At 39.5% G+C, this 65,947-nt stretch overlaps 1 protein-coding gene across 2 annotated transcripts; it reads right to left on the reverse strand.

The window, feature by feature from the left end:
- Positions 1-30,274: 30,274 nt before the first annotated feature.
- CCNA1 (cyclin A1) lies at positions 30,275-42,199 on the reverse strand. 2 transcript variants are annotated; one of them, XM_067713287.1, is made up of 9 exons: positions 42,007-42,199; positions 41,336-41,521; positions 38,214-38,460; positions 37,903-38,027; positions 37,010-37,233; positions 35,486-35,690; positions 34,411-34,524; positions 33,381-33,514; positions 30,275-33,073 (listed from the first exon to the last, which is right to left on the reverse strand). In XM_067713287.1, exons 2-9 carry the CDS (start codon positions 41,498-41,500, stop codon positions 33,022-33,024), a joined length of 1,266 nt encoding a protein of 421 aa, XP_067569388.1. In that variant the 5' UTR covers positions 41,501-41,521; positions 42,007-42,199; the 3' UTR covers positions 30,275-33,021. The 2 variants fall into 2 exon arrangements, with proteins under 2 accessions (XP_067569388.1, XP_067569389.1); XM_067713288.1 differs by lacking the exon at positions 33,381-33,514.
- Between the last annotated feature and the right edge of the window lie 23,748 nt (positions 42,200-65,947).

Consider the following 65,947-nt stretch of genomic DNA (forward strand, 5'->3'; position numbering starts at 1 on the left):
CTCACTTCGCCCCAGCTTCCCCCTCCCACCCTAAGTCCTCAAGTCCAATCTCTATGTCTCCATCTTTATTCCTGCCCTGCAACTGGGTTCATCAGTACCTTTTTTTTTTTTTTAGATTACATATATATGCATTAGCATACAGTATCTGTTTTTCTCTTTCTGACTTACTTCACTCTGTATGACAGACTCTGTGTCCATCCACCTCATTACAAATAACTCAGTTTCATTTCTTTTTATGTGTGAGTAATATTCCATTGTATATATGTACCACATCTTCTTTATCCATTCATCTGTTGATGCACATTTAGGTTGGTTCCATGTCCCGGCTATTGTAAATAGTGCTGCAATAAACATTGTGGTACATGTCTCTTTTTGAATTATGGTTTTCTCAGGGTATATGCCCAGTGGTGGGATTGCTGGGTCATATGGTAGTTCTATTTTTAGTTTTTTAAGGAAACTCCATACTGTTTTCCATAGTGGTTGTATCAATTTCTATTCCCACCAACAGTACAAGAGGGTTCCCTTTTCACCACACCCTTTCCGGCAGTTATTATTTCTAGATTTTTTTTAATGGCCATTCTGACTGGCATGAGGTGACACCTCATTGCAGTTTTGGTTTGCATTTCTCTAATAATTAGTGATGTTGAGCATCTTTTCATGTGCCTCTTGGCCATCTGTATGTCTTCTTTGGTGAAATGTCTATTTAGGTCTTCTGCCCATTTTTTAACTGGATTGTTTATTTTTGTGATATTGAGCTCAATGAACCGTTTGTATATTTTGGAGATTAATCCTTTGTTGTTTCATTTGCAAATATTTTCTCCCATTCTGAGGGTTCTCTTTCTGTCTTGTTTAAGGTTTCCTTTGCTGTGCTAAGCTTTTAAGTTTAATTAAGTCCCATTTGTTTATTTTTGTTTTTATTTCCATTACTCTAGGAGGTGGGTCAAAAAGATCTTGCTGTGATTTGTGTACAGGAGTGTTCTTCCTATGTTTTCCTCTAAGAGCTTTATAGTATCTGGTCTTACATTTAAGTCTTTAATCTATTTGGAGTTTATTTTTGTGTGTGGTGTTAGGGAGTGTTCTAATTTCATTCTTTTACATGTAGCTGTCCAGTTTTCCCAGCACCACTTATTGAAGAGGCTGTCTTTTCTACACTGTATGTTCTTGCCTCCTTTGTCATAAATTAGGTGCCCATATGTGCGTGGGTTTATCTCTGGGCATTCTATCCTGTACCATTGATCTATATCTCTGTTTATGTGCCAATACCGTACTGTCTTGATTACTGTAGCTTTATGATATAGTTTGAAGTCCAGGAGCCTGATTCCTCCAGCTCTGTTTTTCTTTCTCAAGATTGCTTTGGCTATTTGGAGTTCTTTGTGTTTCCATACAAATTGTAAAATTCTTTGTTCTAATTCTGTGAAGAATGCCATTGGTAGTTTGCTAGGGACTGCATTGAATCTGTAGATTGCTTTGGGTAGTATAATCATTTTCACAATATTGATTCTTCCAATCCAAGAACATGACATATTTCTCCATCTGTTTTTGTCATCTTTGATTTCTTTCATCAGTGTTTTATAGTTTTCTGAGTACAAGTCTTTTGCCTCCTTAGGCAGGTTTATTCCTAGGTATTTTATTCTTTTTGTTGCAATGGTAAATGGGAGTGTTTCCTTAATTTCTCTTTCTGATCTTTTGTTGTTAGTGTATAGGAATGCCAGAGATTTCTGTGCATTAATTTTGTATCCTTCAGCCTTACAAAATTCATTGATTAGTTCTACTAGTTTTCTGGTGGCATGTTTAGGATTTTCTATGTATAGTATCATGTTATCTGCAAACAGTGACAGTTTTACTTCTTCTTTTCCAATTTGTATTCCTTTTATTTCTTTTTCTTCTCTGATTGCCGTGGCTAGGACTTCCAAAACTCTGTTGAATAAGAGAGGCGAGAGTGGACATCCTTGTCTTGTTCCTGATCTTAGAGGAAATGCTTCCGCTTTTTCACCATTGAATATGATGCTCGCTGTGTGTTTGTCATATATGGCCTTTATTATGTGGAGGTAGGTTCTCTCTATGCCCACTTTCTGGAGAGTTCTTATCATAAATGGGTGTTGAATTTTGTCAAAAGCTTTTTCTGCATCTATTGAGTTGATCATATGGTTTTTATTCCTTAATTTGTTAATGTGGTATATCACAATGATTGATTTTTATATATTGAATAATACTTGCATCCCTGGGATAAATCCCACTTGATCATGGTGTATGATCCTTTTAATGTGCTGTTGGATTCTGTTTGCTAGTATTTAGTTCAGGGTTTTAGCATATATGTTCATTATTGATATTGGTCTATAATTTTCTCTTTTTGTGATATCTTTTTCTGGTTTTGATCAGGATAATGTTGGCTTCATTGAATGAATTTGGGAGTGTTTCTCCCTCTGCAACTTTTTGGAAGAGTTTGAGAAGGATGGGTGTTAGCTCTTCTCTAAATGTTTGATAGAATTCGCTTGTGAAGCCATCTGGTCCTGGACTTATGTTTCCTGGAAGATTTTTAATTATGGTTTCAATTTCATTGCTTGTTGTAGGCCTGTTTATATTTTCTAATTCTTCCTGGTTTAGTCTTGGAAAATTGTACCTTTCCAAGAATTTGTCCATTTCTTCATGGTTGTCCATTTTATTGGCATATAGTTGTTTGTAGTAGTCTCTTGCAATCCTTTGCATTTCTGCAGTGTGATTTCTCGTTTTTCATTTCTTATTTTACTGATTTGTGTCCTCCCCCTTTTTTTCTTGACGAGTCTGGCTAAGGGTTTATCAATTTTGTTTAACTACTCAAAGAAGCAGCTTTTATTTTTATTGATCTTTGCTATTGTTTTCTTTATTTCTATTTCATTTATTTCTACTCTGATATTTATGATTTCATTCCTTCTACTGACTTTGGATTTTCTTTGTTCTTCTTTCTCTACTTGTTTTAAGTGTAGGGTTAGATTGTTTTTGTTTTTAAATTTATTTATTTATTTTTGGCTGTTTTGGGTCTTCGTTTCTGTGCGAGGGCTTTCTCTAGTGACGGCAGGCGGGGGCCACTCTTCATCGCAATGCGCAGGCCTCTCACTATCGTGGCCTCTCTTGTTGCAGAGCACAGGCTCCAGACACACAGGCTCAGTAATTGTGGCTCTCACGGGCCCAGTTGCTCCACAGCATGTGGGATCTTCCCAGACCAGTCCTCGAACCCATGTCCCCTGCATTGGCAGGCAGATTCTCAACCACTGCACCACCAGGGAAGCCCAACGTTAGATTGTTTATTTGAGATTTTTCTTGTTTCTTGAAGTGAGTTTGTATTGCTATAAACTTCCCTCTTAGAACTGCTTTTGCTGCATCCCATAGGTTTTCGGTCATCGTGTTTTCATAGTCATTTGTTTCTATGTATTTTTAAAAATTTCTTCTTTGATTTCTTCAGTGATCTCTTGGTTATTTAGTGGCACAGTGTTTAGCCTCCATGTATTTGGGTTTTTTACAGGATTTTTTTTTCCTGTAATTGATTTCCAGTCTCATAGTGTTGTGGTCAGAAAAGATGCTTGATATGATTTCAATTTTCTTAAATTTTCCAGGGCTTGATTTGTGACCCAAGATGTGATCTATCCTGGAGAATGTTCCATGTGCACTTGAGAAGAAAGTGTATTCTGCCACTTTTGGGTCAAATGTACTATAAATATCAATAAGATCTATCTGGTCTTTTGTGTCATTTAAAGCTTGTGTTTCCTTATTTATTTTCTGTTTGGACGATCTGTCCATTGGTGTAAGTGGGGTGTTAAAGTCCCCTACTATTATTGTGTTATTGTCAATTTCCCCTTTTATGATTGTTAGCATTTACCTTCTGTATTGAGGTGCTCTTATGTTGAGTGCATAAACATTTATAATTGTTATATCTTCTTCTTGGGTTGATCCTTTCATCATTATGTGGTGTCCTTACTTATCTCTTGTAACAGTCTTTATTTGAAAGTCTATTTTATCTGATACGAATATTGCTGCTCCAGCTTTCTTTTGATTTCCATTTGGATGGAATATCTTTTTCTATCCCTTCACTTTCAATCTGTATGTTCCTGGGTCTGAAGTGCATGTGTTGTAGACAACATATATATGGGTCTTGTTTTTGTATCCATTCAGCCAGTCTGTGTCTTTTGGTTGGAGCTTTTAATCCATTTACATTCCAGGTTATTATCAATATGTATGTTCCTATTACCATTTTCTTAATTGTTTTGAGTTTGTTTTTGTGGGTCTTTTTCTTCTTTTGTTTCCTGCCTAGAGAAGTGCCTTTAGCATTTGTTATAAAGCTGGTTTGGTGGTGCTGAATTCTCTTAGCTTTTGCTTGTATGAAAAGCTTTTGACTTCTCCATTGACTCTGAATGAGATACTTGCTGGGTAGAGTAATCTTGGTTGTAGGTTTTTTCTTTCATTACTTTAGGTATATCCTGCCACTCCCTTCTGGCCTGCAAAGTTTCCGCTGAAAAATCAGCTGATTACTTTATGGTGATTCCTTTGTATGTTATTTTTTGTTTTTCCCTTGCTGCTTTTAATATTCTTTCTTTGAATTTCATTTTTGTTACTTTGATTAATATGTGTCTTGGTGTGTTTTTCCTAGGGTTTATCCTGTATGGGACTCTCTGTGCTTCCTGGACTTGGGTGACTATTTCCTTTGCTATGTTAGGGAAGTTTTCAACTATAATCTCTTCAAATATTTTCTCAGACACTTTCTTTTTCTCTTTTTCTTCTGGGACTCCTATAATTTGAATGTTGGTGTTTTTAGTGTGGTCCCAGAGGTCTCTGGGATTGTCTTCAATTCTTCTCATTCTTCTTTCTTTTTTCTGCTCCTTAGCAATTATTTCCACCATTTTTTCCTAGAGCTCACTTATTCGTTCTTTTGCCTCAGGTATTCTGTTATTGATTGCTTCTAGTGTGTTTTTCATTTCAGTTATTGTGCTGTTCATGTCTGTTTGTTTGTTCTTTAGTTCTTCTAGATCTTTGTTAAACATTTCTTGTATTTTCTCAATCCGGTCCTCCATTCTATTTCCAAGATTCTGGATCATCTTTACTATCATTTCTGAATTCTTTTTCAGGTAGATCACCTATTTCCTCTTAATTTGTTTGGTCTTGTAGGTTTTTGTCTTGCTCCTTCATCTGTGACATATTTTTTTGCCGTCTCATTTTTTTTTTTTTATGAGTGGGATTGTGCTCCTGTCTTACTGGCTGTTTGGCCTAAGGCTTCCACCACTGGAGTTTGTAGGCTATTGGGTAGGTCTGGGTCTTCATGCTGAGATGAGGAGCTCCATGAGACCTCACTCAGATGAATATTCTCTGGGGTCTGAGGTTTTCTGTTAGTCCAGTGGCTCGGACTCGGAGCTCCCACCACAGGAGCTTCGGCCTGACCCCGGCTCATGAACCAAGGTCCTGCAAGCCGCCTAGAGAGGCAATAAAACCCCCAAAAAACAATAACACAGTAAAAAATAAAATTAGACTAGGAAACTAACAGATATGTTAGAAAGAATATAAAAATAAAAAAATAGATGAATCAACAACTGGAAGGTACATCAGTACCACAATAGTAAAAAAGAAGAGGAGGGGAAAAAAAAAAGGGGTGGGGGAGGCGTTGGCTGTGGAGGGTGGGGCCTAAGCAAGGGTATGTTTGTTCGGTGGATGAGGGCTATGCTTAGGACCCACAGGGCTGGACAAGGCCCTGGGGGCTGTGCTACTTTGGCCTGGGAGGGCCCCTACTGCCTGCCTCTCCTGATCTCCCCAGCTTCCCTCCTATGCCCCAGGAGCAATTTGGCCAGGGGGGAAGGGGGGGGCCTTGGAGGGCAGGGGACTGACCTGGGAGTTCAGCAGGCTCCCCGTGCCCAAGTGGGTAGGGCAATCACCCTCCAGTTCTCTCTGGCTCCTCCCAGAGGACCCTTCCTGGACAGGCGGATTCTTAACCACTGTGCCACCAGGGAAGCCCAAAACAATGTTTTTTAAGATACTGGACAATTTAAGTGAGAAGACACTAAAGCAACATCTTCAAAGTACTGAGAGAAAAAAGTGGCCAACATAGAAATCTATATCCAGCAAAATTTCCTTTCAAAAATGAAGACAAAATAAAGTCTTCACACTTAAAAAAGTTGAATGAATTCATCATCAGCACACCCACACTATTAGAGACATAAAGGGAGGAAATGTTAAAGCAAGTTCTTCAGGCAGAAAGAAAATGATACCAGGTGGAAATGTAAATCTATACCAAGAAATGAAGAGTGCTGGAAATGGCAACTACCGGGGTCAATATTTAATTTTTTTTCTTACTATTTAAATGTCTTTATAGATAATTGACTTTCTAAATAAAAATAATAAGGCAGTGTGAGGTTTATAATATGTATAAAATGAAGATATGTGACAACATATAGCACAAAGAATGGGAGGGGAGAAAAGGAAGTATATATTGTAAGTTGCTTTTACTCTTAGTGATGTTTTATAATTTCACTTGAAGCAAAATGCGACAGGTGAAAATGTGTACTATAGACCATCAATCCAGAACTATAAATACAGAACAAAGAGTTACCACTTATAAGACAACAAAAGAGAAAAGATGAAATAATTTTAAATAATACAATTAATCCAACAAGGGAAAGAAAAAAAGGAAACAACAGATAGAATGAACAGCTAATAAATAGCAAGATGATAAATGCACACCTAATCAAATCAATAATTACATTAAATGGAAATGGTCTAAACTTCCCAATTAAAATACCAAGATTATCAGAATATATAAAAGAAGCAAGACCCAACTATATGCTGTTTAGAAGAAAAACACTTTAAATAAAAAGTCACAAATAGGTTAAAAGGAAAAAAAGAAATACAATCTAACAATAACTAAAAGAAATCTAGGGTGACTATGTTAATATCAAAGTATATTTCAGAGCTCAGAATGTTATCAGAGATAAAGATGGTCTTTTCATAATGCTTGGCAGTATTTTTTTCCCATTACACCAAACCCTGGAAAGTTTCACTGAAGCGTCACTACTTAAGGTCTTACTGGTGTCAGCTATTGTTTGAGCAGTATACATTCTCATTAGTGTAGAGTCGTGTAAACTCATTTATTTATTCCCTCTCAGAAGGCAACCTTCTTCCTGAACACTAACACTTTTATTTTTTTCTTAATTAATTAATTAATTTATTTATTTATTTTTGGTTGCATTGGGTCTTCGTTGCTACACGCGGACACCCCCCCCACAAGCTGCAGCAAGTGGGGGACACTCTTCCCTGCAGTGCATGGGCCTCTCACTGTGGTGGCCTCTCCTGTTGCAGAGCACAGGCTCCAGGAGTGCAGACTTCAGTAGTTGTGGTGCGTGGGCTAAGCAATTGTGGCCTGCGGGCTCCAGAGTGCAGGCTCAGCACTTGTGGCACACTGGCCCAGTTTCTCTGTGGCATGAGAGATCCTTCCAGACCAGGGCTCCAACCTGTGTCCCCTGCATTGGCAGGTGGACTCCCAACCACTGCGCCATCAGGGAAGTCCCAACACTAGCACTTTTAGAACCCTCAAATCACTGCTATTTACGTTTACCATGGCTTCTGCTCTGAACCCAATCATCAACCCAAGAGCTAAATTGCTAAATTGCTAATCCCTTGAGAAAGAAAGAGGGATAAATTATACCTCTAGTTCTAATACATGCTTCTCATAAAATACATTCACTCTTGGGACTACATCAAACTAAAAAGCTTCTGCACATCAAAGGAAACCATCAAGAAAATGAAAAGGCAATCTACCGAATGGGAGAAAAATTTGTAAATGATATATCTGATAAAACGTTGATATCCAAAATATATAAAGAACTCATACAACTCAATAGCAAAAACCCAAATAATCCAATTTTAAAATGGGCAGAAGATCTGAATAGACTTCTTTCCAAAAAAGACATGCAGATGGCTAACAGGTACATAAAAAAGTACTCAACATCACAAATCATCAAGGAAGTGTAAATCAAAGCCACAATGAGATATCACTTCACACCTGTTAGAATAAATATTATTAAAAAGACAAGAAGTATTGGCCAGGATGTGGAGAAAAGGGAACACTTGTGCAGTGCTTGTGGGAACATAAATTGGTGCAGCCATTATGGAAAATGGTATGGAGGTTCCTCAAAAAACTAAAAATAGAACTGTATGATCCAGCAATTCCACTTTTGGGTAATGTATTAGAAGAAAATGAAAACACTAACTTCAAAAGATATGTACACCCCCATGTTCATTGTAGCAGTATTTACAATAGCCAAGGTATGAAAACAACCTAAGTGTCTATTAATGGATGAACGGATAAAGAAAATGTGAAATATAAATGTAATGCAATATTATTCAGCCATAAAAAGGAAAGAAATTTTTCCATATGTGTCAACGTAGATGAGGGCATTATGCTAAGTGAAATAAGTTGGACAGAGAAAGACAAATATTATATGATCTTACTTATAAGCGGAATCTAAACAAAACAAACCAGAAAAAAAAAAACAAAAACACCCACCAAGTTCATAGGCACAGAGAACAGAATGGTGGTTGCCAAAAGCAGGAGGGTTGTGGGTGGAATGGGAAAAATAGATGAAGGGAGTCAAAACATACAAACTCCCAGGTAGAAAATAAATAAGTCATGGGGACATAATGTGCGTCATGGTGACCACAGTTAATAATACTCTATTGCATATTTGAAAGTTGCTAAGAGAAAGTCTTAAAAGTTCTCATCATGAGAAAAATAAATTCTGTAACTATGTATGATGACAGATGTTGACTAGACTTATTGTGGTGATCATATGCAGTATATAAAATATCAAATCATTATTCTGTACATCTGAAACTAATATGATGTTGTATGTCAATTATACCTTAATTTAAAAAAATAATATAATTGAAAAATGCTCCCTATCATTTAATCAACAATAAACATACTTTGGATGTGAGAAGTGATGCAGTATATAAAGGTGAAAGGAGGCAGACAAGAACTAGACAATTGTGATTTTGTCTTAATTAACATAGATAATAAACGTCGAAATTCAAGTTCTCACTTAAATCTTAAAATCTTATTAGATAAGAATTCAATTAAAGAATGAACCCTGTTCCTAAGTTTAATGAAGAAATGCTGCTGGATTTTGCTACCTTTCATTTCCAGGGACTATGAATGTGAGAGAAAGTGAATGTATTCCTTGTCTTTTCAAAGTCGATTAGATTGCTGGAGAAGTGCCTGCATACTAATGGAGGGGGGAACATTCTTTGATCCTGTCAGCTGAGGTGAAAGCTTTCTCCCCAGTGGGAAGATATTAGGAAAACCTTAATCTATTTTTAACAAAATAATTTAAAATTTTGCTACTCAGAGTATATCTGAATCTCATTACACTGAAAAGTAGATTCAAATTTTTCCTCTGACTTTACTACTGTCAGCAATAGCCGTAAACACATAGGTAGTCATTTCTAAGGTGTCTGAAATAAAATCATTTTCATTTCAAAAGTGAGAAAGCTGAGGCACAGAAAGGTAAAATGACTTGTCCAAAATCACACAGGGAGTGAGAGGTAGAGCAAAGATAAATTAAATCCTCGGTAGAGATTGACAGAGAAGATTTAACACAGATACTTCAGCTATAGATGGAATTATTGAACCATGTTGTGCTAGTTAATCTTCACTAAAAATCCAAAACCGACAAAAATTGATATTTTATTCTGAACCCTTTGAAACATTTGCCGTTTCCCAGGATTTGTCTGAAGTAAGAATCTCCAACTTTAAAAGGCCAAATATTTTTTCTCCAAATACTTGAGAAAAAAAAAACAGAACAACAGAACAAAAGTGTTCTTCTCAGATATTTACATTAATTATAATTTAAAATTTAAGGATGCAAGCGATAAAAATATAGCCCATAGAAAACGATTTCAACTTAGTTCATTGAGCATACAAAAAAACAAAAACAAAAAAACCTAGAAATACTCTATAGTGTTAGTAAGTATATTTAGATGGTGGGATTATTAGTAATTTCCCAAAGTTCTCTAATAAAATTATACATTTAAAATAGGTTTTAAATATTTAAACCCTTAAAGGACACTATAAGCTTTTTGGAAACTCTTTTTACTCTACCTAAAATATTTTTTAAAATCAGATATTAATTGAAAAGAAAGAGAATCTTGGCCAAGAAGAGTCAGAAAACAGCTGGGAAGAATTATAAAGAATCTTGGGGCACTCTCTCCATCCCTTTAGCTCTTCAGGAAAAAACACAAATTCTTCAACCTGGTTGCCCTTTACATATACCTTTTTCTTTCCTTAAAATACCTTTCTCTCTACTTTTATCACCACCTTGAAATGTCTTTCTCATCTTTAAAGCCTACCTCATATGTCACCTGAACCTGTGTGAAGTCTTTTCTGCTCCCTCAAGGCAACATCACTCACATCCACTTTGAGGAAGTTTCTGGGTCCAAGATCCAGCCAAGGTCCCAGGAAACAGTGTACTATGGAAAACAGAGTATGTGCAAGACAGAGTGAATCCGTGGGTCTGAAATCCAGCAAGAACAGAGAAGTCAAGAGAAAATAATCTCTGGAAGCCAAATATGGGTAGCTGCCTCTAGCTCTGAGTAAACTGCCTTCTTCTTAGTGTCTTGTGAAGACTAAATAAGAAAATGCCATATTTAATGAAAGGACTCAAAGAAAGAGATTCCTTTCTTCCTCTTGCCTTGGGGAGAATCAGACCACTGGGCTTGGTCTGTAGGTCTCTAAGTGGAATGACCTGAGAACAGCAGGTTAAGTAACGCACAGAGGGAGCCACGAGTAGAATCCTCAGAGAGGAAAATCCCCCAAGTGTCAGGAAATGCCTTGCTTCCAGCTCCCCAGTTCCTCTCTCCTACCTAATTCCTCCAGCTGGAGGCTCAGCTTGATCCTCTTCACACACACACACACACACACACACACTTTCCATCCCGTGACTGTTACTCAGACTCTTCAATGGATTCTGACCTGTCATTGCCCTCAAAGCCAAGGCCTCTGAGTCTTGTTGCCTGGGTTTTTCCCTGGGCCCCTGACATGCTGTGTCTGACATCTGAGTCTCTGGATCTTGCTTTGCTTCCCTAAGTGCAGAGTAGCTGCCTCCCCTTCCTTAGCAGGTCTCCCTGGACTCACCTGGGCCTAGACTAGCTTACTGTTTATGGACGCTTAGCCAGGCCCCTCCTGACTTATTTTCTCCAGAGTCTTGGTTTGTTCCTTGAGAAAGAAAAAGACTTAATGTCTTGGAGGTTTCTATAAACTTCGAGATAAATACATAAAGGAAAAAAAATGCAGAAGCTTCCAAAAATATCTTTGAAGACGTGAAAATCCATAATCCTTCACTGACCAAGTTCTGTCACCATGACCAAAATATCTCGCCACTGTTCTTGACTCTCCATCTGCTTTGCCATCATCTTTTCTTGAAGACAGTGTTGCAATAGCTTACCAACTGGTCTTCCCACCTCCAGTTTGACCTTCTTCTCATCCAAGGAACTAATAATTCAAATGCTTAAGGAGAAGAAATGAGAAATACAAATGAGTGACCAGGGCTGATATAAATACATATGCAAACTCAGTGCAGATGGCGGGTTGATGCAAAGGCTAAAGCACTTGTGCCGTATATAAGGGGCACCCACTCTCCTCTGTAGTTTCTGGTTTTCTTTTAGAATACATCCCCGTCTTTCTAGAATATCCTATTTTTTTTTCAAAATAAGAAGACCCAGAATTCAGAATATTATATAAAGAAATCTGAGTGTTGGCTGCCCTCTATCTCTTCCTGATCTAATAAATGTCTCCGTAAGCCTGAGCTGTTTGAAGTTGAGTTTTTGTCATGAACAAACCAAGAGCCCTGACTAATATAATTCTTTTTTTTCAATATCTGTATATATTGTGAAATGATCATCACTATGTCTAGTTGACATCCATCATCATACATAGTTACAATTTTTTTTCTTATAATGAAGACTTAAGATTTATTCTCTCAGCAACTTTCAAATGTACCATACAGTATTAACTGTATGGTTTTTATTATAATTATTATTATAGTCACCATGATGTATGTTACATCCTCATGACTTATTATTTTATAACTGGAAGTTTGTACCTTTTTTTTTTTTTTCGCTGTACGTGGGCCTCTCACTGTTGTGGCCTCTCCCGTTGCGGAGCACAGGCTCTGGACGCGCAGGCTCTGGACGCGCAGTCTCAGCGGCCGTGGCTCACGGGCCCAGCCGCTCCGCGGCATGTGGGATCTTCCCGGACCGGGGCACGAACCCGTGTCCCCTGCATCGGCAGGCAGAGTCTCAACCACTGCACCACCAGGGAAGCCCGGAAGTTTGTACCTTTTGACGCCCTTCACCACACCCCGCCCCCAGCCTCTGGCAACCACCACTAACTAGTATAGTTCTTTAATGACCTGTTAACATGGCTGTCTCCCAAACTCAAGGGTGAGTTCTCAGGTCAGGGACTGTGGCAGAGACACCTTTGTACCCCTCGTGCTACACAGGGGTTGGCAGCAAACTGGAATTGAATTATTTACAAATGAATGAATAGAGGAATAAATATATATCCTTTGCAGACCTAAGAGCAGAGAATGAAAATTTCAAAATAATAGGCAGTAGGAGATTTAGCTCTTGAAATTGTTGAAGTTCATGGAAACCGATATTTGTGTTTCTTATTCAGGCTCTTAGTTCTTTCAAAGAAGGAGGGCTTGTACCTGACTCCTTAAGGCTGCCACCCTGTTGACCCCTCCCTAAAATGGGCAGTCAGCTCACACAAAATATAGATGCATTCAAGCAGAATGAATGCAAAACTCATATTTCCTTAGGGTACAAGTTGACTCAGAGTAAACAGGCAGAAAATGACTGAGTCTTCCCAGATACATGGGACAGATCAAAGGAGCTTCAGGAAACAAACCAAAACAAGAAAACTTTTAGGTTGCTATTTTGAATGATGCTTGGGTGAAAAGATGCAGTGATCCACACATGCCATTGTCAGAGGCCACTTCGATGCCTAAACTTGTTCTTCCTTTTTGTTAGCGTTCACTCATTCATTGCCCACAAGTAAATGCCTGCTAGATCAGATGACCCTGTACAGGACTGACCTTGAGCAGTTAATGCCAGACATGCACAAAGTCTTCCTCTGTATGTGTGAGAGATAAATATCTTCTCCTTTTCTTCCCTAAGCCCCAGTTTGTTGCACCTGACACTCTAGAACAAATTGATGATCACCTTTGGAAATGTGCTGGCATATAGCTTGTGGGAGGATAGTTAACAATTATCTGTTGGAAACCTCTAACTTTATCTTTTTAAATTTATTTTACTGAAGTACAGTTGATTTACAAAGTTGTGTTAACTTCCTCTGTACAGCAAAGTGATTCAGATGGATAGATAGATACATTCTTTTTCATATTCTTTTCCACTTGGTTTATCCCACGATACCGAATATAGTTCCCTGTGCTATACAGTAGGACCTTGTTGTTTATCCATTCTATATAAAATAGTTTGCATCTGCTGATCCCAAACTCCCAAATCATCCCCCCCTCAAGACCCCCTCCCACTAGGCAACCACAAGTCTGTGAAACCTCTAACTTTAAAATGATGAAACCAAGGTCCAGAGAGGGTAGTATCCACCTAAGGCCCACTGCTAATTAATGCATGTGCCTGACCCAGCCTGGCAATTCTTGATATATTCACAAGACTGAAACTCTAATTATTCATTTTTTCTGACCTTGAGGTAGAAAAATGCCATTCCTCCAAAGGGCATTCTATATGTTAGCCAAATTGGGGCAGTTAATTTGCAAGTGAGCAACTTTGGTTTTCAGATCTCATTATGGAGGGAAATGTCTGAACCTTATAACCAACTGGCCTAAAGCCATCAAGTCACGAGCACTCTTTCCTGTATTCAATCCACTGGGAGGTCGGACGTCCCCCTGCCCTGCCATGAGCTCAGAAGTACTCACAGCTGAGGCATTTCCTGGGGTTGGGAAACAGAAGATTGCTTCCCAAGCTGAGGTTATTGTTCAGCATGCTGAGTAATGAGGACGGCTCCAGGGAGGCTTGGGAGAACTTTATGAAGGCTTTTGTTTGCATGAAACCCAGAATCAGAAAAGACACTGGAAAAGACAGGGCTTCAAGGGCACTCTTTATTGCTGCTTTCAGTACAGGCTAGCTTCCTCTACAAACTTGGAGCATTTTATTTTCAAGGATGTTATGAACACTGGTGTTGTAAGATGGCAGTCTTTAGAGAAATGCTATTGTCTGCCAAATCCTCAAGCTAGTATTGCAGAAAAATAAGATTCCTGCTCATCTACCCTGACTGTCACCGAATTCTCATCCATCCATCTGCCACAGCCATAATGCCTTTGGGGATGTCAGGGCAGCTTTTGCAATAGGCGGGTACCTAAATCATCTCAATCTAATGAGTGTCTGTCTCCATTGCAAAGATGTCTACAAAGACATATTCCTCCTTCAGTAGGCTGGCCATTCACCACCTAGAAGAAAGGCTGCCAGCCACTAAACACCAGAGCCAAGCCATCTCTGCACAATAATATGAAGAAACAGGGATCTTTTTCTCCATGTCACATTTCTGTGGTCCTCCTTAACTTCTATGGCCCCCTTATTATGACCCGTGTGGTGACATGTCTTCTCTAAACCTCAGGGATCCAAAGACTCAACATCTCCATGATCCCTCCCATGTTCACACCCACTACTGTACAAACGTGTCTTCCCACGTACCTTCCCTTTCCGTGGGGAAATAACTATTAATCTGATAAACAAAGTTGGTGTCTCCTAAACTTTTGTCATTTGTCAGCCATCCTCACATTTTTTGCTTTGTCTTTAAACCACCTGCACTGTTATTTACCTAGTATTTTTATTTTAAATGACTTACTTTTTAACTGTAAATAATTGATTTAATTTCATTTTAATCAATAATATCTGAAATTGCAAGTTTGCTGGGTTATTTAACGTACATGAGGAGAAATAGATATGTAGAACTGTTAAAAAATATTCACCCATGTGCTACTAATATCATCTATGTAGCAATGGTGCTGCATTTCTCAAACTTTGGAAAACAGTGAATTAAATCAAATTAAAATATTGGCTGATACTGGACTAATGAGCCTCCCCTTCTGGATAAGAATTGCATTTTAATGGAGACTTTTAATACTTTTAAGCCAACCAAAAGAGGGGAGGAAACATGGTATAATGGAAAGCATACAGGTATTTTTTTTTAAGCTGGAGAGAGCTAAATTGTTTTTAATTTCTAGAGATTATACTGTTGGTTAACATTTTTGCTGCTCTTCCCTACTAAGCCCATCCTCCTGGGCCTTCTGTAGTCCAGGTTTTCCTTCTTCCAGGGCATGGATGTCAGCCCTGGAACATCTTGACTCCTCAGGTTAAGGAACAAAGGTTTGTACCTGGGATCTTCAGTATTTTTCTGAGATTCCACCAGACACAGTGGTGCTGCATCCCCCTCTGGCTGTGCCCCTTTCTGTGGAAGGATTATACTACACCCTCTCCATCAACATCAGAGTTGACCATATGACTTACTTTGGCCAATAAGATGAGAGAGGAAGGAACATGTATCACTTCTGAGCAGAAGCTTAGGAGCTATCTCATGAATCTGTCATTGAGTCCAACAGCAATTTTTAAATTTTTTAAATTTGTATACAATTTTAAAGGTTACTTTCCTTTTACAGTTATTACAAAATATTGGCTGTATTCCCTGTGTTGTACAGTACATCCTTGAGCCAGCAGTTTGTGCCTTCCACACTCCCACCCCTATATTGCCCCACCACCACCACTGTAACCACTGGTTTATTCTCTGTTTCTGTGAGTCTGCTTCTTTTTTGTTATATTCACTAGTTTGTTGTATTTCCTAGACTCCACGTATAAGTGATCTCATAGAGATCTTTCTCTGACTTGTTTCATTATCATAATGCCCTCCAAGTCCATCCACGTTGCTGCAAATGGCAAAATTTTGTTCTTTTTTATGGCTGAGTAGTATTCCATTGTATATATACCACATCTTCTTTATTTGTTCATCTGTTGATGGACACAGGTTGCTTCCATATCTTGGCTACTGTAAATAACTCTGCTATGAACATTGAGGGGCATGTATCTTTTCTAATTAGTGTTTTTTTGTTTTGGAGAGGTTTTTTTAATATATACACCTAGGAATGGAATTGCTGGGTCATATGGTAGTTCTGATTTTCATTTTGTGGAATAGTTCCTTTGTCCTTCCTTACTTTCATGACCTTTAAGGTTACAGGTAAGTCATTTTGCAGCTGTCCTTCAGTATGAGTTTGTTTGAGGTTTCCTCATATTTTAACTTCGATTACTTGATTAAGAAGCTTTCTGTCAGGTTTCTCCACTGTGAAGTTACATTTCACCCTTAGTAATTAATGAGTATTTCGTAGGGAGTTGCTTTGAGACTATAATAAAATCTCCTTCTGCATCCCACATTCACCTGCTATCTTTAGCATCATCAATAATTTTTGCCTGAATCAATTATTACTATGACGGTTGACACATGGCATTTCTCTAATTTCATTATTCATTTTACTCTTATGTGTTGGCATTCTACTCTAAAGAAAAGCTTTATCTTCTTTCAGTTATTTGTTTATTTATATCAGTGTGCATCCATGTATTCCCTTATTATTCAATGAATTGTAATCCATGGATGTCTTTACTTATTTTGGTGCTCAAGTTTTCCCATATTTGACCAGGAAAAACCTCTTCAAGACGGCTTCTGTGTGTTATTGACATAGCCCCATCATTCTTCGAGCTCTTCCTGACTTTCTGGTACAAAAAGGTGTTGCAAGCTCATCTTGTTCTTTTCCCTGCCCAGCCCTAGAGTCAGCCAGTTCGTTAAGGAGCATCTCATTTGAGTAGTTCAGTGGAGAGTGCTCTATAGAAGTCAAGAACTGAGCATCAGATATGTTCATTGCTGCATGACATCACTTCCACTAGGTTCTTTCTTTGTATATAGTTGTACTGTTTAATTCTAGCCACTGCTCTGAAGTATTCCAGTTACTATACAATGTAGCTTTACACAGGGAAATATGTGGCTTTTGCTTTGTATTTTTTTCAGCATGGGTGTTGGACAGATCTAGGAAATATATGTACATTAATGTACAAACACACACATATATACCTACATATACACATTTGTGTGTACATGTGAAGTATGCATACATGTGTAGGTACAAACATAGGCACACGCACACATTGTGAATGCACATAGATATAGCCAATTCCCCTCCAACACCACAGGGTTCATTCTAGCTTTCCCCCTTTCCATATTTGTACCTTCTTCCCCAACAGTGAGAAACACGGCTCCGGGTTTCCTCGATGTATTTACTATTTGCTTAATCCCCCTTATGTAGTCAATCTCCTGATCCCGCCAGGCTGCCTCTTCACAACTTCTTTGTGCAGGCCCAGTCCCTACAAAGCCCCCAACCCCCTAAAATACTCATCTGTGTGGGCTCCATCCTCTGTCCACCTGCCTTCCCACCCTCCTTGGAAGGAAGAAAAGAATGGAGGGAAGGAAAGAGGGAGAGCGGAGGAAAGAAAGGAAAGAGAGAGGTCAGGACAGAACTCTTATCTGCACTCTGCTCTATCCTTTCCCCATCCACGACTCTTCCCCATCTCTTTAAATAGCACCACCACCATCCAGATGCTCAGACAAATGGAAGTCCTCCTTGATTCTTCTCTTCTTCACCACATCTTCCTAAATGTAACTTGAGTCAGCCTACTTCTCACCATCTCCTTTTCTCCCACCACCATCTCTCATTTGGGTTGCTGCAGAATTTTCCAAAGTGCTTTATCCTCTTCAACTCTTATCCCCGTGAAAGTGTTCAGGTTTGGGCTTAGCTTCAAGCATTAGAAATTTAAAATTACTAAGGATTCCAAAAATGGATTAAATGTGCCAACAAAAAGGAAGTTTAGTATCCTTGTTGTGCCAGAAATAAATTGCTTTTTCAGTGGGATATGCTCTCCAATAAGATGCTTTGTCTTATGTCTGAATGTCAGACTTAAACTCTCTATCTTCTCTTTCCAAGATCATGTTTCCTTCTGTTTAAGTAGTTTCATGCAATTGGGATAAGAACCTAAAAGTAATGGATCAAAAGAATAATATAATTCCCCACATGCAACTCAAAAAAATCTGTTCATGGAGCAAAATTAAGTATGTGTGTTGGTTTTAGAAAACACATTAAATATTGCAGAAATGCAACCATTGTTTCTTATGCTTAGACCCTCTTATTCATATGTATTTGTTCCACTAGGTTCTTATGTATTCAGTTAAAGCTGTACAATTGCATGAAGGGAAGGAAGAAAGGATCTATTGTCCAAATAACAAAAGATCTAGCAATCTCTTATTCTTCCTCCTTTGAAGCTCCTTTTAGCTCAAAGAGCGGTTTGGAAGTGAGTGCTGCTATTTGGAATGGAATGTATGGTCAACTTCCACGGATAGAGCATGCACTTCTAATTTCCTTTCTCAGTTACAAGCATCCTATTTTTAGTAAAATTCCAGAATGCCTTCCTTCCTCCTTTGAATGGTGTTGCAACGTTTGCACTATTAGTCTTGTCATCTTATAAGACAACCCTCCCCAAGCAGTATTTATGTCTGGCAGCCTGATGATTGGAATCAGCATTTAATTGTGCATATTAACAACTGCAATCACACACAGATTCTGCTAACCTGGAATGCTTCTGGGCTGCTTACTATTTCAGAATCCTAGAATAAGAAGAATGCACAGATGTCCCGTTTTATTATCTCATTTTCAAGATAACCTTTTAAGTACTTTAAAATTTTACTAGAAGTACAGCTTGTGAAATAAGCTCAATTTTGCTCTTATACCACCTGAAATGAAAAAAGAAAAGAAAAAACAGATCTGGAGCTCTTGGAACATAAGCCGAATGCTGTGTATAACCGGAACATAGTTTCTTTCGTATCACACATGTCCCTTCCCTTTACCTCAAGATGTCAAAAGTTATTCAAGGGCATGATGGAGCCTTTCCTGAGAGAACATTTTAATTTTGTTGAAATACCAGCTCTTCTTCTGTGGCTGTGGTGATGGCTTTCTTACCTCATGCAATTTCTCTGAACAGTCATAGAAGCCTTTACTAAAGCTTTCAGCAGGCTTTAAATTGAGCTACTACAATTCTCTGGTGTTTTCTTCTCCACAACATGATCGGGCTGAATCCTGTGATTGTAACGTGTGCTCTCAGGGTGAGCAGACAGAAATTCGAGCAACCATTACCTGTTGCTGAGGTGGATCCAGATAGAATCAGAAAAACCTTCCTGTAGATACTAAGGATCAGAATTCCATGGTCCTAGGAATAAACTATGCGATCTTGAGTCAAGAGGTAGACAAATAAGCATGGATGGAGAAGACAGGACCACCTCCTTTTCCCCTTCTTATTTTGGGTGGGTATGAACATGCCATGGTAAGTAGCATCAGTTTTGAACCTGGACCATCCAATCCATTCTCCATTACTGCAGCCTGGATGAGGTTTCTGAACAGATGCTATCATGTTGATCCCCCGTTTACAATGATTCACTGACTCTCCAGTGTCCTCAGGATAAAGTCCAAATTCCTTAACACAGTTTAGAAATATTTTACCATTTGACATCTGCCGATATCACCAACCTCAACCCTTGCTTCTCCACTCCAGCCGAACAGAACAACTTTGGGTTCTCAAACCCAGCCAGGTAGGCTTGCTACCCACATCATTCCTGCCACCTGGATATGCCTTCTCCAGTCCCAAGTCCCTTGCCTGACTGACCCCTATTCATCCTTCACATCTCAACTCTTCCCGATTTCCCAAGCCTGACTTTGGGGATTCTCCTCTGTGTTCCTCTAAATCCCTGCATTTATCCAATCACGTTGGATTGTAATTAAACCTGTTCATTCTGCCATATTTTTGATGCATATGTATCTTGTCCTGCCTGTGTATCCTAGCACCCAGCACAATATTAGCACATGAGAGGCCCTTGGTCAATGTTTACTGAATGAACAAAAAACTGGTTCCCAAACACAAGAGCATGCCCGCCAGTGGACCCTAAAGTTGTAGGCACAATGCCCTGTTCCTCACTTCCCATTCAGAATAGTCTGATCCCCCCATCAGGACACTGAATAAATGTTGAATAAATGCTTTGCAGACCAACATTTCAAAGTTGGTCTGCAAAACTGAGGAGATTTTCACTTGAAACCATTAACCCTCCCTTCTCCCCTTCACGTCTTCAAAGTCTCCCTGACTTTAAAGGACTCATAAAGCCCCCTCCACTCTAGGGAGACATCCCTGACTAATGATGCCATATTGCTTGCTCTCTTTCTCTCCTTCCAATCTTCACAGGTCCTCGTTCTGCATCTTACTACTTAGCTCTTTATAGTATAATATCCTCTTGTTCTCGTACTGTTTTATATTTACCCCATTCCCCAATTAAACTGTGGTTCCCCTCAGCACAGAAATTAGTTCTTACACTTCTTATTAAGTGTCTCATAGAATCTAGAATAATGCTCACTAAAATGGCTGTGTCTATCTATATCTCTTACCATATACTTTCTGTTTACATCTTAAAATCTAGTTTCCCCTACTAGAGATGTTTGATCCTCTGTTGCCTAATCCATGTCTTACGGCTTCTTCACCCCTTGTATAGGTAATGTGTGTGTTACCCACACAAAGAAATGTTTGTTGTAGTTGATGACAACAAGGATGATGGTTTCTCTTCAATAAATATTTGCTGATTATTTAATTGATTTTCCATGGCAAATGCATTTCCAATCTGAGAAGAAAAAACCCACCTTTGTGCCCAATCATCTAATTAGTAGGGCTCCAGGAACCCAAAAATATCAGGTCCCATTTATCTTCTGCATTTGAGCTTGAGCATCTCCATGCACATGCCCAGGGACCCCAGGGATGGAACCCTCCCTGATAAGTTGCAGATTTTTACTGTGGAACATTTGCCTGTAAAGAATTATTATGTAATGAAGAGCACACATTTTGCTTAATTTAAGTCTACCTAGCAGAAGGCAAGTAGCATTTCACTACCCCAGCTGCTGATGCGTTCCTTGTAAGGATTGTATTTATTTTGAGATTTACAGCTGTAATGAAGACATTAAGAAATGAAGTCCTAGAATTCTGCTACAGTCCAAAGATGTCAGGATTAAATTTATGGTCAATAATATTCACACATCAACAGCCTAAGATAACAGACACTATCATCACTCTTTTGTTGCGTTATCTTGGGATCTAAAATTACTCGTCCTACATTGAGTAATGAAGATTTATAACCTTCCTCTTCCCTTACAGAAGACGTCACCTTCTCTAGATATATAAGCCTTTTTGTGGAGGAGACAGGCAGATGCAGAATGTGCTTACCCCATAGAACATTACAGCAATGGCAACTCTATTGATAAGAGAATTTGTCCAGAAATCCTTGGATCCCTGGTTAGTATTAATATCAGTATATTATAATAGCAATATCTGTTTTGAAAATAATGTTGGAATGTATCTGTAGCACTGATATTACTTTTACTTCTTTGATAAGTACCCTGCAATCTTTAAGGACCTAAAAACCTAGGTTCCTAGTCTTGCCTAAAATGGAGAACAAAGGGTAACATGATTCCTTTCTACTCCCGCCCAACCCCATTAATCATGTGATACCAGTGAGAACAAGAGTAAGCTCTCCAATATTGCAGTGTTGGAGAGGACCAGGAAGGACCGTTCACATTGTACCCCAGGTGTACAACATAGTATACTATGTGATGTGAATTGATGCCCTCAGGTTATGCAACATGGCGGATGGGAATGTCTCTTTTCTCCAGGGAGGCATGCCTCAATTTACTTACATGCATTTGGAACCAGACCCTGAAAATGTATGCAGGACTAAGGACTCTGAATTCCCTCTTTTTTTCAGGTTAGCAGTTGCATTTCTCATGTATTCTAGCTAGGGACCCCAGGGAATGTACCCTCTCTGATACATTCCTCCTTTTGGCAGAGGAGCAACATTTCTATTAAAGACTTAAAGCAAGATTAATGGATAATAGAAAGAAATATAGATCTGACCTCAAAAAATGATCAGTACTGGTCAGTGCGGTGATGCACAGAGATGTGGGGCTGCTTGCCTAAAATCATAGATGCTGAGGGGAAAGTGTCCCAACTTTCCTAAACACTAGTTTATTTCCTCTCTACGTGTGTACTTAAGAAGATCAAATACCTTTATTACTTATTTCTCCAATAAAAATTTATCAACGAAATTCAGTATGTCCCTAACTGGGTCATCATCTTCCCTCCCAGATTTCCTTTGTTTGCTGTTGTTAGTGCATCAATACTACACTAGACACCCCAGCGTCTCCAACTCTTTTCTCTCCTCATTCCATGCAGTTGCGAATCATATTCATTCAATCTCTAATAGTATTTCTTGCGCCGTCCTTCCTTTTGTCTTTGTTGCTGCGCGCAGGCTTTCTCTAGTTGCGGTGAGCGGGGGTTACTCTTCGTTGCAGCACGTGGGCTTCTCATTGTGGTGGCTTCTCTTGTTGCAGAGCACAGGCTCTAGGCACGCGGGCTTCAGTAGTTGTGGCTCGCAGGCTCTAGAGCCCAGACTTAGTACTTGTGGCACACGGGCTTAGTTGCTCCATGGCATGTGGGATCTTCCAGGGTCAGGGCTTGAACCCATGTCCCCTACATTGGCAGGCGGATTCTAAACCACTGCACCACCAGGGAAGCCCCGTCCTCTCCTTTTTATTTTCATTTTCCTTCTTCTAGTTCATGACTTCAGTACCTCTCACCCAAAGGATTCCAGAAGTCCCAGCACCATCTCTCAATATTTCTTTCAAATTATGTACAGCATTGCTAGAGTAAACTTCAGAAGATGGCATCTGTCCCTAGCTCATAGGCTGTAATGACTGTCCACTGCCTTCCCCTCAAGCCTTTCACCTTCCTTCTCTTCACTCACCTTAAGCTCCAAGCTTACAGAACCTTTCACGGACACTCCATGCTTGGCTCACCTCCATGCCTTTGTTCAAGCTGTTTCCTCTGCCTGGAGTGCCCTTCTCCATAACTCTGAACGCCTACTCTTTACCCATCTTTTTTTCTTTTTTCTTTCAGTTTAAATGACCCCAAATTTCCTTGATCTTCTAGCTAGATAGAGCCTCTCCCTCTGCTGAAGCCCCATGGCATTTTCTCTCTCTGTGCTTCTCTTGTGGCACTTTTAACTTTCCCCATCCTAATTATTTTTATTTGTCAATTTTCTTATCTCTTCTGCTTGACTCTGAATTCCCTGAAAGCATGGACCATGGATTAGTTTTCCTTCTATCCCTACACTTGCTTGTGAACTAGGTGCTCAGCCAATATCAGATAAATGAGTGAATGAATGAATGAAACGTGGCAAAGGCAACCTCTTATTGAGTTTCACCACATATTATGTTATTTAATACTCCTTTAGTGCAACGTACTATGTATATTATACAGCTTCATTGTTCAGTGTGGCAACCACTAGCCACATGTGGTTATTGAGTGCTTGAAATGTGGTGTAAGTCCGTGCAGGGACTTGTACTTGGCTAGCTTGCAGACCCCAGATTGCAATTATCTGCCGATTCTGCATAAACCCATTTTTGCTAGAGAAATATCTTGTAGTCTGTTTGTTTCAGGTCAACATGTCTATGGCTGCCTTCATACTACAATGGCAGAATTGTATAGAAAGAGATAGCTGAAATAGAGACCATATGGTCCGCAAAGCTTGAAACAGTTACTATCTGGCCCTTAGCAGAAAAAGTTGGCCAATCCCTGGTTTGCACTTAAGAAAGTGATAGAGACAATGTAAATAATCCAGATTAAACTTTTTAAATGTGTCATATGTTTGGTCATTGCATCGTGAATAGTATAAAAAACTGAAGAACTATTCTTCCAGTACTCAAAGTCATTGACAAGTGAGTTCCAACATACATCTTTCTTGTTTTATGTAATCTTATTCGTTGACTTAAATGAAAATATCTACCAACATTCAGGTAAGAGCTATATCCATTTCTCAATTGCAACTATAGATTGGCCATGGATGTAAGAGTTTGGCAAAAATCAACAAAAGTATTCTATAAGAATCATTTAGCTATATGGGATATAGAGTGAAGAGTATTATGTATTCTATTATTATATATTCATAAATTGTGTACTACATGTTCTTTACATTTGTACAATTTATAATAAATATATGTGTGTGTGTGTGTATATATATATATATATATATATATATATATATATATATATATAGTTGTGAACATTTAGCACATCACTGGCTAAATTCCTTTCCTCACCTCATCATGTTCTTACCTCCCCTAGAAATGAGAAACTCCCAGTTGATTCAGTGAGACGTTGACCATTTCTTCTGTAGCAATATCATCCTGATATTCTACAATGTACAATGACAGCAACTCAGAGATCTAGGGACAGGATGAGTCTAAAATAAAGATTGGGTCAGGGCTCCTCTGAGAGTTTTTTCCTGAAGACTGGGCCTTAAAACAGCCTATTATTCATACTTTAAACAGAATTTCTGAACTGTACCCTTGGCTTCTCATCAGAGTTTTTGGCTTAGATTATTTTCTCTTGGAATCCCTTTTTTCTTTCCACATTCTCCTTTCTCTAAATTAGCTTGGAATCCTGCCTTTCAGGACTCCTAAAACATAGAACTCTCGTGATAGTCCCTGTTACAAGAAAAATTAACAAGCCGCAAACAGAATCCTTTGCTCCCACGGACAGCACACCAAGACTTCGTTGCAGTTTCAGCCTCTTTCGAGATTATGACCTTTATAGTCAATCGGAAATTTTGATTAGCACTAGCAAGGTAGTCTGCAAGGTAAGACCACTTACATTTCCTCCCCTCCAAGATGTCCAGGCTTAAAATAATTCTCTTTTCTTTGCTAACTTCCTTGCCCCACCCTCCTTCTGCCTCTGAAAGCCTCTCACTCTGTACGAGTCCTGGGAGTATCTCTCTACTTGCTAGATGGGATGCTCCCCGATTCATGAATCACTGTATAAACCCAATTAGATCTTCAAAGTTATCTTACTCTCTGTTGAAGTTTTGTGTTCTAACATCTCGCAGGTGACTTAAAGCTTAGACATCTCCTCCTAAACCTGCCTGGTGGAATGCTTCTTCCTTCTTTCCTTAACCTCAATCAAAGTTACATAAACTGAGACCGCAGGAGCCATCACTCAAATTAAACCTAGCCTCGGGCAAACAGTAGGTAAAAGACAACTGAAAGGATTACAGGCACTTCTTGCTCTCAGCCAAGTTTTTCTAACCAGGCAGTGAAAGCAGGACCTGTTCAAGGCCATTCAATGCAGAAGATGGGTGTTAATGCTTTCATCATTTCTTCTTCTGAAGCGAGGTCGTTGAGGTCACTCACAGAAAATACTATTTTTTTCCTTATGGCACAGCTAATCCATCATCAGAAACTAAGTGATACTATATTACCATGAAGGCAAATGCATCAAAGCTTTGAATGCGTAGAACACTGTATTCTCTCATTATTTTCTAAATGAGGGAAATGTAAGCTGTTTATTTAAAAACTGCTCACTTCCCCTGAGCAAATGTGTTTTAGGCACCAATCAATGCTTTTATGTAATCATTTCAAAATTGGAGAGCCAGTTTAAATTACAACTATAATAAAAATTAATAGCGTGGCTTTTTTGCAACATTAGGCGTCTGAAAAAAAGCATCCCTTGACTTTACCATGAGACTGTGTTACCAACTGATTTTAAAACTACCCTGACCATCTCCTGGTTAGCTCAGGCTGTCATTGACTAACACCCACCTTTCATCAGCTGACTATGCTCTTACCAAAACAATGTGAAGTCAAATCTGCTTATATTTTCTCAAACCAAGGAAATACAGGGAGTGTAATGTTTTAAATTAAGCAGGGTTGTTATTCTCTTAAGGATAGAAGAGCTTAAAAATAGTTGTACCAATCTAAAGAGCCCTTATTCGTGTATTTCACATATTAAAGTAGCACTAAATATTTTATTACATCCTTTTGGAAGTTTGGAAGTTAAGCAGTTACTATGTTTTCCTTCTCATGTTTTTCCAATACATCGTCCAAAGCGATAAGATTTCTAATGTGGAAGGAAAAGATAGATTGATTATGTTTAGTTAATGAATTGTTGCCTTGAAATGCTCCCCTAAGCTTATGAAATTCCTCCTTAAAACCGTTTAATTTATTAGAATGGAGCTCCATTTAGTAAATGGCTAATGGTCACATCATTCAATGCGTTGTATACAATAGCTAATGCTTGACAATGGGTTATGATTATGACTTTTATTATCTCATAGTAAGCATTTCGAATAATTTATTAATATTAATAACACTGATTAAATAAGAAGATGGGCTTGTATATCAAGGCTTTGCTATATAGGATGGAAATTTCTAATTCCAGAAAACAAAGACATATGTACATATACCTCCATATATGCATGTATATCTCTGTATATTTATAGATATGCATTCATATGTATAATCTGCAGTGACTTTGTTTTGCTCAAGTATAATTCACTTTTCTTGAATTAGACAAATAAAGCCAAAACAACAGCAGCAACAAAGACAATCATAGCCTCCTCCAATTGTTTAGAGTCTTGAGTTTCATGCTACCTGACATTTTCATCTTCTGGCAGCCCAATTTTCAGTTCCTCCCTCCTGTTTGGCCAGAAATGAAACCTTGACAACATGCCACATTCCCCTGAAATCTGATTATAAATCACATCTGTGTGTTTTCTCAGCAGCAGGCAGGAGCTTCATATTGGGTTGCAGAAATCTACACAGCTGGAGCTAAACTGTGATTTTATTCAAACACTGCATGAGAATTGGAGAATTATAGGCATAGCTAATAAATAGATCTCTGAGAAGAGATAAAAGACAAAAGTGGGGAAAAAAAGACAAAAGGGGGTCAAACAGAACAAAGAAACACAGGCAGAGGGATACAGTGTGGTCTCTGTGGCAAGTGTTGTACAGGAGACTGCTTCCTATCAAAATTCCTATCAGGGTGCCATCCTTGAGTTAAAGTTAACAAACACTGACTGTGCTTACTATGTTCTGGCAATGATCTAGCTCTGGTGATACCAAGACAAATGAGACATGGTCCCAGTCCCGAGGGAGCTTAGAATCTAGGAGATTTATACACAGTGTGGTGAGCTAGTGATGTACAGAATGCAACTAGGAAAGAGCAGTGGGACATGTGGCCAGAAATGCAATGGGATAGAGAATACACCTTGAAGGAGATGAAGCCTGAGCTGTGTCTAAAATCTCTCACATTGATGCATAATGGGAAGACCGCTGGACTTAGAACCAGAAGAAGATGGTTTGAGTCCCAGTTCTAACGTAATTGCACATTAGCTGTGGGATCTCTGGCAGGAATCACAGTAACTAACGGGCATCACCTCTTACTGTGTGCAGGCAGCCACTATGCTATAGACGTCAGGTGTATCATCTACATTGTGGGCGAGACCCAATTATTTTCATTACTGTTTACAGATAAGAAAACTGCATCCCAGAGGCATTAAGTTATTTGCATGTGGTTAAGGAATGAGTGAAGTGAGTGGGTTTGAGCCACTGCTGTCAACTACCATTGCAGACTTAACTCTAAACTTGCCAAGACCTGGGTTAGATTTTTGTAAAATGGGGCTAATAATGCCTGTCCTATTTAAGCTCGCAAAATCTTGTGAGGATCAAATGAAATGGCATAGTTGAAAGTGATTTGAAAAGTATATATACAATAAAAATGCAAGATAGTAATTCTTTTTCCAGCCAGTGTAGCATTGAATTCTCAGGCACTGTCACCCCGTTAACATATGCAGTGGTTAGTCTCTCCAGCCCAGAGCTACAAAAGCTCTGCGTGAGAGGTCAGCATGTTTAACGGTCAGAGAATGTACCAATTGCTGATGCCTCCAACCACTGCACACATATCTGTGGACACAAACCATTCTTGCCTAGATCCTCCACTCTCACTATTGCAAATACTATAACACCTGGGGCTCATAGTAGTTACCGGGCACACCACGAGGTGTTGCTCAAGGAAAGGCTTGCTGGAGGATTCCATCTGAGGCCTATCCATCCGCCCACCCCCTTAGACCCAAGCGCAGGGCTGCTCCGGGAGAAGGAGCCATGAGAGCTCCTGGATCCTGAGCTTGAGCTTTTCACAGTTTGTGGAGTTCCTTTCTCATTAAGCATCCTAGGTTGAAGTAGGGGGGCAGTCGAGTATATAGTACCATGATATGGCCAGATCTGGGATGCTTGGCTTCTTGAGTTAACGAGAGAGAGGAAGGGAAGGAGAGAGAAAAGCTTTGAGGGCCTCCCCCCATAAGCAAAGGCCTCACCCATGGTCTTCTTCTGCTACATGGTTGTGGGATGAACATTTCAGAGCACAGGAATGATATCTAGAGTTTAAATGCTGACTTTCTATACATTCTCAGAGTTATACTGCCACATAGACATCATTAAGTGGTCAAAAGAGAGTGGGGGGCTTCCCTGGTGGCACAGTGGTTGAGAGTTCACCTGCCAACTCGGGGGACACGGGTTCGTGCCCCGGTCCGCGAAGATCCCACGTGCCGCGGAGCGGCTGGGCGCATGAGCCACGGCCGCTAAGCCTGCGCGTCCGGAGCCTGTGCTCCGCAACGGGAGAGGCCACAACAGTGAGAGGCCCGCGTACCGCAAAAAAAAACAAAAAAAAAGAGAGAGAGTGGGAGGGTGGCAGTTGGCTCCGTCTTCAAGTTCAGTGTTTGTTCCAGAGGCAGGATGGAGAATCAAATAGAATATTACTTTTTTAAAATCCCACCTTAAATGTATATAAATCTTGGCTCACTGCTTATTTCTAGCAGATATGTAATTGTGAGGTCTAGAGTTGACAGCAACTCTTAGAGCAAAGAAGTTGAATGCATTTATCAAATCTTGTAGAGTCTAGTCTGCAAACAACACACTAAACTCTTATATTTCTGAGTTAGGTGCTGTAGGGCAGTGCCTTTCAAACTTTAATGTGCATGTGAATCACCTGGGCGTCTTATTAAAATTCAAGTTTAGATTCAGTAAATCTGCTGTGGGGTCCAAGCTTGTGCATCTCTAACAAGCTCCCCAGATGATGCTGATGTTGCTGACCCATGGACCACACTTTGAGCAGCAAAACAGTAGGGGATGCAAAAACCAATAAAATAATATCTCTGCTCTTAAGGAGCTGGTATTTTCCTACAAGATAGACTATTCTTATATTAATGCTTCAAAATACCAGTGTGAAACTTCTCAGATTATATTTTTTAAATTATGGAAAAATATATATAACATAAAATTTACCATCTTAACCATATTTAAGTGTACAGTTCAGTAGTGTTAAGTATATTTATATTGTTGCGCAACCAATCTCTAGAACCTTTTCATCTTGCAGAACTGAAGCTCTATATCTGTTGAACAACAACTCCCCCATTTCCCCTTACCAAGCCCCTGGCAACTCCTATTCTACTTTCTGTTTCTATGAATGTGACGACTCTAGATACTTCACAGAAGTGGAATCATACAGTATTTGTCTTCATGTGATGGGCTTGTTTCATAACCTTGGCATAATATCCTCAAGGTTAATCCATGTTGTATCATGTGTCAGAGTTTCCTTTCTTTTTAAGGCTGAGTAATATTCCATTGTATGTATGTACTACATTTTCTTTATCCATTCATTCAGTATTTGTCAATGGACAGATAATTTTAAGAACCTTTGAATAATTTTCAAAACACAATGCCCAAAGGATTCTCCTATATATAATACTTATATTTACCTTGGGGTCTCAATTCCTCTCAAAAACCCAGTGCCAAAGGGTTATAAATTTTTAGCATTCTATACTGTCAGACGTTAGTAATCAGAACTTTAGTTTCTCTTGAATGTGATAATAGAATCACTAAAAGCCTAATAACATCTCAGACATTTTTAAGTATTCCAGAAATCCCTCTTGTGTCAATATTTAATATATAGTCAGTCACTATCTTGGTGATTTGCATTAATGGCATTTAACAGCTTACCCACAGGGGACCCAAGGAAGACAGCTGTTGCTTGCCTGGGTGACCCCTCCTCTGTCTGGGTACCAGGGCAACAGCTATAATATCAATTGCATCTAAGCAGTTAGGAATCTTGCTTAATATAATCTGAAGGATTCTTTAAGTTCAGAACACTGAAATAATTGGATAAGACTATGAAAAACTTATACAAAATTTACTAACAGATAATTTAAACATAGCTGTACAAATCAAATTATAAATAACATAGAAATTAAAATGTAGATCAGCTTGGGTAAACATTAATTAATCCTTTTTCCCTAGGACAGCATTTCCGATCCGTGTTCCTTGAAACATTAGTGTCCTTTTAAACATTGACAGGTTTGTGTAAAGAACATTTTCTCTAGTCAAGTACATTTGGGAAATACTGTTTATTCCTACCTCTTAGGCTTCTGGGTGAGTCTGGGGCCTCCCCAAAACAGACATCAAGACAGGAGTAGATGTGCAAGAAATTTATTGGGGGAACACACCACCTATGAGATAAAAAGGGGAGGAACTGGAGGAGGAAGGGAGAGCCTCCCGATCACGATGCTGGTCCGACGCCTGTGAAGGAGAGAAGGGAGAAAGGAGGGCTGCATATGAAGAGACCCTGACTATTGTACGGTGCTAAGAAAGTGTTCAGAAGGGTGTTTAGGAGACCTCTCTTGTGAATCCTCTTAGGCAGATGGAGGAATATGTAAAGACAGCAGAGCCCTGGATGTGCCTCTCAAAACAGCCACTGTGTTCCCCATTCTCATCTAAGACATGCCTTTTGTTTCAAGACCCTAATGACAGTTTTCCTGTATCATCTGGTTTCTTATACTGAAATGAATGTAAGAATTATGAAGAGAGTGAACTTTGTACAATACATGGATACCATATACTCTTACCTCCAATTGCGATTTTTTCCTTTTAAACTTATTTTATCCAAATGTACTTTGAAAAGCTTTATGCTTCCCAGCAATATCACTTTAGATTTGATTAACTTGAGGGCTAGTGATCGCCTATAAAAGGTATAATCCATTCATTCATTCAACAAAATATTATTGAATCTCTAGGATGAAGCCAGATGCTAGGAGGACAGGGATGAAATGTGTGCTCTAGGAGGGGAGACAAGACAAGTAGAAGCCAGTTATCATGAGAGACATTTACCCTGAGGCTGATGGGGTTGTGAGGCCAAAGGCTAGATCTAAAGAATCACCTCAGAGGTTGCCAAGCAGTAAAGGGAAGTGGGAAATGTTTAGAGAGAGAGATCAGCGTGTGGGAGGGAGTAAAGGAAGGGGGAACAAGGCGATCAGGGAACTAGAAGGGACTCGGCACGGTTAACTAAAGCAGAAGCTGTTAGAGCGGAGTGGGCAGGGTCTGGCTCATTCAAGAGCCTGCATGCCCCCATCTCATCCCGGTGGTGATGCGGAATTGAAGAATTCGACGCAGGAAAGAGATGCCATCAACTTCATTTCAGAAAACCCTGGAAACAGGGAAAAGGAAACTGAAGAGCCATCAGGAGGTTGCTACAGTGAGGGGTGCATATGAGAAATGACGGGAACGAAGCCAAGGCAGTGACAGCCGGAGCACGAGGACAGAGATGGATTCAGGCATCGGGAAAATAACCCCTATTACGTTTTCTTTCTGTGAGACATTCTACTTTGATGTATCATCTCAACGTTATGCATCTTTCCCAGCCCTTCTCTAGCCCTAAATGTCAGAACTGCCACATCACATTGTCCACTCCAAACAGATACGTCAATCTTCCCACTTCCCTGGCTCTTGCTTTCAGTGCTCGCCGGGGAGGAAAAGAGAGGAAAAATAAGGCTGAAATGAGATGCTATGCCATTATTTTAAAGGCCTAAATCCACATCACCCCTTTCTGTGAAGCAGAACACACACCGCCAGAAGGCCAGTGTGCCTCCAGGGCTACTAATCTGGAGATTAACAAAATTTCTATTCAATCCCCAGTAAGCACCACTCTCCCTCAAGGCCAAGTCTATTCTTGATTTGCCTACCAATCTTTAAAAGAAAGTTCAAACAGTGTGTTTTTGCTTCAGTTTTCCTTATCTTGTGTACTATGTAAGTGCTGCTGAAAGGAGCCATATATGAATATGTAGTGAGTTGAACTGTAGGATCCTGAATGATTTGAGTTTGAGCTGCATTTAGCATGGATATCTCCCAAGGGATGAATATGAGAGATTAGCTTAATTATTCTGAGGTCCCATCCTCTGGTAAAATTTTCTTTTTCTACCTCTCTGAGCATCTTCTAGGGCTAAAATATATGCTTGATGAGTGACTAAATCAAAACTGGATGTTGACATAATGGTATCCCTTTACAAAGTAAGCATCATTTCCCTGACTTAGAATTAAATGTAAATTACCTCTCAGAGTTACCCGACCAATTCAGTCCTCAACCCACTGTCTTTACTGCCTAGGGTCCAATAGAGAAACTAGAATAGACCGTGCTTGTTTACATCCCTTCACTAATCTGTTTAGGCTTGGAGTTCATCCCTTGCCAACTTATGGAGACCTACCTGAGGAGTAAAAAGACAGGAAGGAAAGAGTCTCCGAGTAGCTATTTACCACACATGAAAGTCTCTGGATTCCTCAGAACACTTCATCCTAATAGCATGCCAGATTTATAAAACCAACACAGAAGCGTTCTTGAAATAAAGATGACATTTGTAATACTCTCAACTAAAATTCCAGGCAGGTGTGTCAGCCATGGAAATCAGTAAATAAGCCTAACACGTGGTCAGAAGGCAAGTTGTTTATTCTTTAGGAAGTTTAGACTATATTACAAGCTACCAATGTCTAAGAGAACCTCAATACATTTACATTCTAAAAAATATGTCATCTATATCATAGCAACACTAGTTTGACCCAACCTGCAGAAACCTATAAAAATCAAGACCAATTCTGTTGATCTGGAGATTAAGTTCTGAAAGCGCTTCGGTTCTGAAACTTATCGTAGAGGAAGGACTGCGGGTGGTTCCACGAGAGACACGTGCATGTACCTGAAATAAGACCCAAAGCAAGTTCAGCACAAGCCAAGGACTTTGGTTTCATAAAATCTCATGTGGGCCACAGAAAACTTTCTAGTAGTTTTAACAGAAAGGAAGGAGCTGGCTGACTAGATGTACTACAATGCTGACAAGTTATAAATCTAGGCCCCTCCAAACTGATTTTCTTGATTTGACATGAAACCTTACTCTTCCATCCTCGCACCAGATATGCAATTTGTTGTGTTTTTAATTCTGAAATTACTATCACTCGTTAAAGCTTTAAATAGTGAGCCCAGGTAAGAGAATCTCAGGAGCTTACTTTGAAGCCTTGTACTTCTCCCTAATTGCTTGCTGAGGTCGGTGGGGAATACCCAGGCACACTTTATGTAGCTCACTCAGGCAAGGCACAATTTCACTTAATGAATAGCCTGTAAACGTAGCAAGGGTTTCTGGCTAATCAAAACAAAAGACAAAAGAAGAAAATTGCATCATACAGCTTTATAAGATATCAGAAATCTGAAGATAAAACGGTGAAATAAAGGAGATTAATCACTTAGTGAGTATCCATGTTCATCTCAAAAGAAACTGTAATCCTTCCTCAGAGTCTTTAGAAATAAGATATTAGGAAAAACAGAATTCTAAATTTGCTCACATTGTACAATTATAATGCTCAATTTGGGGACAGTTTATTCTCTCATGAGCAGGATTTTTTACTGGCCTCTAAAGGGCCTCTACTTACCTGTACACTCTATTTAAATAGCATATGAATGAGTCTTAGCCAAATTCAGAATAAAAACTAAGAATTCTAGAAAAATAAAAGTAGATGCCCCACTCTTGTAGCACAAAGTGAGCCTTCAGAACCAAATCTAAGGGGCCCATCTCTAATCTTGCCAACCGTCACAAGCCAAGAAGCAATGCTAACTGCCCTGTTCCTTTGAAAGCCTGATACAACCTCTGACCATCCTAACTAGACCCAGGTTATTTTACACAGAGGGGAAAAGTCAACATCTTTTGCCTTGAAGTGGTCAATGCTTATACTACAACAGCCCTCCTTGCATAAAGGTGGGTGTTGAGGTTTCCAGACCTGCTTCCATTCAATGAGCTTGCCACCACCATCCCCTTGACTTCCTGCAACCTCTGCTCCCCAGTGAGCTAAGCCACTGAGTCCAAGCCATGAAGACTGACCTGCAGTACTCAGCGGCACTTTGTAGTCTGCTGGCAAGGCAACCAGTTCCTTATTAAACTAACTCTCCTTCACAAGAGGCCAGCCCATTCTAAGCCTTCAGGGTTACTGAGCAGACTTTAGATAGGCCTTGAGGTTCATCTAGAAAGAAGCAACAAGCACTTACCCAGAAGTACCTGTTCACAGTATAGTTTGCCAGGCAGTAAGCAGCTGCAGCGATCAGTGAAGGAAGGTATTTCAAGAACGGGTCAGCTTCAAGGAGACTCAGTTCTGCTACATACTAAGCACAAGAGAGAAAATCTCATTGGAATTAGGAATTTGACTAAGGTTACAAGCAAACCTAGAAATGTCAAGGGGACAAACTGTGTCATCTTTGTTCAGTGTGCATCTAGTGATGAGCGCAGAAATAGATGCTCAAAATTATTCACTGGGTTAGTAATTGCTATGCCTGTCCATAACCAGAATAACATTTACGTTGTAATGAATTTCAAGTAAATTTCAAAACGGATAGGCAAGTATTTGGCCTAACCATACAGTATACGTGATGGGTTACTTATACTATAGTAGTTCAGGTTTATGCTGGTCAAGTAGCATTGCTCTGGCCACTGGAGCAGACTAGAGCCTTCAGCCAAAGGCAAAAATATGTCCATGTTAAAGCTATTAATTTATCAGGCAAATACATGCAGTTCATAGGCTAGAACAGTACCAGTGGGAACTTATCAAATTAAAAGAAACATATTGGGAAATTTATAGAGACATCCTTATTACTCTTTGCATGGCATATAAATACCAGATATATTAGATCATTATGGATGGAAACCAAGTTTTCCAAACCAATACTTTAGTGCCTTCAACTAAAGTTTAGAACTCCAAATGACCAAATAGTGCTTCATTACTTAACAAGTTAGGATTAGATTAGAGCCAAATAGAGCCATATTTATCTTGTTCCCATTCTGTAAACCTAAGAGGTATTGCTTGTATGTGGTCTGTATATAACAAGAGAACAGTTTCCAAGCTTAAATTTTTTCTAAGACCTGGGTGATTAGACAACCCGTGTCTGCCAAACACGATTAATAGCAATGTCTCGTAAGCAAAAGTCATGTTCTTAGAATTAGTTCTCTTCCAGTTGCCAAAAAGCTTTTCTGGGCCCAAGGCAAAGAACTGAAAAGGAAGGAAGAACTGAAGGAGGCTGCTTTTTTTATCCATTTGGCACTGAAGTTCTTGGAAGTCATGTGGCCTACCTTGGCCAGGTTCTCAGTCCTGACACACACCCCTTGCCTCCTTAAGTACTGAAGGAGAAACTGGTTGGTGGTTGGCACTGTCAGGTCAAAAGCCAGGACCTTCAGGAGCAGGTGTTCCATTCTCAGCAGTTGTTGTTTTGTGTAGGTATCATCAGTTATAAAGACAAACTCATCTATTCCAGGTGGATATATTTCTTCATATTTCCTACAAAAGGGAAAGAGTTTGGGGAAGTAAAGCTTCGACCCTGTGCTCTCCCTCTTGTGCTGTCACAACCATGCCTGTCACATGGCCCTTGCAGACTTAAATATCACTTACAAATCACGAAATGGTACAGGTGTGAAAAGAGGAGGAGCTTGTTTCCAGAACAAGAACATGAGTATGACAAGGATATGTCGTACTTACTGCTACGAGATAGTAAAGAAACAATTTCCAACTGGGAGTTTTAGGTTTTGGCTTCTGGTATGCTGAAAGATTCTGAATGACAGACATGTGGGTGAATTCCTCTTAATTCTATAGACTTCAAATCATCTTTTGTTTTTGTTTTTGCGGTACGTGGGCCTCTCACTGTTGTGGCCTCTCCCGTTGCAGAGCACAGGCTCTGGACGCGCAGGCTCAGCGGCCATGGCTCACGGGCCCAGCCGCTCCGCGGCATGTGGGATCTTCCCAGACTGGGGCACAAACCCATGTCCCCTGCATCGGCAGGCGGACTCTCAACCACTGCACCACCAGGGAAGCCCCAAATCATCTTTTGGAAAAGAATGTTATGTTGAACACATGGTAGGAAAAAACTCCTTTGGTCTTAGATTTTTTTGAAAGATCATGTTCAGTTTTCTCTATTGAATTAGCAAAAGATGCTATGTATCCAAGAGATAGATAATGATACAATTTCACAGTTATCGATTCTTTGGTTTTGTTTCTCCTTTCTGTAGGGAAATGTTTGCAATATTTTAGGCATTAATAAGTATTATGTCTGAGACCAGAAGAATAGAAAGGAAACTACCATTCACTAGCAGGTCACTTATTTAAAAGAATATTAGCCACAACCTAGCCCTTTTCTACACAATTAGATATTGTTATGAATGATTGATAGTAACAGGGACCAGCTAAAATAGCTTATTCACTATAACCAAATAAACTGTGTTATTATGAGTCACTTGCTAGATCATGAAGAGAAGACTTTTATGTAACCAAAATCTCTTATAATAGGACATTTACTCATACTAGAATACAGCCAAAAGACTACACCACAAAATAGTTAAATTGGATCCTGAATTTGAGCTGATGGCTGCCTTAGTCATGATATTGAACTTCTTGTTAAGAGGATCTTAAACATCCAAATGGAAAAGTGAACATATGGTAAGACTCAGATTCTCAGTAAACACTGTAAAAATGATGACATTCTATCAAAGGAGGCATGAATAAGTTTTACTTATCGAGCACTGCATTCCTCCAATAAATGGGAACGGAAATCAAGTGTTTTGACAGGCTGAAGTTTCACATTATTTGAGCTGAAGATCACTTACGAAGCCAGGAGAAGAGCTGCTGTTCCTACAAGCTGCAGTTTCCCTCTCAGAACAGACATGCAGGAAAGAAACCTGTCCAGGAAGTTGACGGCCAGGTAGAGAGTCTCTGCCCGAAGCTTATATTCTTCTCCCACCTCAACCAGCCAGTCCACCAGAATTGTTCGCATGCCTTCTGTGATGTCTGGTTGTTTCCTCATGTAGTGCACTTTGGGCATGTGTCTTATCTGTTTGGGGAAAGAGTTTTGATATTCAAATAGTTGCTATGTTAGAAAGATTACACCACAGAACAGTTGCTATTTTAAAAAATCTCATGAGCAAAGGTTAGCAGGAAACTCAGTCAAGAGCCAGATAAATCTTTACCATGATATGGAAGAAAGTGAGAAATTCTGGTTCTGTAATGCAATTAGTTAACAGATGACTTAAAGGAGGGGAAAAATGGCAATAATCATTATCCCCAAGAGTGAAATACTTAACATACAAACCCTTTTTTTTTTTTTTTTTTGGCGGTACGCGGGCCTCTCACTGCTGTGGCCTCTCCCGTTGCAGAGCACAGGCTCCGAACGCGCAGGCTCAGCGGCCATGGCTCACGGGCCCAGCCTCTCAGTGGCATGTGGGATCTTCCCAGACCGGGGCACGAACCCGCGTCCCCTGCATCGGCAGGCGGACTCTCAACCACTGCGCCACCAGGGAAGCCCCATACAAACCCTTTGAGTCAAAGAGAAATAGTCCAAATAACTGCTACTCACCTCACAACTATTATTTTTCATAAATGTTCTCATGTTTAGATGTCACAAGAATGCCATTCACTAATGGTTATGGCCAAGAGTGTATAACTATCTTAATATGAAGTGCTTGGGGTGCTGGCAAATGAAGGAGAAGTTGGGAAAACTCACTTCAGCTTCTCTAAGGTACTGATGAATTTCTTCAGCATATTCAGTCACATTTATCACATCTGTACCAAAATCTGATGCATCTTCAGACTGGGAGTAGAGAGATGAATCTACCAGCATAGGGGAAACTGCAGGGGGTTCAACAGTATCAGGTAAGAACATTTAATTTAAAAACTAGTTCCATCCACTAACCCTCTACAGGCAGTTGTGAAAATAGTTACTACTCAGGGTGTTCTCTTGCTAGTTATATGCTACTAAATGCTGCAGATGATTACAAAGACAGGGTACCATCAGCCACAGATGAGTCCCATTACCTGTGTTAAAATCCAGCAGGAAGTGAAGGTCTGACTTGAGTGTTCTGGTGTCTACTTCATAGGCATCCTCAAATGCCATCCCCTCTCGCCCTGTGCAGCTGTCTCTGTCGCCTTGCTCAGGCTTGTCCATGTACATGTCAAATCCTTGCTTGGCTGGCCCCTGAACCCCGCTGGCAGACAGCGCTTTCTTTCCAGCTGGAGGGAAGACATTTTCTGACCCAGAGAAAAACCTGAGTGCTGTGATCCCCTAGAAAAGGGTTAAGTTTCTTGTTAGAGGCCACCCCGTAGCCCTCATAGGTGCTAAGAACCCATGTGACTCAAACCAGCAGGCTGGAAAGATGAGAGGAATCTTAAATTGAAATATCTATGTCTGCAATTGAATTTCAGAAAATGAAGCTTCCCAAGGATGACTTTGCCCTTATCTTCGTCTACATTTGACATTTGGGAAAGGAGCTACCTAAAATTTGTCATCTTCCTCATGTATTTATCAAAGAGAACTCAAGATTATAGAAAAAAAGTAAAACTATAGCTCTCCTCCAAAGTGAACTAGGTACCACATGTGGATGGAAAATTGTAAATCAGTTTTTGTGCTTGTAGCATGACAGGCTTTTATACCAACCCAGCAAGGTTCTTGACACATAGTTACTGAGTTCCTATTGTCCTCCTTAAATAGTTAACTTTTAGTCAACAGGCTCCTGTAAAGGTCCCATTTAAACCTAGTTACTTAGAAACATGATGATTTTAGAAATGCATACTATGCATAAATTCTCCTATAAGATGTAGAACCTTATTATATGACATAATGAGAATAATACATGAGGTTCTGGACATTTTTTAAATACAGCCAATAGTATTTTCTCAGCAAATTAGATGTGGGGTGGAAGAAAAAGAAGGGTCAAGGATGACAAAGGTTTTGGGGTTGAATTACAGGAAGGGTGGATATTCCATTTACTGAGATGAGGAAGACTCTGGGAAGAGCAGTCTGGGGCCAGTGTTGGTGTTTGGTTTCGCCTAAGTTTGAGATGCCTACTGCATGATCCAAATGGAAACATCAAGTAGGCAGCTCACCATGTGAGCCTGCAACATAGCTGAGAGGTCCAGACTGGAGATAGAAGAAGGAGTCATCAACAGATAGATGGTATTTAATGCCAGGAGACTTGAAGAGATTGCTAAGGGAGTGCGTGCAGATTGAGATCAAATACTAAGCCCTGGCACACTCTAGCTTTTAGATATTGGATGAGGAAGAACCAAGATATTGAGGAGGTGTGGCCAGTGAGCTAGGTGGGAAACCAGGAGAAAGCCGTGTTTTCCAGGCTGAGAGAGAAGAAACTATTTCAAGGAATAAAGAGTGATCAATAGTGTCAAATGCCGCCAATCAGTCAAGTAAGGAAAGGATTAAGAATTGAGTCAAAGACAACAAGAGAAGAATTTGAGACAGAGTATTCATTCAACAAACACTTGCATGCTACCCTGTCCAGGCACTATTCTAAACACTGGAAATACAGCACAAAACCTGATGTGCAAAATCCTCATCCTGATGGAGTTTACAGTAGGCAAACTCTCAAGAAACACTGTCGTGAATGGGACAGTTGCTGCCAAGAGCTTTGTAGCTGAAAGGTTTTTAAGACTGAAAAAAAAAAAATCACAATATATTTGCATGCTTCTGGGTTTGACCCAGTAGAGAAAAGAAAACTGAGAAAGAAGAGCTGATGGAATGATATCCTTGAAGAGGCAAGAGGGCATCAGGTGTGCTGCACACATGGGGGTTCACCTTACATGAGAGCAGGGACACATGGGTCACGAAGCAGGAGGGGGATGGCAGAGTATATGATACATGGGAGCATGTGGAAATTCTCTTCTGGGTGCATCTATATTTCTAGGAAAACAGGATATAAAGTTATTAGCTGAGAGGAAGGATGGAGATAGAGGCTTTGGAGGATAGAGAGAAGGGAAAGTATAAGATAGACGGTTTCTAGAAGAAGGTTGTAGAGGAATAGAACCGGGAAATGTAGAGGTAGTGCCTGGCAACATAGAGGTTAGCTAACGGTTATGAATTTAAAGTGAGCATAGGAGTAACTACCAATTCATGAGAGGTTTTAGACTTCAAGTTTAAAGAAGTAAACATCACTAAGCAAATTAAGTTTGTTAAAACCACCTTTACTCAGTTTTTTCCAAAGCTTGTAACAGATTACTTTGGGTAATTTTCTCCCATAACTAGATGCCACCAAAACACAGATGCCTTGAACAGTCAGTAGATGAGTCAGTAGATGAGGCTTCTGACCTGGCCTCCATCATGGCTTTTTTTGGGGGGTGGGGGGTTCTTAAACCTCTCAAATTTTCTCACCTATACAATGGAAAGAATACCTGCCCACCTATTCCACTGTACTATTGCCAACTTCATTCCACTATAGATGTGCAGTACAGGCTTAAGGCACAGTTATGAGAAGCTTGCTTAATAACATACTTGAGGAATATTTTTTTTAATTTCAAAATTCATTCTTAAGGATCCAAACTCCTCATTCGCATTTTAAGTGTCTGAATTTGTTTACAGTCTGTTAAGGGAGGTACCTTTGATCAGTTAAGCACAAGCAACTGATATCAGATGGCCCATGATCCGTTTGCCTAACTGTCCTTTGTCCCGAGGAGAAGCCGACTTTTGAAGCATGCATTTGGAGGTAATCTAGTATAGCTGATCCAATCCTGATTCTAACACCATCACCAATGAGCTTAACAAAGGTTATCCAGGATGCTTCAGGCACAGCCTAGATCAATCTGAATACCACTCCAATCTGGAAGATCCCCAGTTCCGTAGTTTATTTTGGGGCATTCACATTTCCTTTTAGCCCAGAACTTAACTGACTTTACACATACTTGACCTAAACAGTACGTGTTATTTCCTTGATATTGGCAAAATAAGAAAGAAAATTATTCATGTTTCTAGCTGGAAAAGGGACCTGACAATGTGATCTTTAAAAAAAAAAAAAAATGTCCCTATAGTCCAGATTCCATGGTTGAATACTCAAGAAGAGTTTGGAGGTAAAATTTCAAGAGAAACCCACCTCCCACCAAGACATGAGAGCCCTTCTCAGCGAGCAGCCTTCCCGGCTCTTCTCAGGCATTACCTGGCCACAGGTCCTCCTGTACTGCCCATTCTCAGTTAGCACCCCTAGTACTGTTCTTTGTGGCGGATCCTGGCCAAGCTGGGCTCTGGTTATCATCTGACAGGCATCAGGACCTCGGGACACGGGAGCCAGCACTACTCCACTCTTGGAGCTGCTGAGATGCATAGCCTCAGTCTCCACAGGCTACTGCTAGCAAGGAAGGAGAAACAGACAAGCTGGTTAGTCAACCTCTTCCACCAGGGGCTCCAAGGATGCAGTGAATCTCCAGGAGAGAGCACTGTGACAGATATCTTCCCTGCAATTATTAGGGCTGAAAGGGCCTAAGCCACCGTGCGAGCGATCAAAGCTGCTTTGAACCAAAACAGTGATTTGAATCTCTCCAGGCTTTCTTCCAAGATCTGGCTGACAGCTGGTAGGAGAGAGAGAGACGTCTGACAAACCTCCAAGCCGAGACGCTAAGCCCCACGTTAATTGGGAGTCCAAATCTACAAGCCCGTGTCTTTCCGGGCTATTATGCTTATTCGTCACCCCACCAACCCCCTGCCTGCAAACAAATGACCCAGGATACATCACTGTGGGAAAGTACGTCCCTTTCCAAGTGATAAGCAGGGTGCTCTTCCGCGGCCCTCCTCCCACAAGTCAGAAGTCCCCAAAACCTGCTTGGAACCCACAGCGGGCCTCGCTCTTCTCCGTCTTATATCTTTATACATCTGTCTCAAACAATTAGCAAGTGCACACGAAGACTGGGAATGAGGAGCCGCCGAAGGGGGCGGGGCGGAAGGAGACAGAGATGTTAATAGATTCCAGTCAGGGAGCCAGAGTCCCAGCTTTGGTGGCCCAGCGCTCAGAGCTATTTACTTTCAACACCTCCTCCCCGCGTCTGTCAAATCGGCCAATCAGCGGAGCTCCTGGGCCTCGCGGGGCCGTTTCCATGCCAACCGCAGGGGGCGTGCGCGCTCTGAGGCCGCATCACTATGGCGTCCCCTCACCTGGCATGTTCTGGGCGGACGCAGGCGACTACTGGGCGTTCAGAGCCGGGTGGGGCCAACCGGCGACGGGCCCCGGCTCGTCCTACCCGGACCTGCTCGGGCGTGCTTGGGCGTGCCTGGGCGGGCGGTCGCCGTGGGTACCTGCGCCTCTTGTGGCAGATGTTTGGGAGGGAGGAAGGAGGCCCACCCCGCGATGGCCGGGGTTTGGAAGGGACTGTTTCCTTGAACTCGTTCTCCCAACAGCCGCTAACTCCTCCCGCTAACGTCTTTTCCGCGGCCCGCTCCTGAGAACCTTGGCTCGGGAGAGCGACGCAGGGCCCTCGGGGCTGCGCAGGCCGCGGCGCCTTGACAGCGCCCGCCTGAGAGCGCGGCTCGCTCCCCTTCCCCGGCTCACTCACCTACACCTCCTCCCAGAGAGAGGCCAAGTAGCAGCGAGTTGGCACCAGGTTTGCTCCGGGGCCTCTTAATTCGTGGTGGCGGCGTGTCCTCGGTCATTTTGGGTCCTTGCGCAACAGAGGCCGCGCCTGGCTGGCCCGGGTTTGGTGCATGTAACCTGGCAGGGCGGGAGAGGAGATCTGGAGTTTTAGGGTCACACGTGGTGCTCGCAGTCCCCACGAGAGGTTTTCCCCGACGGGTTCGGCAGCCACAGCGTGAAGCTGGTCCAGGAACGCGGAGACAGTGGCCCAGGAAGAGGAAGGAACGCGGGTGGCAGCAATGGGGCCTGGGACGTTGAGGGGGACAGTGGTGAGGCTCGGAACTAGGGGCTGGGCGGGGGGCCTGGCCACGTGGGGAGGGAATCCTTGGGTAGGGGTCCATGACAAGGTGAGGAGGAAGCAGGGGGCCTAATTTGGGGTAGAGGTGAGGGTAGGGAGAAGGGGCCCTGCCCACTCAGGAAGGGAAGAGAAGTCTTTGGAAACTAGGGAGGCCTGGCACCTGCAGAGGTAACTGGCAAGCCAGGTAGAAGAATCTTTATTTTTTGAAAATATTCGTGTGTGCGTACGCGCGTGCACACACACATATTACATATGTTACTGCTTTTGTCTATTTATTTTTTTAAACACCCATCCCAAAGTTTCTAAAGCAGACCACTAAAACCATTCAAATGGCCCTTTTAAGAACTGGTTAGTTATCACCTTATTTTGAATGGAAATGATTGTTAATCTTACCAAAATTTTTTTCTTAAGTATTTATTAATGTGTTCACCCAGTGAGCTGGGTATGCATTAATTTAATGGGAAAATTGAAGTATTCTACAGAAAGTGAGGATGAAAGTGTTTGTTTGAGTCAGATGTTAAGAGGCAGTTGGGAAGCATCTTGGAAATCAGTGCTGGATGCAGGAGGAGAGCAGAAATGGATTTTGTTTAATATGAAACTAACTTCTATACGTTTATCACCAACTTTCATTGGGAGGCAGCGATCCGATCCCTTTGCACCCTGCAATTCCTATGCCTCTGAATATGAAGGCAACACAGGAACTCTGGTAACATCTTGATTGTGACAACAGATGTAGGCAAGCACCAAATGCTGGGCTTTGCAAAAAGGTACTGCTCTCTGGTGGAGGAAAAGAGCCTTTCTGCTCCCTTCCCGCCTAGCGCTGCTTTTGGAAGTCTTCTTGGGACCCCTCCTCCACCTGATAACACTGTTGTGATTTCTGGGGACGCTGAAGGCCTCAGTGGTGGTGATCCACTTTGGACTCAGGAACAAGTTTTGCCAAGATCCGGAGATGCTTTGGCAGGACTAGAGTTCGTGCACTCACCGTGACCTGACCCTCTGTACATCCCTTTTGATCTGATTTCCTTGACAAAAGTGACCGAGAACCTCATACTCTGCCTTTCTTCCAAAACAAAGGAGCCAGTGCAATGTTTGTTCCTAGAGCCTGTCTTGATCCTCTTTTCTGAGTTTGAAGCTCAAGCAAGGAAAGGGTAGCGCTGGCCTCCTGGAGAGGCAGCTCTTTGAAGCTGGATGTCCTGACTCAAATCTGGTCAGGACCAGAAGAGGAGGCTACTAAGGTGTCTGGAGCCTCTCAGCTGTCTTTAGTCTGAAAAATACCTTTTAAAAAGAAAACAACTCTTGACCAGATGGGACCCTTGGATTATTTCATACCTATTTTCCCCTACCCTCTCTCATGTGAATAGCTGCAGCCTAATCCGGCCTTAATGAATATGAAATATTATTATTATCATTACATGTTACCATCTTTCTTCTTTCTCCATCCACTTTGTTAAACTTGGCAAAGGGAAATGATATGTGGCTTATGAGTTTCTTGCTGTGCTGCCTTAGAATTCAGTATTAAATCATTGAAGTCCTCTGCTCAGATCTTAAATTGGAGAGTAATTCAGGTGAACTTTTATGTATTTTTTATATGTGCATGCATATAAATTCAGATATTTATATAGCTTGTGCAATACTTATGGATTTCCAGAGTTTTTTTAAAAAATCGTCACTAAATATTTGAACAAGTAATGATTGATGGCATAAAAACAAACTCAACTAATAAATAGGTGCATGTGCCTCGGAGCAACTAAGTGCTGGAAAACTTGGCCTTATAATTAGGAAAAATAGGAGCAGAGAGAATAGAAAGGACTTTCTCACAAATTATGCAGTTTTAGTGAGATTCATAATTATATCAATAATTTTACTATTAGTGTAACAAAATCAGGATTAGGACTCAAAGTTGAGTAGATTTTCAATGTCTGAATAATTAAACTATTAATATATTGAGAAGTGAACAATACATTTTATTACAAATACATCTTTAATGTCTAAAATATTTGGTATAACTTATATGCTAACATAACAATTTCTTAGTATAAAAATTTACTTGGTCAGCATTTCCAGCCTGATATTCAGTGCTCGGCTAGTTTTGATGCTAGGATTAATTTCCATGATAAGGATGACAGCTGAATTCTTTACTAGGGATTTTTAAATCCCCAAGTCCTGTTAAAGCTGATTCCTCCCCCCTCCAAACTTCAATTCAAAGACAGTCTTTTCTGTTGGCCAGCAATTACCTGGCAGTTCAGAAGCTGTTATTACTTCTCTTCCATTTGCTCATTGTAGCTAGTAATTAACTTTCTGTTCAAACATTTCAGTTTTCATTCATTTGTATGAAATCAAGTTGATTTTCAGCATAGGGATGAAAAAGTAGAAGAGCTATTTTTTTTTTAAGGACCTCTGTCCCTTTTAGGGACTTATTTTGCCTGTTCATGGACATGCCTCTGCCGTTCTCAATATACATTTAAATTTAGAACATAACTATGTGGTAAGATGAGGGACAGATGCTGGGGATGGCGGGCGATTTGTGACATTTTAGCCCACTTGACCAAAGGATCCAGTGAGTCCAGTTTGAGAAGCAGCCAAAAAATGTACCTCCTTAGGAAGCTTATATCCTTGGGTGGTGCAAAGTGGATCCCTTAATACGTAGCAGGTGAAGTTAGTTTTCATTGAAGTTTGTAAAGTCACTTTCTTTGAATGAAAATAGTTTGAATACATACATGATAGTGACCAAAGTCTACTATTCATTCACTCATTTTACAAATATTTTTTTGAGCATCCGTCTTATACCAGGCAGTAGCTGGATATGGGGCAATTAAAAAGGATCCCTGCTCTCAAGGAGCTTTTTGTTCAGACAAGGAGAAGGTAAATAGATTGTTATATAAGGTGCCGCATAATTAGTGTTTATTTCATCATGGACTACACAGATGTATGAACAGAGAGCAGTAAGAACTTAGCGAAAAGGAAGAATGCATGTTGCTGTGGAGATTTGGAAGCAGTATCCAGATCTGCTAATAAAGATGATTAGAATAAACAGTTTTTTTTGCAGGACAGATGGTATAGTCTACATTTATTCTAGAAAGGGGAAACCCAAAGGACAAGAATTGTCAGCAGTGTTTATTCCCAGTCTCCCAAGGGAAAGCAATAAACTGTGGTGTCTCAAAATACCCCTCAAGACTGTCTGTCCTGGTTCTGGGGCAGACTCCACAGCAACTATCTCATGAAGAAGTCCACTTCCCAGCAACTTGGGTGAGAGGAAGCTGGTTCTGGTGACTTTAGTAACCATGAGTCAGCCCCCAGTAATGTGCTCACCTAGAGGTGCACTATTAAAATTAGATACCCATCACTGCAGACTTGAGACCGCTGGCAGTAGCCTCCCCAAAACTCTGTACCAAGGGAAAAATAAGTTTCAGTGGGACGATGGAGCCATTGTGGTTTAAATAATTTGAAAAGTTTTGAGTTGCCAGATCTTTACTGAAAATCAGTTTATTATTAGAGGAAGTCAAGAACCTGGATTTTACCCAACCTTTCCTAGATCTAAAATTCATCTGATGACCCATGTGTTGTTATGAGGTCATTAGATCATTAAAGTTAGCTGTCATTTATTGGCTATATCTTTTTAGTTTACAGTACTGCTTATACCAGTTTTTCTGTGAAAATCAATTATTTTACCATCAGTTCTATGACAGTTAATTCTATAAAATAGATTTCCTGTGTTTTACATTTATCTCTAATTCTCTGAATCTCTAATTGAAAACATTATGGAATCTTCACATCACCTGTCTGTGACTTTGTCTGGATGAATACCATATCTGAAAACAGGCTCATGTCCTGTTCACTCCAGTAATCATTTATTAATATTTTCTGCATATTAATATTTTTGTTAATTAAATCCTCCTGCCGGTAAATCACAGAATATTTGTAAAATTTGTTTTGCATTGCCTCAGTTCTTTTATTGCTCATCTGTAAATTAATATCAACAGTGGTCGCAACAAATGAGATTGGTTCCCATTCCGAACTTAGATTTTTAGCAAAACAAAATTTTTCATGCTAAAGACCAAAAAAATCAAAATCTTGTTGCAGGCTTCTTATGCCTTTTTTATTACTATCAGGACTATCTAGCCTAAAGAATTCATATAGCCCTCACTATATGAAAATTCTATCTAGATAAAAAATATCTCAAACACTTTTCCTTATAGCAACGAGTCATGAAGTTGACTGCGTGTATATGTGTTCTTTTTAAGGCATCTAATATATGAAATGAGGCAGCTTAGTGTTTTTGTCCATATTACCAGAATTAATTTTTATCATTAATGAACCTTTTGCCTAGTCAACAGTCAGTCAAAACCACTGTGTCCATATGAAGTGCATTGTGTTCTATAATGAAGAGTGCAACACATTTTAATTGTTGTGATAGACATAGGGGTTACATAAGTGAATAATAGTCTTGCTCAAAGTTCAGTCTTATAGAGGAAGAAAACAAATACACAAATGATTACCCACAAGGTAGAGTGAGGCTGTTGTCTAAGAAGTCCAGAGAAAGTTCTGGTTAAAGTCCAGGTGAGTTTTCAGTTAATTAAGAAAATCAGGAAAGGTTTCCTGAAGATGGCGCTTTTGTGTTTAGCCTTGAAATTTAGATCCGGTTTTGATAAGCAGGGTTTGGATTGATTGTTTTGGGAAGAAAATATTGCATGAGTAAAGACACTGAGAAAGAAATTGCAAAACAAGTTCTGGGGAATGCTGGTGCTTTGTGGCACCTGAGTTTATAATATAGAATACAGGTTGGTGATAGTAGACAATCAGGAACATTGGGGTCATCATGTAGGGTCCTGAGTGCCAGAGTGAGGAGTTTGCTGTGAGACTTTTGAACAGAGGAATGACAACATTAGAACTATATTTATAGGAAAACAATCTGAGAGCAATGAATAGCCCAGGATTTGGGAGTAGGAGATGCGTTAGGAAACAATTGCTGGAGGAAATGAACACCTGAACCGGGACCATGCTGTGGGCACAGAAAGGAAAACAGGCTCAATAAAGTCACCATGAGTGTGGAATCCACATGACTTAGCAACTGACTGTATGTTTTTTTTGAAGGAGAAGATGGAGGCAAACATAATTTTGCAATTTCTAGGTCAGGTTGATGGAGCAATAGTAAGGTTGACAGAAGTAGGAATGCCAGATTAACTGGTTTCAGAGGAAAAAGGAAGTGAAGAACAAGTTTAATTTTGTACATCATAATGATAGAAGTCTTTCCTAATACCTGTCCAGGACCCTCCATCTCCATCCCTATGTATATATGAATTATGATAATACTGAATTGCACCTGTTTTCAGGGGTGATGATGGGGATGGAGGTAATGGAGATTGTAACACATTTTTCAAGTGTTTGTCTAGTGTCCCCATTGTAATTAGCAGTTACATGGTTATACCAGGAAAACCCATGAAGAATAAAAGATCCACAGCTTCCCATTTGCTGTTTCAGGGTACCACTCTTCCATTCAAGAGGCCCTCTTCCAGGACCATAAGTCCCCTGAGGTCAAGGACTGCATCTTATTCAACTTTGTAGGATCTCCTGGCACAGTGCCCAGAACAGAGTAGGCATTTAATGTTTGCAGATTAAATGACTGAATAATAAGATGTAATTTACACTTGTTACATAAATGAGCCAAAGATGGCCTGTGTATGTTGGCCCAATGTTGTTAATTTGTTCACAGCAGGCCAGGACCATTAGCTCAAAAGCCGGCCAGTCCTAAACTCAGATTCTGGCACATCCAGTTGTTTTAAATATACCCCCAATAAGCATAGGTTTTAGTCATTTAGAGCCTGCCTGCTTTGCGTTTCCTATGAAACTGTACCCAACATATGTTAGACTTAGATAAACAAACCCTGGGACTTTAAAAGCCCCCAAGTCCCTGCTGCCCTTTGGAGCTCTCTGACCCAGAGACTCATCGTGCTGCAGAGTGACACCCCTGGACATGTAACTTCCCTCTCCGTTTCCTCTCTCACACAGGAATGCGCTTGTTCTCTTTTTCTTTTGGGTGGTGACCCCACACCATTGTTTGCTGAAGGTCTCATGGTTGGTGGAACTTCCTATCTACCCCTCCAACCCCCCCCCATGCAAACCTCTCAAAGCAGCACCGAAATAAAGCTCATTGTGTGCTACTGCCACCCTGTGGTCATATCTTTTCCCTGCTCTCCCAAATCCCTGAACTCACGCAATACTGTATGTGTTCAAGAGAGAAAACACACTGATTTCTTAAATTTGCTTTCTCAAGCCTCTGTGTTTGTTCCTTTTTTCCTTTTTAGTAACTTCAGATTTTGGCACTCATTGAAAACATTCTTAGACTTGGAAAGCTGGAAGGGGATGGAAGTTATTTCATTAAATCTTGTTTTACACAGATGAGGACACTTGGGTCCAGACTTCTCTCTCTTTCAAAATTCAGCTCCTGAAAGTGAAGTTTCAGAAATAAATGAACACACATGACTTATAATTCCAGGATTTACCTAAGAAAGTGATCATAAATAGTTTCCAAGATAGCAGTAGTCTGAATAACTATTATGCAGCCATGTAAAATAATGTAGATTTTTAAAATAACATACAGAAATGTTCATAATTTTAGGAGATATAAAAGTATAAAAAGTGTTTAGTATGTTGCATTTAAAAAATTTTTTTATACGCTTAGAAAAAGCAACAATAAATACCAAGTATTTAGTAGTTATCTGTGCATCATAGAATTAGCTGATTATAAGTAAATTCATTTGGCATATCTGTAGTTTTTGAATTTCCTATAATAAACAATATTAATTGATGAATAAGAAAAAAATCATTATTAATGAAGTAAATTATCCGGGTGAGTTACAGAATCAGACCAACAGCACTGTCCAATAGAACTTTCTGCAGTGACGGAAATGTTCTATATCCTCACTGTCCAATATAATAATGAGTGGCCAAGTATAGCGATTGACTGTTGAAATGTAGCCAGTTCAGCTGAAGAACTGAATTTTTACCTTAGTTTACATAGTTATGTCTAGCTAGCAGCTACCATATTGGTCAATGCAGGATTAGAATATTTGATGGTTGAGAACAGTCACAGAGCACTGAGGCATCATGGACAGTCTAATTCTACTGTATATGCAAATGTGAAAGTATATCTTGTCTAGCTTCCTCCTAAGTTATTCTTATGCCATAATTTGGGATAAAGTACACGAATAAATATTGACACAAAACCATCTATTCAGTGTAGGTTCTATGAGAAGAATTGACTTCACCATGTGATTCATAAAGAAGACCCATTTATAAATGAACAAGGAAAATTCATCCAGAAATTGCATTTTTCCTTGTTGAAATGAAAAGTTCATCCTTTTCCCCAATCAGGCAATAATCCAGAGATAAAACCAGCACAACTGAAAGATCAAGTTGGATTCTGTTCACCTGGTGAATTAAACCTTCACCATTTCATTTTATAGCTGTAACTATTTACTTGGATTTGCTGAATGCTGGACTTATATAATAGTTTATATAAATTTCAGCTTAAGTTTTATTTTTGTTACTAAAATTGTATGTTGAATTTTGTGACCAAATTCATACCCTCCTTCCTTGATTTGAGAACTCACCTCTCAGATTGGTACCAGTGTTTGTGAAATCTTCATCTCTCTACCAGTATTTCATCAGCACCCAAGATACCTCCTTATTTGGGATCTATTGTTTTGTTTCTTGCTTCCTGATGGAAGGAAACACTTTATCTGTAGGAACGATCTTCTGCTTTCCAGAAGATAAGAAGAGTTAATTTATGCAGCAGTGTGCTCACAACTCTGCTTCTTGGTATTATGGGAAACAAATCATTTCTCTCTGTAGTTTCCTTAATTGAGTAGGATTATTTTTTAATAGATTCCATAGCGCCTTCCTTTGTATATTAATTTACTTGATAAAGCAAGAACACTATAGTGATTAAAAATTCTAGAGATGTGCTGGGAATAACAGGAACATTATTAAGATTATATAGGTTTTTCCAGTAGAAATTTTCTGGGAGAAATCTTTACAATTTCAATGAATATAGATGATATATAGCTAGAGTTATGAGTTATTTTTGCTCTCAAACACAAGAGAGTTCATTTAGAACAAACTACAAATTTTTACTGAAGGTGGCAGAAACAGGTGCTAAAAAGAGAGAAATGGAGAGTTTGTAATTCAGGCTGGAGGGAGACAGGAAGCTAGGGAGTTAGAGAGATCAGTCTAACCAAGTGTTGCTATGCCAGCTCTTTGGGAAAATAACCAGGAAATTTATTTACCCAGTTAATGAAAACAAGTTCAAATAAACAGTGATAACGTAATGTGTACTTTATAAATGGGATTTGGAAATAATACTCTGAGCAATAGCCGAGGTGATGAAAATAGCAGATATTTTCTTTGTTTCTTTTTGTTTACTTTGAATCCACAGTCAGTATTTTATCCCACTAGAACTGAACCATTTTTAAGTTGTCTGCGTTTTGTAGGAAGCTGGCTTTGTATCCTTTTACTGAGGAAATACAGAAAAAAACAAATTTCTTGTGTTGCTAAGACAAGAGGAATGAGCAAAATGAAAACTTCTGACCTTCAGATTAAAGGTTCTGTTGATTTCAAGCAGAGACCAAAGCAGTCATGAGGAAGGAACACTGCAAAAGAATTGAATCCCACTGGGAGAAATAAAGGAGAAAATCTTCTGAAGCTGGAGGAACAGGGCTGGGCATGTTCCGCAGATATGTTGGGGTGTAATGTTCCTCTTTCCTTCTAATAAACTGCAATCTGTTGAGGATTGACCATCTGTCAGCTCAACAATAGCAGTGATTTCTATGTGACAAATAAAATGCAAATTCTAAGCCATTTGAATAAATTAATAATCTGTAGCAAAGTATTCTAAGGGTGTTTCAGGGTGGAACTGATTTAAACATATCCATTCAAATTCTGATTTAAGTCATTAATCAAAAAGACTTTGTTTAATCATTTTTTCCTATGAGCCGCTCTCTTCATTTTCCACTTTGGAAGTGCACTTTTGGGGAGAGATAGGGATCTGAATTATGTAAAAACAAAATTGCACACCAATTTTTTTTCTGAACATTCTTATGTTCTTTTGGGGAAAAAAAAAACATACACTGCATGTTACCTTTGGAAAAAGCTTATAATTTAAGAACTGAAATTCATTATATTTTACATATAATAAATAGGTATTATTTTACTATTATGAAATACTGTTTCTCAGAACAGAAATAGGCATAACTCCCAAATTCTGATTTCCTTAGTAGCTTTCTAGATATGCCTCTAAAATACTCTCAAATCCAGCCCCTACTGCTACCTTTGATTTAACATATTCGTAGAACTTTTAAAAAGTTTGAATGAATATATTCTTTCATATAATACCTTACCATGATAAGTTTGACTTGTAATTTATCAATTGATTATATTTTTGCAGTTGTTAGGATGTTTCACAAAATAATAAGTATTACCAAACATTTTAGTTTATGTTTTTATATCTGATTTCTAAAAATTAACCTGATATTTATCCATGCTGGGTGTCTATATAAGTATTTTTTAGAACGTATTTAGAATGAAAGTGAAATAATGATTGCTATTTTCTCTCTAACAATCTTACAGTCTTCTCCTACTGTTAAGCTGTAAATGGGCAGAGTTTGGATTCATGGGAAGGCTCTCAGCTGAGAATCCAAACTGTACATAAAACTATAAAGCTTTATTGTCCCTTCCTGTTTCTGTATTCATCCCATCTATTTTCCAGCAAACATTTATTGGGCACCTACTCTATGGCAGGAACTTTCTTAGGTATTGGGAATGCAACAGTACACAAGAGAGACATGGGTTCCTGTCCTCAGAATTTATAATCTACTCCCTACTTTTCTAATAGTGGCTGTGAATCGATCTTACCAATTGTTTTAAATTCTGTATTAAACTCTAGATTTAAAACAGTGACATTTTCAAATACCCTCTCTTGCACAAGGGTCCAGGCTCCTCCCTCTGGAGCACAGGTCACTGGCTATGACTCTCAGTCTCACTGATAGATTCAGTGCTGACAGTTCTATTTAATTCTGTGTTATTGCTCAACCAGTGTCTAAGGATTTCAGGACCTTTATGAAAATTATTTATCTTTCAAGTTCTAGATGGCTGACTCTTTACCTTATGGGAACATGCACTCCTCAACAATGAAACTATTGAAAAGGTGATTAAGGTTTAATTAAGCTTCCAAGTCAATGAGATTGATATCTTTAGAGATAATTTCCCTGGCCAGATTTTAGAAATGATATAAAATTCATTTTCAAACATTTATCCACAAAGCTTTTCAGATATACGTACACTACAGAGATATCATAGAAGCTCTAGGAAAAATAGAATATTTAGAGACGTCAGAGATTTTTGTTGTTGTTGTTGTTGTTATTTGTTTGCTAAGACAAAGAAAACCACTCCAGAAAAAGGACCAAGTTACAAATGGCAATGCATTATCTAAAGTTGCTTTGGAAAGAAAATTAAAAGGGCTGTTTTGATGTTATTTCTCTTGCTTATATTGTTTTCTTGAAATTCCAAAGTCAAACAATGAACAAAAAGGTCAGCTGAGAAAACACATATATTTGGGATAAACTACTGCTCAGAAATGAAGCTGATAGTATCTCTCTGAGTTTTGTTTTTAACAGTGATCTGATGAATGTGCTTATTATTGCATTTAACAAAAACATGACAGTTATTTACTAAGAATCAAAAATAAGGGATACAAGATGGCTAGGATAGTCTGCTTCTGGCAAGAGGGTAGACAGGTGTTTTTAAATCTTCCTGCAGCAGAACACCTAGATGCCAGATACATTTCACAAAAATTATTTAAAAGGGTCTTCCTTGGTGGCGCAGTGGTTGAGAATCTGCCTGCCAATGCAGGGGACACGAGTTTGAGCCCTGGTCTGGGAAGATCGCACATGCTGCAGAGCAACTAAGCCCGCGCACCACAACTACTGAGCCCAGAGCAACTAAGCCCGTGCGCCACAACTACTGAAGCCCATGTGCCACAGCTACTGAAGCCCGTGTGCCACAACTACTGAAGCCCGCTGTGCCACAACTACTGAAGCCCGTGCACCTAGAGCCCGTGCTCCACAACAAGAGAAGCCACCGCAATGAGAAGCCCGCGCACCGCAACAAAGAGTAACCCTCACTCGCCACAACTAGAGAAAAGCTCACGTGCAGCAACGGAGACCCAACGCAGCCAAAAATAAATAAATTAATTAATTTTAAAAAATTATTTAAAATATATATCCGAGGAACTTCCCGGTGGTCCAGTGGTTAAGACTCCACGCTTCCAATGCAGGGGGTGCAAGTTCAATCCCTGGTCGGGGAACTAAGATCCCACATGCCACATGGTGCAGCCAAAAGATAAGGAAAAAAAAAAAAAAAAAAAGACTGTCTCCTGGGTTATAATCCTCAGGTTGGCAAGAATAAAACGTATACCTGAGAACATACAAAATAAGAGAATACCTAGGGATCTTACATAAAGAAGGGACTAATATTTGAAAGCTAATCTAGCTACAAGACCTCAGCTGACCTCAAGATAATCTGAACAGCAGGGAACTAGAGCCTTGTTTCTTTAATCATCATCATCATCATCATCATTATTATTATTCCACTGCATTCATTTATTAATAAGCACCCTAACAATCTACATGTGTTTCAGCTTTCATGTTTACAGAGAAGGAGCTTTCCCCCAGGCTGTGTGAGGACTCCCCATAACTCCCTGGTGAGTTCTACAAATACTGAAATAGAGAAGTTGGCTCCTGAGTCTGTCTGTTCCCAGCTTCCCTTTGGCTCAATATGAATGAGTCAGTGGTTCCCCAGAGTAAATCTAAACTAGATATCTTTAAGAGATGTTCTGGTTAATCTACTGCTGGACTAGAAACTGATGGAGAACTCCTAGAATATTAACATGAGAAGTGGCTAGTTTTCCTCCATTTAATAACAATCTGCAAAAAGTAAGTGTCAAAATCTAAAAAGTAGCATACCTTCACCAATCTATTGGTAAGAATGGAATTTGTATGAAACACCACAAATTTGATATTAGATGGAACTTGTACTAAATGACCTTTAAGGGACAGTTGGCTCCTTTTTAGTGGAATTCTTGTCAAGGAAGATATATATTAGCTTCACATGGTTTAAACTAACAGTTCTACTGTGAACTACTCTCAGTGTATACATATATACTCATGGATCAAAGCCAATTTCCTTTAACAATATATAAAAAGATACATTTTTAGGGTGCTAAACCTAAAACCCTGAACACCTCAACCAAGTAATGATATTCATTAGTAAGTACCAAATTGCACTAGTAGTCTTGTGGCTATCATGTTAGAATAAACATAATATCTGTATTATCCTAAAATAAAATTCTTCTCAGAATTTCATTACATACATCAACTTTTGTCATATATCAACTAGCTGATACTTTTGTTCTTTATCAAAAAATGCTAAGAAAATTATTACCAGACTTTATATGGTTCTTAAGTCATAATTCCCGATTTCTTTACATATTTAATATGAAATGGTCCAGGAGGTATGTCCACTGTCAAAGTCTGTAGTTCCTTTCAGTGATATAGCACGTACTGCAAAGTTAACTATTCCCCCACAAAAACATCTCAAGTATAGTAAAAAGAACCTTGGGTTTTAATGATTGTTCTGGAATAAGAAGAAAGGGCTTAGACCTGAGCAAAGCAGAGTTAGAATCCAGGCCCCGGAAGACACTAGTGCACTCAAAAGACTTCCCCCTCATTAAAATGGTGAACTAGAAAAAAAAAATTTTTTTTTTTTTGCCCCTGGGAAAAGGGAGAAAACCAGGAAACTTTGTATTCTGACTCCTGCTCCGGGTAAAAAAGTAATATAAAACCCAGGAATTCTCACCTGAGAATTTTTAACTTTGGCCCTTTCACTTGGATTTGTGTTTCAAATCATACTACCTACAGCATCCAGGAAGCACCAAACATTTAAAGGTTGGCAGTGTCTTGGAGCACTTGGCAGAAGCAAATACAGGCCTTCTCTGGAGATATATACCCTCAGCTCAGAACTTAGGATTCCCCAAATTAGCCAAATGTGAGCTCCCAATGTTACCAGCCCTCCCAAGTCGGCCTCCAGCAAGGGTCCTCCTGCCCAGTGTTGTTGGAGCCAATAGAACGAGACTAAGTTAGGTTCAGAAGCAAAGGAAGGCTTTAGTCTTCGTTCAAAGAATGGAGAGGTGTGAGCTCTGGCTCTAGAGGACATGGTCTCCCAACACGCCGTGGGCAGGACTGCTTTATAGGGATCTCGGGGAGGGGGTGGGGTTCCTGGGGGGCTGGGGGCAGCTGTGCAGCTCAGGCTCCAGATCACAGTGCTGGGTGGGCGCAGCGTCTCTGCCCACAGCCCCACCGCCATCTTGGATTGAGTGTCATAGCTGCGCTTCTACCCACAGAGCCGAGGTGCCTGCGCAGTCTTTGGCACCAGGACCTCGGGTCTGATGTGCCAGGTTCAAGGCGCAGCACCTATGAGAAAGTGAAACTAGACTAAGCACAAGGGAAAGAAAGGTTAGACTTTATTTTATTACCCAGATTCTATTTTTATTCCCCAGGAATTGTTAATGGGCTTTGCTGGTGACACCAACATAAAATGGCAAAAAAAAAAAAAAAAAAAAAAAAAATGAGGAAATAAGCCACCATGAGCAAAAAGTCATGGCTGAATGAGATACCAAAGGATTTCAGATATTGACATTATCACATGGGTAATATAAAATAAGTGCTTACAGAGGCCAGCTGTCAGTTTCAATGAGGTTCCTCTAAACGTACCAAAAATACGAGTAAAGAACAGCAGAGTATCATAAATGACCAGGAAGTTTGGAAAAGAACCAAATATAACTTCCAAAAAGTTAAAAATATCGTCATTGATGAAAGCAACCTACGTGTCCATGGATAGATAAATGGATAAATAAGATGTGCACACACATATATGTGTGTGTGTGTGTGTGTGTGTGTGTGTAATGGAGTGTTATTCAGCCATAAAAAAGAAGGAAGTCTTGCCATTTTTAACAACATGGAACTTGAGGGCATTATGCTAAGTGAAATTAGTCAGGCAGAGAAAGACAAATATTGTATAATCTTACTTATATGTGGAATCTTAAAAAAAAACATGAACTCAGATACAGAGAATAGATTGGTGGTTGCCAGAATGGGGGAGGGGGGTAAGTGAAGTGGGTAAAGGGGGTCAAAAGGTACAAACTTCCAGTTATAAAATAAATAAGTCATGGGGGTGTAATATACAGCATGGAGACTATAGTTAATAATACAGTATTGCATATTTGAAAGTTGCTAAGAAGGTAGATCTACAGCAAAATAGTCACTGCTGAAGAGACATTGAAGTCAAAGATAGAACTAAAGAAATTACACATGATATAGCACAAAGAGAGAAAATGAAAGAGAGATCAGAATCATAGACAATACAATTTAAAAAATTGAAGGTAGGGCTTCCCTGGTGGTGCAGTGGTTAAGAATTGTCCTGCCACTGCAGGGGACATGAGTTCGAGCCCTGGTCTGGGAAGATACCACATACCCTGGAGCAACTAAGCCCGTGGGCCACAACTACTGAGCCTGCGCTCTAGAGCCTGCGAGCCACAACTACTGAGCCCATGTGCCACAACTACTGAAGCCTGCGTGCCTAGAGCCCGTGTTCCGCAACAAGAGAAGCCACTGCAATGAGAAGCCCACACACCTCAGCAAAGAGTAGTCCCTGCTTGCTACAACTAAAGAAAGTTTGTGCACGCAGCAACAAAGACCCAATGCAGCCAAAAATAAATAAATTTTAAAAAAAATTGAAGATAACTTGGAGTTCCTGAAAGAGAATAAACAGAATAGGGCAGAGATGATATTCTAATATATGAATTAGGGCACTAAATTGTTCACTTTCAAATGGTTAATTTTGCTACATGAATTTCATCTCAATAAATTATTTTAATATGTACTTCTTAACATATATAATTATTATATAATTATATGTATAAGAAATTTAATATATATGATAACATATCTTAACATATATATGTATGTGTATATATGTCAGATTCAGAAAGCACGCTATATCCCAAGTAGGGATAGTAAAAAGTAAGTACTTACTATAAAAAGTAGTTTTTATAGTAAGTAAAAAGAAATGTACAATCGGAGAAAAAAACAGATTATCTCTGAAACATTGACAATCAGCTGACCTCTTAAAGTAATAATGGAAGTCAGAATAGGGTGAAAAGTATAATATCCTCAAGATGCTGAGAGACAATAACATCAAAGTAGAGTACCTTACTTAAGCTAAAATGTGACTCAAGAATGTGAACAAAAGAAAGACATTTTCCTTACTTCAGAAAGAAGTAAAATTATTCCACAAGGAAGAACTGAGATAAAAGAAGGAAGAGTAAAACAAAGAACTTTGCAAATATGGATAAATCTATATAAATATTATAACATCATAATTTAGGGGATAAAATTTGGCAGGGTTATCAAAGCATTTAATCTCCTTCATAAATTTCTCCTCCATCATATTACTTTCTCCTGTCATGGGAATCATCCTATATGAGAGCAGTCCTTGGCTTCATCCTTCAAAGATTTTAACATGTGGCCTCCCTCTTTCTCCCCCTCCCTTTTTTTTTTGTCTCTTTCAATACTGTAGGCTGCAAATTCATAAATTTAAGACTTGTATTCATGTTTTCAGCAAACATTGATTACTTGCTTTGCGCCAGGGGTGTGCCAGACACTGGAGATAAAAAATGGCTTGCTATCTGGACCGATATATGAATAAGTACAGGAATCACGATGTTAGAGATGCTGTGATTGAAATATTCTAGACACTTAGGAGAACAAAGGAGGGAGTGATTGATTCTGAAACCCAAGGAGACTGGAGAAGACTTCATAGAAAAAGTATTTCCAAGCCAGCAGGGGAATCAAGGGCGTGCCAGGGGGAAAGATGCATGTGTGTGCAGAGAGGATCCGTGTGAAATCATATAACATGTTAGAGGAACCTCAAAAAAGTTTCACATGACCTTAGCATGAAAAAAGTGGGGCTGGGGCCACTGCTAAAGACAGGGCTTGAGAGAAAGGCACGGGTCAGCTCAGGAAGCACTTGGTCAGGCATGCTAAGAAGTTTAGGCTTTAGTACATGGACAGCAGGAAATTACTGAAGTGTTTTTAAGCTGGGCAGTTACATGGTTAGATTTGCCTTTTAGATATATCTTGTGCCATCTATGTGGCAGGTTAATCATAAGATGGGATTTCCAATTGAAGATGAAGATACAATTGAACACCAGTCTGTAGAGCAGTACAAGAAAACATCTAAAACATTAGGGGTAATATCAGAAAATATGGCCATCCAACATGAAAAACGTAGAGAACTAACAAAATGCTAAAGAGATCAGCCAACCTCAAAATATTTTAAATATATACCGTCAGCCAAATGAGCTTACTAGAGATGTAATGTACATGTATTGTGGAGACCAGACAGCCTTTTAGCTACCTAAGATAACAGCAGATCGATGAAAAGGAGCCAGTATCTGGATAACTGTGTCTCCAGTGTTGCAAAGAGCATTCATTGTTGGTCAACCCCTCATTCCCTTTATTCCACCTCTGCGTTCAGCCTCGTATTTACTCCTCTGAGCGGATTTCAGGACAGAGTGCCCTTAACAAATGGCAGGTACCAAATTATCCTGCCAGTTATTGATCCCATTGTAAGTTAATACCTTAATTTTTAGGTTTATGAGTCTCCCTTTTGTCTTGAATGAATCAACCCCCTAGAATTCCATCAACTTCAAACGCACTGATTATATTTATTTTTCTCAGCCTAACAAAGGTGAGGACTATGGATTCATCCAAGATAATTCTCACCTGCCAGCAATATTTCTCCTTGGCAATATTTCTATTGCAATAATAGGTATGATTATCTAATGTCCTAAGAAACATCCATCCTCCTCTGAGATCCTCCAGGCTATGTCCAACTCTGCAGCATAAAGAAAAGCATGAAGAGGTAGATCTCTGAATTTCTGTTCCTAACGTACTGTGCTCAAATTTTGATTGGTTGAACAGCTAGGTGCCTTTTACCCAAGGAACCCTTGGTGAGATTTTATAACACACTGGGAGATTTTTACAGATATATATTTTGGATCTGTGGGCTTTGGATCTGAGGGCTTTAAAACCGTAAAATGCTAAAACACATTAGCATTCCACAGATTTTAATAAAATGTTTATGAGGCAGTTTTAGAATTTCCATTAACTTTAAACATTTTAATATTACTTTTAAATTTCCTCAAATTTGTCATATAGCAGAAAACAGATTTTAAAATAATTGGAAGCATTTCAAATACCAATCTCTCAAAAGAAGTTGCAACCTTTATGTGTAATTACATTTCTATAGCTAAATCCACATTTCTTTTTAGTTATGTTACAAGATATTTATAGTATCAATTATCAGCTTCAGACTGTACTTGAATCATGTCACTTTTTAAAGTTGTTAATGAGCATGATTTTGTGTAAAAACCAATGCTTAAAACAAATAATTATCATACTAGTAATTATTCTAGTAATAATTTCATCCTGAAATAATCACTAACTTGATATCACATTTTTTACTTCTTTTCTTATTTCACAGCTATAGTATTAATTAGCAAATAGCAACTGCATAGTTGATCAATACCTCGTTATCCTTTAATTCCTTCTCCAGCCCACATACCATTTTCAATACTCACTCCCCTACCTACATGTCCTTTTGTCCCATTCTGTTACATCCACCCTCATATTTCCAAACTGGGTCAAGTGCTACTGATTTTAGAATAGTTGGCATATTGTAAAGGTGAGAACAAAATTTCTTCTGGGATATCTAAACATGTTGTGGTTTAAGTAGAAGTGAAAGGATATTTTTCCTGCTCCAGCCACATCTTATAATCGTAGTGATTTCTTACCCCTGATACCTTGACTCCCCCATAGGACAGGGCTTAGTTGTAGACAAGCAGAAGACGATAATAAGAGCAAGTGGTGTGCAATTCCATTCAACTTCAAGCCTCCTTCTCTGTGCAGCTTGTCCTGTCATTCTGGGCAGTGAGATGCTAGCTTATCTTTTTAAGATCAAGCACAGGCCCACACCCACCCCAACTCACTCCCTTGGTTATAACTGATAAGAGTGTCAGGAGACTCTGCAGCTGAGAAGGAGTTGCTGTACAAGCAATACCTGCCCTTTGCAACAACATGAATGAATCTAGAGGGCATTAGGCTAAGTGAAACTAGCCAGGCAGAGAAAGACAAATACCGTATGACCTCACTTATATGTGGAATCTTAAAAAAACAAAGTCAAACTCACAGAAACAGACAGTAGGATGGTGGTTACTAGTTGCTGAGGAGTTGGGGAGACGGGGAAATGCTGGTCAAAGGTACAAGCCTTCAGTTACAAAGTGAATGAGCTCTGGGGATTGAATGTACAGCATGTGACAATAATTAATGATACTGTGTTTTGAACTTTGCTAAGAGAATATAACTTAAGCATTCTCACCAAAAAGAAAAAAAGAAAGAAAGAAAGGAAAAAATGTAACTATATGAGGAAATAGATGTGTAAATTAACCTGATTGTGGTAATCATTTCACAAAGTATATGTATGTCAAATAATCATGTTGTACATTTTAAATATGTATAATTTATTGTCAATTATACCTCAGTAAAGTTGAAAAAACTAAAGAGTAATGCAGCTCTTCTGATTGGGGTGAGATTTTCAGAGATCTAAAGAGCAGAAATGGCATTAACTACTAACATGGGTATCATCCTTCTAGAGTTTACAAAATATTGGGCTGGCCAATACATCTTATGTTATGGAAGCCCCGAACGAACTTTTTGGCCAACCCAATATCTTCTTTATTTCATCTTTTTCTCCACTCGAGAGGTTTGCAGAAGTTAAACAACTGACCTGAGGTTGTGGTAGGCCAAATTGTGATGCACCAAAGATGTCCACACCCTAATCCCTGGAACCTGTGAATAGTCAAAGGGACCTTACATGGTAAAAGGGACTTCATGGATGTGATTAAGGTAAAGATCTTGAGATGGAGAGATTATCCTGGATTATCTGGGTGGGCCTGATGGAATCACAGGGGCCCTTACAAGAGAGATCAGAAGATGATGAGGGTTGTAAAAGACTGGAGTTACTGGGAGGAAATGGTTATGAACCAAGGAATGTGGGGAGCCTCTAAAAGCTGGAGAGGCAAGGAATGGATTTTCCCCTGGAGGATCCGGAAGGAACCAGCCCTGTGGACACCTTGATTTGAGCCCTGTAAGCCTCATTTGGGGCTTTTGAGCTCCAGAACTGTGAGAGGATAAATGTGCGCTATTTCAAGCCACACAATTTGTGGTAATTTGTTGTTATAGTAGCAACAAGATAACGAATATACTTAGGAAATCTTCCTGTCTGGTGTTTTCAGTGCCAGGGTAGGATTGGTATGCCTGCTACTCAGCGCTTTATGGAGCTTGTACTATTGTCATCTTGCTGAAAAATCTCAAAGTTTTTACATCATCAGGTAGATCTTATATCAAGTCCCAGTCTTTTCCTGAAGAGAATGCAAGACGTCTTTGCAAACTAAATGGTGTAGAAATTTTCTTTCCAAATTCATAGCCACAAAGGGAAATTTCTCAGTTTCCAGTTACTGAATAGGCAATCTCTTTGGGCTTGGACACATTTTTAATTACTCCTTGACAAATTAGCATTCCTGTATTAATGATGATTGAATTTCATAAAAATTATTTTTTAAAAAACCTCAAGTGGGATGGACTCGATAGATCCTGAAATTATCCTGTTTCTCTAAAATCTTATTTCCAGGAGGGATTATCTTGTTTTACACAGTTTCACCGAAAGTATAAACAACCAAAATATAGTCTATGTTGTAGTTTCTTACTAATGGTCCCATTTTTGCCTCTAATACATCCTAATGTGATAATGATAGATTTGCCTTTTGCTAAAATCCCTTCAGCCAATTTCCAATTTATACAGCTGAGACCAGAAGAAAATTGAACTTTTTCTGCATGGAAGATTGTAAAGCTAATATCTCTAATGCTTTATGAGTCACATAAGCCAAAGTTAAAAATATTAAATTAAATATTAAATTGGAATATATTCAAATTTCAGAATTCCAGTGATTACTTGGGTTTCCTGATAGAGTTTCAGAAAGTGAAAAGAGCAGCCAATTCTATTTTAGGGGGCAGACAACTTTGTGTTACAGTTTAAAGAAGGTGATTTTTTTTCACAAAACTTTACCTATGGACATTGTTCAGGATGGATGTGGGAAGTTGTCTCAGGAGTCAGAGAAACCTTCTAAGAAAGAGAAATAGGGCTGTTTGGACTGAGGGTGGAGGAGGTTCCATTGTGTCTGGCCTTGGTGGCCATCCTCAAACAACTTCCAGAAAATTAAAGATTTTGGAGAGCCTGGGGTCAAAAAGAACTCAAATGAAAATCAAATATAAACTCCAAGAATATAAAGGAAAGGAAGAGAACCTCATACTTACCCTCATATGTTTGTCACTATACCCATAGGTCCTAGAACAGTGCTTGACTGGTGGTAGACACTCAGTAGTGTTTGTGGAACGCATGCATGAGTGCATGGGTGCATGAATACGAAAGGGGTTGCTTCCTTGAATAGTTTTCTAATAACTAATGACATGTCCAAATTTATTTGGACATTTAAATAAGCACCAAGCTTATTTACTCCTTGTGGAGTCACAATCACTCTAAAAACATTTTTGAGTTGTCAGGATATATTATCAATTCACGAATACTTTCATCATCAAAAGATTTTCCTCTCAAAGCAATGCCTTCTCCAGCTGAGCATATAATAATTTGTTGTTCTTTAGTAATGAAGAGTCACATTGTGGCTTGGTGTGTTTCATAATAGCCAGTTATTTTTCAGACTGCATTGCAGACTCAATGGTCTAGGAGGGGAAAGAGGAGAGTATCTGGATCCAGCAGTTTCCTTGCAGTAGAGATGTGTCACCACAATGGGGATATAGTTATTTCCAACCAATATATGTCATGTAGTGTTCTTTATCATAAATGAGTTGAGATTTTTAATTAGCATTTGGTATAGATGAAGAATATGGTAAATATATAACTTCCTTCTAAATTTTAAGTATCAATATTTCTATAAAAGTCTCAATCTATTGAAAAGAAAGAGAATGCTATTTCAAGAACCGCCCCAGCCAGACTTCACAGATGTAACAAATGTGTGCTGGGATCTGGGGATAGTAATGAGGCAGAGGATGTGTGTTGCACTCTCATCTGTTCTGTCAGCCCTCACTGTTGACGGTGAACAAACAGGGCAGCAAAGTTGAGCCCCTATAGGAAGGAGAGCTAAGCCAGAGGGAGAGAATAGAGCATGATATACAATCCCCCAATCACAAGCAGAGGAAAAGTTAGGGACATAATTGGAGCATGCAAGTATTAGGCAAGGTACCGTTTCAGGCACTTAGATGAAGCCAGATTAAAAGAGAGGGAGCCTGATGGTCAGGCTGTTATCGGCTCAAGCATGATTCTGGCTCATGCATGGTCAGATGGGTATGTAGAGTTCAAAACAGAGGCAAAGAAATTGATGACAAATATCAGAAAGGACATTTTAGGTGTGGAAATGGGAAGCTGATCCATAGAAGGACACACTCAAGGTTAACCTTGGTTTGTGATTTTTTTTTTATTGTGGTAAAACAGGCATAACATAAAATTTACCATTCGAACTATTTTAAGTGTATAATTCAGTGGTATTAAGATCATTCACAATGATTTGACACCCAAAACAAAGGCAACAAAAACAAAAATAAGCCAGTGGGACTACATCAAACTAGAAAGCTTTGGCACAGCAAAGGAAGCCATCAACAAAATCAAAAGGCAACTGCAAAATGGGAGAAAATATATGCAGATCATATATCTGATAAAGGGTTACTATCCAAAATGTGTTAAAAAAAAAAACCCTCATACAACTCCATAGCAAAACAAATGTGATTTAAAAATGGGCAGAAGATCTGAACAGACACTTTTCCAAAGAAGACTCATAAATGGCCAATAGGTAGATGAAAAGGTGTTTGACATCACTAATCTTCGGGTAAATACAAATCAAAACCACATGAAAGATATAACCTCACACGTATTAGAGTAGCTAGTACCAAAAAGATAAGAAATGACAAGTGTTGGCGAGGATGTGGAGAAAAGGGAAGGCTTGGCGGGAATATAAAGTTGTGCAGCCACTACAGAAAACCTTTTTCATAACTATTGTTAGCACAACGATGCATATAAGATTTGGAATGATTAAGAGAATTGCTCAAGATCCTGGTATAGCTAATGAGTTCTAGAGGGGAGCTCTATTCTGTTTCTCCAGAAGCCCAGTGAATAGTTCTTTCAGACCACAGCAGCCTGTCTGGAACTGAGAGTTTGTGCTGCACCAGAAACACAGGAAGTCAAATAGTCGTTCTTAGTCAAGCTTCTTCGTATAGAAGAGTAATTCATTTTAGTTTGTTCCTTGAACAATGTCATGCTGAGAGTAAGGACAGTAAAATATGATTTTGTATTATCTTCCAGATTTATACAGAGTTAAAGTTTCCCCGATTTAAATTCCATATGTGTAGTCCAGTGTTCTGGACTATAGACCAGCGTTCTTCTTCAAGAAAAATATCTCTAAGCTGTTATTTAGTGCACAGCGTGGACCTGGAACCATGCCACAGGGCTCTGTGCATAGTCAAATACTTGAAATAAAGTAGAAGCTACAAGCAATGGGATGGAAGAATGGAATTGTTGACTCTTTGATATTAGGCACCTTTTTGAATACAGTG

The sequence above is a fragment of the Pseudorca crassidens genome, chromosome 18, assembly GCF_039906515.1.
Source record: "Pseudorca crassidens isolate mPseCra1 chromosome 18, mPseCra1.hap1, whole genome shotgun sequence".
NCBI lineage: Eukaryota > Metazoa > Chordata > Mammalia > Artiodactyla > Delphinidae > Pseudorca > Pseudorca crassidens.

Bases quoted from the DNA above. Each gene is read 5' to 3' on its own strand.
- CCNA1 (XM_067713287.1), bottom strand. From the start codon at position 41,500: ATGCATCTCAGCAGCTCCAAGAGTGGAGTAGTGCTGGCTCCCGTGTCC. The intron at 35,691-37,009 runs GTAAGTGATCTT...TCCCTTTTGTAG, and splicing joins GCAGCTCTTCTCCTGGCTTC to GAAATATGAAGAAATATATC. The intron at 33,074-33,380 runs GTAAGCTCCTGA...GTCTTATTTCAG, and splicing joins GAGAAGTACAAGGCTTCAAA to GTACATGCACGTGTCTCTCG.